The 72,089-nt window shown below is 40.6% G+C and overlaps 1 protein-coding gene, 2 long non-coding RNA genes and 1 other non-coding gene across 13 annotated transcripts; 2 read left to right on the plus strand and 2 right to left on the minus strand.

Moving 5' to 3' along the window:
• Window positions 1-1,662: 1,662 nt before the first annotated feature.
• Window positions 1,663-28,196, minus strand: PPM1K (protein phosphatase, Mg2+/Mn2+ dependent 1K). Of its 10 annotated transcripts, none has more exons than XR_012434946.1 (8): window positions 28,041-28,196; window positions 21,772-22,270; window positions 20,768-20,868; window positions 14,546-14,735; window positions 12,274-12,439; window positions 11,707-11,851; window positions 8,939-9,073; window positions 1,663-6,649 (listed from the first exon to the last, which is right to left on the minus strand). XR_012434946.1 is itself a non-coding variant. In XM_005555392.4 (7 exons), the coding sequence occupies exons 2-7, from the start codon at window positions 22,209-22,211 to the stop codon at window positions 6,518-6,520; spliced, it is 1,119 nt and encodes a 372-aa protein (XP_005555449.3). In that variant the 5' UTR covers window positions 22,212-22,270; window positions 28,041-28,196; the 3' UTR covers window positions 1,663-6,517. The 10 variants fall into 10 exon arrangements, 4 of the variants coding, with proteins under 4 accessions (XP_005555449.3, XP_005555450.3, XP_073896222.1 ...); XR_012434948.1 differs by having other exon boundaries at window positions 14,546-14,833; XR_012434950.1 differs by lacking the exon at window positions 14,546-14,735 and adding an exon at window positions 18,039-18,144.
• Window positions 9,376-12,171, plus strand: LOC141410319 (uncharacterized). The gene is made up of 2 exons (XR_012434952.1): window positions 9,376-10,680; window positions 10,777-12,171. It is a non-coding gene; the product is annotated as an uncharacterized lncRNA (long non-coding RNA).
• On the minus strand, window positions 18,827-18,930 carry LOC123573731 (U6 spliceosomal RNA). The gene has a single exon (XR_006698469.1). It is a non-coding gene; the product is annotated as a U6 spliceosomal RNA (small nuclear RNA).
• A 178-nt stretch (window positions 28,197-28,374) lies between the features above and the next one.
• On the plus strand, window positions 28,375-42,267 carry LOC135970957 (uncharacterized). Its single transcript, XR_010586908.2, has 2 exons — window positions 28,375-28,632; window positions 41,686-42,267. It is a non-coding gene; the product is annotated as an uncharacterized lncRNA (long non-coding RNA).
• The last annotated feature ends 29,822 nt before the right edge of the window (window positions 42,268-72,089 follow it).

Consider the following 72,089-nt stretch of genomic DNA (forward strand, 5'->3'; position numbering starts at 1 on the left):
AGCACTTGGAAGGGTCCCATGCTTGATTTAGTGCTCTATTCTTGCAATCTTGAAATTCCTTTTCCCTTTTTTTTGAGATGGAGTCTGAAGTCTTGCTCCCTGTTGCCCAGGTTGGAGTGCAGTGTCGAGATCACAGCTCACTGCAGCCTCAACCTTCTGGGCTCCAGCAATCCTCCCATCTCAGCCTCCTTAGTAGCTAAAACTACAGGCGTGCACCACCACATCTGGCTAATTTTTCTATTTTTTATAGAGACAGGGTCCAGACTGGTCTCAAACTCCTGTACTCAAATGATCCACCCACCTGGTCCTACCAAAGTGCTGGGATTACAGGCATGAGCCTCTGCACTGGACCCTTTATTAAATTCTTAATGATTTTTTAATAATGGCTCTGCATTTTCATTTTGCACTGGGCTCTGCCAAAAAAAAAAAAAAAAAAAAAAAAAAAACCAACCAACCAACCAACCAACAAAAAAACCACATAACTAGTCTTGCTTTAGGCTCCCTGCCTCCTAAGATGTGAGCTAGATCTCCTGATCCTGGATAGAACCTACCCTTGGTGTGTTACCAAAGGCTCAGTGACTTCACTGGTTAGATCTCTGTTGCTTCCACATTTGTTTCACTTATTCAGATGAACACTGCTATCTTTCTGGTATAACTCATTTTCCTCACTTTTCCATCTCCTGACAAAAATCTCTCCGGGAAGATAATCAACCACCATTGTCCCCAAGCCCTGCTACATCCACCGTGGTGACTTTTAAAGAAATGTACATAGGTCATAGGTTCTCAATATTTGCCACTGGTAGACTGACTTATTAGGCTTCCCGACATGGTCATTTCTAAATCCTGTACTGTTAAGTAGTCATTCTATTCACTCCTTCACACTTGCTCCCCAGTTACATTCATCTGACTTGTACATTTATGTGACATATTTTCAATTACCATCTCTAGTGTTCATTCATCCATTAGATTAGAGTTTCTGGACTATGTCTTTTTTTTTTTTTTTTTGAGACAGAGTCTCGCTCTGTTGCCAGGCTGGAGTGCAGTGGCCGGATCTCGGCTCACTGCAAGCTCCACCTCCCAGGTTCACGCCATTCTCCTGCCTCAGCCTCCTGAGTAGCTGGGACTACAGGCGCCCACCACCACACCCAGCTGATTTTTTGTAATTTTTTAGTAGAGACGGGGTTTCACTGTGTTAGCCAGGATGGTCTTGATCTTCTGACCTCGTGATCTGCCCGCCTTGGCCTCCCAAAGTGCTGCGATTACAGGCGTGAGCCACTGCGCCCAGCCTTTTTTTTTTTGAGACAGTCTCGCTGTGTCACCCAGGCTGAAGTACAGTGGCATGATCTTGGCTCACTGCAACCTCTGCCTCCCAGGTTCAAGTGATTCTTAGGCCTCAGCCTCCCGAGTAACCGGGATTACAGGGGCGTGCCACCTTGCCAGGCTAATTTTTGTATTTTCAGTAGAGATGGGGTTTCGCCATGTTCACCAGGCTGGTCTCAAACTCCTGACCTCAGGTGATCCACCTGCCTTGGCCTCCTAAAGTGCTGAGATTACAAGTATGAGCCACCATGCCCAGCCCATTAACTTTCATATCACTCTTTTATGGGGTTCACAGGACACATATACAATGTTGCAGTCCGGATGCCAAATAAACAAGTTGGATTTTTAAAATTGTTTAATGCACATACTTTATTAGAATGATATTTTGAACACTGAGATAATGTGATTTTATTCTGCTCACAGTTACTCTAATACATAGATTTAAAACAATGTCCAAAGCAGCAATTACATTAACTCACTATAGGAGTCATCATACACTCAGGTAGTACTTTGGTAAATTATAAAACAAATGTACACAAGGGCACTTCAGTAGAAATTAAATCAGTTTGGGGACACATCAGGCTGCTAAATTCTGTACTAGAATCCAACACCAAATGAGTCATTATTGGAAGTGGAAGAACTCCATGATTTCACAGCCCAGAACGCTAAGTATGACCACCAATGGACCATTTCAACCATCTAACAACCAATGGGAGAGTCAATTGGTCTCATCCCAAATGCCAAAAGCAAAAGGCAGGCCATCACAATTTGGCTTGTTCACCTTGTAAAGACATGACTTTATTTCTGCTTAAGTCATCTACATAAGTGAATCTAATAAATACAATAAAATGTAACCCAACCAAAATCTCACGTCACTTTTTACAGACATGGGTATATGAGAACCATGGAGGTGCTAAAGAAAAATAAAAGCGTTTTCTTATTACCATATTACCATGAAATTAATGCCTGTTCTAAGGAAATAAACTAAATGTCCTGTTTGATATTGATGAGTAGGCCTACTCATTCTCTACCAAAATCCAAAAAAATAAAATAAAATAAAATTTCACTTAAAAAATAATTTCTGGGCTGGGAACGGTGCTGTAATCCCAGCACCTTGGGAGGCCGAGGCAGGAGGATCATGAGGTCAAGAGATCAAGACCATCCTGGCCAATATGGTGAAACCCTGTCTCTGCTAAAAATATAAAAATTAGCTGGGCATGGTGGCATGCACCTGCAGTCACAGCTATTCCGGAGGCTAAAGCAGGAGAATCGCTCGAACCCAGGAGGCAGAGGTTGCAGTGAGCCGAGATCACGCCACTGCACTCCAGCCTGGCAACAGAGTGAGACTCTGTCTCAAAAAAAAAAAAAATAAATAATAATAATAATAATAATAATTCCATCTTTTAGATCATGCGTTAATAATTCTTTGAAGTAATTATTTTTTTAAGTGTTGGAACAGGGGAAAGTTCACATTATTGAGTACAAAGGATCAAAACAGATCCCTCCAAAATGGACATCCCCCCCAGAAAAATGCATTAAGACTTTGAAGCATTTAAGAAATATAAAGATCTGGCCACGTGCGGTGACTCATCCCTGTAATCCCGGTTTTTTGGGAGGCCGAGGTGGGTGGATCACTTGAGGTCAGGAGTTGGAGACCAGCCTGGCCAATATGGCAAAACCCCATCTCTACTAAAAAATACAAAAATTAGGCAGGCGTGGTGGCATGCGCCTGTAGTCCCAGCTGCTCGGGAGGCTGAGGCAGAAGAATCATTTGAACCCGGGAGGCAGAGGTTGCAGTGAGCCGAGATCACACCACTGTACTCCAGCCTGGGTGACAGAGTGAGACTCTGTCTCAAAAAAAAAAAAAAAAAAATATATATATATATATATATATATATATATACACACACAAAATCTGTAACAAATGAACAGGTGATGGAGAACAGGACATCGATTACTTCTGAATCTATAAGGTACTTAAGAACTTATACTTGTGGAAAATCACAATGACAATGAATATTTCACCAAATAGATGGTGGCAAATAGTTTGGCAACACATATTAGAAAGGTGATTTCTATACTACACATAAATGAAAGACAAACCCAACCACAATTGATGTTTTACTACATTAATGTAATTTACACTATACCTATACCCACATGGCAAATTCAGTTTTAACTGAAAAACTAGAGCAGTCCCTTTTTTTTTTTACTACTATTTGCATATTTTCCAGTATCCTAATCCATGTATACTTATCTTTCATAGATTATAACAATCTACATTTAAAATTCCATTTTAATATTGTGGCATGAAAAATACAAACAACAGTACAGTATGTTTTATGCTTAGTCAAAGTTAACAGGCTCAGGGTTTTAAAATCTTTCCTGGATAAAGCAGAGTTAAGTCTACCCTATATCCCCCTCCTATAAATTCCTCTTTGTTGAATCTGGCAATCTCAGTGAGCTATGACTGCACCACTGCACTCCAGCCTGGACAACAGAGTGAGACTCTGTAACTATAAAAAACAAAAACAGACAAACTTGGCTATCTACCTCAATCCATCAATCACCCTCACACCTTTGAACTTGACATCACTCCTAATCTTAGTTTTTAAAGTATAAGAGAGGAATAGTAAAGCATTCAAAACAAAAATGAAACCTACATATTTATTTGTTTATTTATTTATTTGAGATGGAGTTTTTGCTCTGTTGCCCGGGCTGGAGTGCAATGGCGCAATCTTGACTCACTGCAACCTCCGCCTCCCAGGTTCAATCAATTCTCCTTCCTCAGCCTCCCCAGTAGCTGGGATTACAGACACCCACCACCACGCCTGGCTAATTTTTGCATTTTTTGGTCGAGATGAGGTTTCACCATGTTGGCCAGGCTGGTCTCTAACTCTTGACCTCAGGTGACCCATCTGCCTTGGCCTCCCAAAGTGCTAGGATTACAGGCTTGAGCCACTGTGCCTGGCCAAAACCTGCATCTTTAGAAGGTCATTTTTGTGTGTTAGTTTTCCTTTGCCTGTTGGTTTGGAAATTCTCCATGTTCCTAAAGGTAGCTTCCACATTTCTGTTCCACGAACTGATTAGAAAAAGCAAGATGGTTTCCCACTTTAGTTGCCTCCCTTTGGTTCCTCACCTCTCAGACAACAAACAGCATGTTGTAGTCTTTCTTGTGATGTTTTTCCTTCTTTCACCTAACTTCCCTTGAAAAAAAAAAATCGAAATATTTATTTAGCACTTTTTTCAAAGGGTAATTCCTGATTAATATAGGCAGAAAAACTCAAGATTTATCTTCTTCCATTCCCAAAAAGGTAAGAAGATGTGAATATTTATATTGGGCCCTCTCCCTCCTCATACACTTTTACCTAAAGCTTAAAGAAAAAAAAGTCAACTCAAAAAACAGTTGAAGGTATATACTACATCAACTTTTTCTTTTGTTTCTGCCACAAAATTCCATGTCATTCTTAAGATTCAGTATTTTTCTCACATCCTATTACTTTATATACAAATTGCCATATCGCAATTTTTAATCTATTTCCTCATCTGCTGATGATCACTGGGTCTCCACTATAAGAAAATTGCTCCTAGTTTGTCAAGAGTCCTTAAAAATAATATATCAATAATTTAAAACTGATGAAAGAGCTATGCAAGATTGTTCCCTTTAGTTTTATATTACTCCAAAATATACATATGTACACATACCCACACATATAACAAATTTACATAGCTTGCAGAAATAAACTACAGATATAATTCCAAACACACATTTAGAAATTCATATTTTAACAGCAAACTTACATGCAGATAAAGAGAAGTATAGTTTTATACTTCCTAAGTTACACAGCAAGCTGAAATGGAGAATGTTTTAATGTTCATTTTAGATTTATTCTTTCTCCTAAGTCTTAGAAAATGAGCAAAAAGGAGACCTAAAACTCAAGCTATGTCTATAGCAGTATCAGTCAATGTAGTATTTTTACTAACAAATTATTCAATTGCTTACTCTATACAAAAAGTGATATACACGTACTATAATACTATATACAAAACTCTGTTTTGTATATAGTATTGTATATACAAAATAGAGTTAGAGATAACAAATGAGAACTTTATACAAAATACTTGATTACGTCAGTATTTCACTTTTGGCCAGAAGACTCAGCCTGTGCATTCTTTTCTGATATTAAGGAAGTCACATTTTTATAGTATTCTTAACTACAGAAAAATAGGAATGAATGGAGGGGAGGGCTGATGACAGCTGAAATACACATTTATAAATATGTATACAATTTAGTAATGTCATATCATGTAAATTAATTTCTTTTCTTTCTTTCTTTTTTTTTTTGGGGATGGAGTTTCGCTCTTGTCGCCCAGGCTGGAGTGCAATGGTGTGATCTGAGCTCACTGCAACCTCCGTCTCCCGGGTTGAAGCGATTCTCCTTCCTCAGCCTCCTGAGTAGCTGGGATTACAGGTGCCCGCCACCACGCCCAGCTAATCTTTTTTTTTCCATTAGAGACAGGGTTTCACCATTTTGGCCAGGCTGGTCTTGAATTCCTGACCTCAGGTGATCTGCCCACCTTGGCCTCCCAAAGTGCTGGGATTACAGGCATGAGCCACTGCGCCCAGTCAAATTGATTTCTTTTGCACAGTTACTTTCATCAGTAAGTGGTCCAGAATACAAAATATGGTAACAGAGAACTGTTTTCATACTTATTTCTTGGTACAGTTATTAAAAATAAAAACTTGCATTTTAGGATTAGCGAAGTCTAGAAAAAAAATTTTTTTAAATTTGGAGATCACATATTGAATAGCTGTCAAAATTCAAACTAACTAGTTTTGAAGAACTTCAAAAACGTGTTCAAATGAATAAAGAACAAAAATGATCAAAAGAAAACCATAGCTGCCTAAGAGTCTTAAAAATTATTAATGTGACACTCTCATCTCTCACCAAGTGTATCCAAACCACTTCTCATTTGCTCTTTCCATTTAAAGACTCACAGTAGCTTCACTACACATATATTTACACTGAACATGTACAGCTGACCATAAATATGATGAGCATTTATGAAAAAACTAAGTGGTTCACACTGACTTGTGCGCTGATCTAGTGAGTCAGGAGACATTTTTGAGTTTATCAGTTTCTTGACATGCTCAGTGAAAAACTGTTGCACAGAAACTCAAAGTCCCAGCTGGTAATCAGGCCCATCGTCCACTGGAGGCAAAGCTTCTGCTGAATGAGAAGTTGATTTCAGAGTTCTTATATTTTCCCCAGGCACCAAAAGGCACTACTACTGCAGTACTGTTATCCTCAGTACCATACTGTATTGCCTGCAAGGTTTGGCAGGAAGAAAGAGAAAAACATTGGTAATCACAGTCTATACAAAGAGAAATCAGCCTTTCCTTCCCTTGGAAATACCCTTCCCCCAGAAAGCCAAACTGGTCTTATGTGCAGTCACTAACCTACTTATTTCACAATGGTTTGTGATTTTCACCCTGTATTAATGCCCACAAGGATTATTAAATTGCACATTGAATAACAGATGACCCAAAACAACCCTATTAACTACATTCTGCTGTAGCAATTTTGGCAACAGAAACTCCAGTGGACTAAGGTGCATTGGTACACAGCTCCTGAAAATGAAGACACATGTAAAGCATTTAGTGTAGGGAGTAACGCATGGTAAGGACTTGATAATTGTTAGCTCTTACCAGCAATTCAATTCCCTTTAGGGAAATTTACCCTAACAGAATAAAAACCTTGGAAATTGAAAGACAAAAAAACTAGTCATAATCATAAGAGAAATACAAATGGCTAACAAGCCTATGCAAATAGCTAACTCCACTAACAAAGAAAAAAGACATAAATTTCTACACTAAAATTTGATTTTTCCATCTATTGAATATCGAATTGGTAAAAAAAATATGGCAAGAATTTGGAGAAACAAACTGTAGAACATGCTAGTGTAAACTGGTACAGTATTTCTGGAGGAGAATTTGGCAAACTTATTAAATGCTCTAGAACACTGTGTATTATTTCATCTAGAAATTTTATTTATTTATTGAGACAGGGTCTTGTTCTGTCACCCAGGCTGGAGTGCAGTGGCACGATCTTGGCTCACTGCAGCCTCAACCTCCCAGGCTCAGGTGATCTTCCCACCTCAGCCCTCCAAGTAGGCATGTACCACCACAGGCATGTACCACCATGCCCAGCTAAGTATGAAAAATATTTTTTTTGGAGAGACTGGGTCTCGCCATGTTGCCCGAGCTGGTCTTGAACTCCTGGGCTCAGGCAATCTTCCCATCTCAGCCTCCCAAGTGCTGGGATTACAGGTCTAAGCCACCATACCTGGCCTGAAAATTTTATCTCTAAGGGCTCAAGCAATCCTCCCACCTCATCCTCCTTCATACCTGGGACTAAACATGCATGCCACTGCACCTGGATACTATTTCTAAGAATTAAACCTATTGCCTGAAGGAAACAGATATGCAAAAATAGACATCAGAATGTTTATTACAGTGCTTCCTCTATAGTATGGAAAAAATAAACATAAACTAAATCTCTTGACCAGAGGAAATGTCAAATGAACTATGTATAAGAATAAAATGGAACACTATGCATTCACTACAAATTTCATTACCTTTGTGAATTAGAATGCAAATATCTGCAGGACAGGCAGCTGAAATTAGGAAAGAAGTGTTCATCCATGAAATTGGGCCTATTTCCTCAATTTCATGAACACCCTCTTTAGCACAGGTGAAGGCAGTAACCAAATGAATAATTCATGTATTATAATCATGTTTGCCCATCTAAGCAAATAATACTTTTAAAGTAAGGTCTATTATCTTAATTTGGGAAATGCAAAAATAGCTGCTGAATTAAAACATCTCTCTAATACTTTAAATAATACAAAGCATAGTTTATGTTTTCTTTACTGGATATTACCCAGCTTTCTTCTAATTTTAGTTCTGACTGACACACAACCTCATCCCTATTTCTTTTTGTATTTTGGTTTATCTTTTCCACACACCCATTCTGAATAACCAGAAGGTGACTATGCTATATCCTCAAATTGGGTATTTGCTTGGAGCGCTCTAGTTTAATGGCCAAGCGGCTGGACTTGGGAACCTAGTTGTCTGGGTTTGAAGTCCAGTTCTGCAATTTAATAGTTTTGTGATTTAATAGTTCAGTGATAACTCTGTAGCCTCTGTACCTGTTTTCCCCATTTGTGAAAAGGGACAATAATAGCTCCAACCTAATAGGATTATTGTGATGATTACAATATATGTAATTGTACATACTGTACATTACATACAGTAATGAGTTAATACATATGAATACTGTCTGACACATAGCAAGTGATACATTAGTTTACTATTATTATAATTTACTATTGCCATTACTATCATTTCAAGATATGTACAAAGCCAAAGAATAAACAAAACACATTTCCTTGGCATATTAAAATTTTAACTTGGGGAAATAATAAAAAATTTTATAATTGGAAATATTATGGAATCAAGTGTAAAATTCACTGCAACACTCAAAAGCTAAAACACAATGCCTGGACCGTCCTTTCCTTCTCCTTGGGACTTTTTCAGGCAGAAGCTCTGAGTCACCTGTTCAGTCACCGCATGGGCTGCTTCGTTGGGATCATGACACTGATTGACAAAGTCACAAATCTCTTGACTATTCACCATGAAGTTAATTCCATCTGTCGTGAGGACCAGGAAGCTGTCATCAGCATGATGTAACTGCAATCAGAACCAAATGCCTATGATTATAAGCTAGACTCTGCCTCAAAGATTCTATCTGTTTTGCTAAGTGGTCATCTGCAGAAGAGCTGATATGGTTTGACTGTGTCCCCACCCGAATCTCATCTTGAATTATAGCTACCATAATTCCCATGTGTTGTGGGAGGGACCTGGTGGGAGGTAACTGAATCATGGCGGTGGGTCTTTCCCATGCTGTTTTCATAACAGTGAAGAAGTCTCACGAGATCTGATGGATTTATAAAGGGTAGTTCAGGTGCACATGCTCTCTTTGCCTGCCACCATGTAAGACATGATTTTGCTCCTCTTTTTTCTCTTTTTTTTTTTGAGACAGAGTCTTGCTCTGTTGCCCAGGCTGGAGTGCAGTGGTGCGATCTCGGCTCACTGCAAGCTCCGCCTCCCGGGTTCACGCCATTCTTCTGCCTCAGCCTCCCGAGTAGCTGGGACGACAGGCGCCGGCCACCACGCCCGGCTAATTTTTTGTATTTTTAGTAGAGACAGAGTTCACTGTGTTAGCCAGGATGGTCTCTATCTCCTGACCTCGTGATCCACCCACCTCGGGCTCCCAAAGTGCTGGGATTACAGGCCTGAGCCACTGCGCCAGGCTGACTTTGCTCCTCTTTCACAGAACTTCCACCATGATTGTGTGGCCTCCCCAGCCATGCGGAACTGTGAACCCATTAAACCTCTTTCCTTTATAGATTACCCAGTCTCAAGTATATCTTTATTAGCAGTGCGAGGACAGACTAATACATAGGCAAACAGTGAAAATGCAAAGCCTACACGTTGGGCAAAAGTAGTAACATTTAGAATTAACCAACAAGGATAAAGCTAATATTTAGTTAGTAAAATACAAATAGCAGTTAAAAGCAGAAAGTAAAGGGTAAAGAAGTTGCAATCCTCTGAAATCCCATCACCAGAAGTAATCACTCCTAACAATTTAGCAAACACCCTTCAAGATATCTTGATTTAATTTCATAATTTAACATCGCAAAGGGAGAATCCAGATAGCCCAATGCTGAGAGGTAGCTCAATGTAATGGTTATGAGTGCTGTCTCTAAGGCCAGGTTTCTAGGATTTGAATCCTGCCTCTGTTACCTGGTTGGGTGAGTAGAGGTGCATTGACCTCTGTATGCTTTAGATTTTCCTTGAAAAATGGGGATAGTAGTACTTATTTTGAACAGAGCCTAGCACATAGTAAACTCTGCCTAAGTATCTGTTAGATAAAATGAAGTGGGATATATATAAGACACGAAGTGGGATATCTAGAGATTTGAAACCCTTCATGCAATTAATTAACAAGCGTTTCCTGCCAGTTTTGGAAGCCTACACTATACTGTGCTAGGGACTATTGTGGCTCAGGAGTTTGAGAGAAGTGTCAGCTCATGGACTGGGTGTGTGTTGGGGTGCAGTTCAGGACAATGAGGACACTGATTACTAGCATGCAAAGGATGCCACAGAAGTAGAGATGGGTGATTATTTGGCTTAGTGGAAAAGGGAAGTCAGGGCAGCTTCCAAGTGGAGGTGATGCTGATTGATTGGGTGCAGGTGATGCTGGCTGGGTGCAGGTGATGACTGATTGGGTGCAGGTGATACTGATTGATTGGGTGCAGGTGATGCTGATTGATTGGGTGCAGGTGATGCTGGGTGACTGGGTGCAGGTGATGTTGGCTGATTGGGTGCAGGTGGTGCTGGCTGGGTGCAGGTGATGCTGCTTGGGTGCAGGTGATGCTGGCTGATTGGGTGCAGGTGATGCTGGCTGGTTGGGTGCAAGTGATGCTGATTGATTGGGTGCAGGTGATGCTGGTTGATTGGGTGCAGGTGAGGAAGAACAGCAGGACCATTCCACCAGGAGAATTCCATAGCTGGGGTGAAACAAAAACCTGACACTTCATACTGAGGGAAACCAAAATATTTCTCCCCCAAGTATTGAGGATTGCTAAAGTCAAGTCACTGAAAAGGCAGGGGTACAACTCCTCAGCCTCTACTTGCCCAGTGGCAGGACATCAATCCTTCTTTACTGAAGACAGCACTTGTTTATCGGTCCAGAGAAGGAACCAGCAGGCACCAGGGAAATCTGGGAACAGGTTTTACTATCTCCCCACATTTTCCTGACTTTTAAAAGACTGAAACTGTTCTCTTCTTTATCTTGTCACTATGCAGGATTTATGGCTCTTTATTTAAATACAATTTAAGCAAAGCTCCTAAGCCACTGCCTTGAGAGAGAAATACTTTTAACTGAGGACTTTCCCCGCACAATGGGTACAGCATGCGCAAATGTCTGTTTGTTGTTGTTGTAATTAATCTGACTTTTATTTTCAAGAAAGTGTCTCAACTAAGAACCACCTAAAAAGGGGGAAAAAAAGAATTTGTTTTGTCCTCTACAATATATTAGGCCAGAATAATAGCATCTTATTTTACCTGAAAAGTTTTTTTATCCTTCCATAAATTTAAAAATCATATAAAAATGATTTTTTAAATCATTTATTTGATAAATCACATCTTCCCTTTTAAAAATCATTTGGCTTCATTTAAGGCTTCCAAAAAGATGCAGCAGAGACATTCCTATATTCACTCTCTGCAGGTTTATCAAGTGTTTGTAGGTCCTTTCTTACCTTAATCCTCTTAGTTTCGGGTTCTGCTATGACACCACTGGTTTTAAGGTCCAAATCTCCAATACTTCTTGTCATCGCAAGCCTGCCATTTACGTGAGGCTGCCCCAAACTATTCCAAGCTACAAAACCACCACATTTCTTGATCCTGTTAAAAGTTAAATGACAATGATATGATATGTAGAGAACCCTTTGGAAGGCTGAGGCGGGCGGATCACGAGGTCAGGAAATCAAGACCATCCTGGCTAACATGGTGAAATCCCGTCTCTACTAAAATACAAAAAGTTAGCTGGGTGTGATGGCTGGCACCTGAAGTCCCAGCTACTCGGTAGGCTGAGGCATGAGAATGGCGTGAACCTGGGAGGCCGAGCTTGCAGTGAGCCGAGATCCGGCCACTGCACTCCAGCCTGGGCGACAGAGTGAGACTCCATCTCCTCCATCTCCAAAAAAAAGAAAAAAAAAAGAAAACCAAGTCACTGTTAAACTTAACCATGACATTGGTTTAAAAACTATTATGAACTAAAAACATCATCCACATAGAATGATATGATGGATCAGTGGTGGTAGTACCTTTCTTTTTCGTCTTTTCTTTCTGGAGTATGGTCAATGGTCAGCTTCATGGGTTTTCCTTTTCTACACAAAATAGCCCGGCTGTCCCCAACGCTGGCTACAACCAGTTCAATACCATCTCGCAATAGGGCTACTGTTGCAGTAGTCCCAGAGGTCAGAAGAGTTGCTACGAGTATTATGAACAAAAGAGTACAAGTTAGTGACAGTCAAATGATTGGATATGGAATTTTTATTACAAAATAAAACACAAGCATGATAAACTAATGCTGGAATAGATCATTCTAATTTAACTAGAGCTAAGCAAATAAAATGCAAATGAACTATGTAAGTAACAGCATGCAGAGAAACAAGTATTTAATTCAGTAACAAGGCTCCATGCAAACAGAAAGGTTGCTAACCTAACTTGGCAAACACTGCATCACTATCTACAAATGGCCTCTATTCATATCAAGTAGAGTTGACTTGAACTTATAACAACACCTTAATGGATATCTGGTGTCCGGACTGAAAGTACTAAAATTTAATTACGTTGACTATGATGGTGGGATGACTTAGGTCTACTTGAGCCCACTGAGGCAAGCTGACTTTTCCATAGTCTATGGATTTAGAAGGTTTTCTCTTCCATTTTTTACTCCTATCCTGTGAACATATTATCAGTTAGTAGGCTAAGCGAGATATGCCAAGGGTATACCATTTGCATATTCTACCTCTGTATGCTTCTAAAACTGTTTTAATTTTATAAATGTTCATCAAAAAATCCTAAAATAGTTACAGGCTCACATTCTTTTCTGTTTATCTTTGTCCTCCCTAGACATGAAACAAAGTTACAACCATCATTACAGGAGCAGAAAATCTGGGTGGGGGGGAGGGGAAGGTGGAGAATGAAGTTCATTCTAGTTTCTCATAAACTTGGTGTAGTTAATACTCCTAACTCCAGGAAGTTCTAATACAAAGAGACGGTCTTCAAACGCAGGGCAGTACTGCCAGCTGCAACTCTTGGAGTCCTGCTTAGGCCCAGAGCATCCCACAAATATGAATTTTCTCTAATAACAAATAAAATGAATTGTTATTGGGCTTGAGGTCACCACTGTTTTCTCCGTCAAACTCAGACTGCATTTCTGCATCTTCCTTTGATTTCTTCTAACAGTGTCTGCCCTAAGTTCTTTATCACTTGTTAAAAATTGTTAATTTGCATTGAGCCTTGTCAAAAGTGAGAATATTGTGAAATTATGGGCTAAAAAATAAAACAAAGTAGAAGAAATTGGAAAAGATAACTTATTTAAAGCAGGTATTGTCTTTAGTAACACTCTTAACTCTTTAAAACATTCCAAAGATGACTTTGATTTTAAACGTAGATATAGGAAAAACGAAGTGCTACTGATTTGACTGATTAAGACTCAATCTTTCCAAGTTTTTTTTTTTTTTTCCCAAAAAGATAATTTTGAAAACTTTATCAGTAATGCATTGGAAGGAGATATATACATAAATAGATTTTTCCAATCAGTATATTAAAATGCCTGCTTTAATCAGAAAAGTAAGATGGAAAAGCATGAATAAACTCTACTTAATCTTTTATAGTCATGCTGAACTTTCTTGAGAAATAACATTTATAGTTGCACTATCTTTCCATTTTTCTCTTGATTTTGGAACTGTTGTGCCAATGTAATATTTCTGCAATGCTGAAAGACATATTTGTCCACCATATAACATAAATGTTTTAGCATAAGTATTAGTGATATTTATATTACAAAAGTTAACTCTTAACTTTAAATTACCCAAACGACTATACAGCAGTGGAGTCTTTACAGTTTGACTAGCTATAATATTTCAAATGATTTAAAGAGCCAGGTAAGGGAACACAGGCATTTATTCAGATGCTACCTGTCCTGGGAATTTAACATTCCTTCCCTTTGTTTAAACCATCTGCAATAGCTTTCTTAAAAATGGTTTATTATTGGCCACAGTAAAAGAGTTAAAATTTCATAAGTAAAAGTTTACTTATTTAGTTTTGTAATTCATGGCTGTCACCTAGGAATTTTAAAAGAGTGTGAGTTTTTACCAACCCAACTTCACAGTTCCAAAATCCCAGGATTTATAGGAAAGGCTTCAAAACTAACTGTCAATTCTGATTTGCTAAGCATTTAAGAATGTAAATATTGAATCAGCATTCATTTTCATTTAACATTTAACATGGAAGTAAAAATTCTCACTTTTTGTCCTAACAACAAAACTAGAAAACTAAGACATCTTTCAATAAGTTCTTAACACTCACTGGACAATTTCTACTGCAAGTCATCTCAACTAATGGGACAAAGAGATGTGGGAACCTTCCCGTAGTCCAGGCTAGGAACCGCTGGACTCCTTCACCTGGGACAAAATTAAGCAGATCTCTGTTTCCACTGAAGCCCAGCATATAGTGTCCACGGGCTCCAGGTCTAGAGCTGCTGACCAGGCACAGTTCTCTGCCACAAATAACACGCACAGAGGCAAATAGGAATTTCACCCAGGAATTGTGCTCAAACATTACAAACCTGCAACACAAGGGAGAGCAGAGAAAGAGCTGCAAAATAAGGGAAGGGTTTTTTATTTTGGTGAAAATTTAACTAGCAAATTATATAATATTCCAGGAGATGCCAAATCAAGTATTCCAAAACTCAGTTTGTTCCAGTTGATGGTATTTTGTAGTTGAGTCTATTTTTTCATCACAGGGTAACATTTCTTTCTTAATTTTGTGGTTTCTAAGGTTGAAAAAACTGTATAAAAATGTATCTGTACCAAGACACATAAATGGTGACACAGACATACATTTAACATACTCACAAAAACACTCATGCATATACACATTCACTGAAATAGTTGGTCTTAAACACAGTAAATCACTACCTTTACTGAGTTAAAAAAAAAATGCACTGTAAATTTGTTTGGTAGCAATATCAGAATTGTCTCAATAATAGAAAGGTAAATCTACAGTTACAGCATGGAAGAATTTGTATCTGACAAACAGGATGTAAACTACAGTATACCACCAAATTACTGGGACTTAAATATATATCCAGAAGAAATCAAAGCACCTGCTATACCAGATACAAGGAGTAATGCATTTATTAATGGTGCTTAATGCAGAGATTTAGCACCTAGAAGGCAGTTTTGAGTAGAATGATTAATTTAAATTCATTGTTTAAATAAAGGCTAGTGAGACTCAAATTTATAATTTTATATAATTCACAAAATGGGTATTTCTGCAGCTCTCTCTTTCCCCCAGTGTTGCAGGTCGACACATCAAAAGAAAAATGATCAAGATTTTGAATGCCAACATAAAGAGCAAAAGCTATATTTTTCAAAGTATAATGACCCCTAGTAATTACTCAATTGTATAAATAATACTATGTATAAACCAATACAGTTTCAATATTTATTAAAAATGGGCGTTCTAGACTCATGACTCATGAACACCAAAATCAAAGTAATGAGCTGAAGCAGTAGCAGCACAATAAGAACATCTCATCAACACTCTCCCTATTTGTTCTTCTTTTGACTATCCCAGCATAGGGGATTCAAAAATGCTGTGTTTACAGCCCTGGTTCTTTTGTAGTTTAATTCTTTCATAAAGAGGTCACAGGATATGAGGAACATAAAAGTTTCTGGTGAGACTCATAATGCCATCAATGTCCCCCACTCTGAATGTCAGAGCGAGTCTTCTCTTTTTGTTCCATTTGTCCCTTTCAGAACTTTGTTGCTTTCAAAGTTTAAGCAATCTGGAAACAGTCTGAAGAGCTTATAGGAAATACAGAATTATAACCTAATTTTCTACCATCTAGTTTGTTCTAAGTGGCTATCTGTTTATAAACAACAGACTGGTGGGATATCATCCGGATTTACTGGCTGCTTTTATTAATTGTAGAAGTAGACAATACTGGTATAAATTGAATTTAAAAAATTAAAAGATGGTGATGAAATTTGCTACTGATAACTAAGGACAGGTTTAAAATGCTTTAACAAAAAAGCAATAAAAATAGCTGACAATTTCTTAAGGGCAAGGGAATCTTGTTCTTGCCATTTCTTGATAAGTGGCATTTTGATTTTATTCTTTTCAAAATATCCCCAGCTACAACAGTAAATTATTTTATTCTACTCAAATGATAAGCTTTTATTATATTTTACAGATCAGTCATCCAGGACATGCTGCATCTGTGGTTGGCATCGTCTCATTTTTGAAAGGACTGAATGCACATAAAAGTCTCTTGCCCACGCTGAACTTGCACATGCTTGGGAGAGAAGAGCTCTCACTAAGCGTAACTTGAATGTGAAATTGCTTGGGCAACAGCAGTGCCATTCAACAGTAAATATTTTAAATGTTAATAAGACAATTTGAAGTTCTTTATGTAGCTGTAACAGCTTTGGAACTGAAGTTGAGAAGAGACAAGAATGTTTTAATTTCACTTAAGGAAGTTAATATGGTATTGATACAGGAGCTAGAAATAAATTATTTAGGCAGATAGTAAGGGTAAAGGAGTCCTTGGCAAGGCTTCCTTTGTAACAAAAAGCAGCCTCCAAACCATTTCTTTTCTAACAAAGAGCAACCTGAAAAATTGAGCTACAAACATAAATAAGCAAGCTGGAAGCTTGCGCAGGTGAATGCCAGCAGCTGTGCCAATAGAAAAGGACTACCTGGGCTGGGAGTGATGGCTCACGCTGGTTATCCCAGTACTTAGGGAGGCTGAGGTGGATGGATCACCCGAGGTCAGGAGTTAGATTCCAGCCTGACCAACATGGCAAAACCCTGTCTCTACTAAAAATACAAAAATTAGCCAGGCGTGGTGGCAGGCGCCTGTAATCCCAGGTACTCTGGAGGCTGAGGCAGGGGAATCACTTGAACCTGGGAGATGGAGGTTGCAGTGAGCTGAGACTGTGCCATTCCACTCTAGCCTGGGAGACTAGAGTGAAACTCTGTCTCGGAAAAAAAAAGAAAAAAAAAGAAAGAAAGTAAAAGAAAAGGGCTACCTGGGGCCAAGTATGTTCAATATGCTCCATCTTCCCTTTTCTTTGTCACCATGTGTACAGTAAAGAAATGGGCAACATGGCACTGGCCAGGTAGAGAACCCATCTGCATAATAAAAGATTAGGGTGGGTGTGGCCAGATTATTGAACGCTCTGCAAATTGCACACCTAGCCCTAACCAGTTTTTTGTGTGCTATGCAAATGGCATACCTAGCCCTAGCCAGTTTTTCGTGTACTATGCAAGTGGCACATCTGGTCCAACCAATCTTTTGTGCCCTATGTAAATCAGACACTGCCTCCTCAAGCTCACCCATAAAGCCTACTGTACTTCACCATGGACTAGAAATCTGTTTGGGGCCTCTCTTTTTGAGGAGAGAGCTTTTCTCTTTCTTTCACCTATTAAGTCTCCACTCTTAACCTCACTCCTTGTGTGTCCTCGTCCTTGATTTCCTTGGCATGAGACAATGAAACTCAAGTATTACGTCAGACAAACAATGCTGCTTCAGTAGGACTGAGGGGCGCGTCTCTCTTTTATACCTAAAATCTCAACATTAGTGATTCACTTCTATGGTTTAACTAAGCCTTTTTCAGGTGTCTGCTAATTAAAATTCAAATCCACCAGGAGTGACAGCTCATTAAAATGCATACATTTTATTAATAATTTGATTAAATCAGCTATATGATAATCAAAGAAAAAATTACAGTGACTTCAGTGAGAAAGAGTAGGCAGTGGAGATCTCAGTTCAATCCAAATAATTATTGAGTACCTGCCAGGTTCTATGCAGGGTGCTGCATACTGGAGATTCAAAAATGAATAAGCCACAGTCCTTCACCTCACAGGAAGGGTTCAAGAGGAGGGGAAAGGGGTTAATACTAAAAGAGAAAAGATGAAAGAAACTGGAGAGGGTAAACTGCACTTACTACAAAATTTTGTTTCACTGGCACTGGTCCTATCTATATACATAGGCTGAAAAGAATATTATCCACTCTTATAATACTGATACTGCTTCAGTTCTTGCTAAAAACCAAAGTTTTAAACTTAAATAATAACTTTGAAATATAAAATGACATTTAAAAATATCCACAAATTGAACAGTTACACAACATATGGCATTCTATCTTTAATGGCTTTAATGTATTTGATAAAACAGGCCCTAAATATCAAAAGACAATTTTTGCCATCTTTGAAGGCTTTGGCAACTTATTAAGAATAAAATTTTTAAATGTTCTCAAAACACTAATTTTTAAAAAACACAGACCAATAAGAATATATACAAAATAAGATTTAATAACAAAATAAAATTTTAATAACAATTTAACAAAATAAGATTTAATAACAATATTATAATAGACTTTTTCTTGTAGTACACACTAAGAGCACCATCCTGTCTTGCTCCATTATACTTTCAAACAAATTACCATTATAAGAAAAATCCATTTTAAAATATCTTAAGAATGTTCTGGGATCACTACCTCAAAGCATATGACAGAGGAATTAAATTAAATAATGCATTTTAATTTCTTTATTACAAATGAATTAATTTTATTAAGAATAAAAAATATGGAATGCTTCCTGCACTTGTGTGCCATCCTTACACAAGGACCATGCTGATCTCTGTATCATTCCAATTTTAGTGTATGTGCTGCTAAAGTCAGCATATGAATTACATTTTTGTGATTAATTTCTTTACACGGCTGTTTAATTGTTTTTGTGACAAAGGTATCTTTAGAAAGTTTATTTTAAGATAGGCAAGTTAATAAAATTTTTTAAGTTCAAAATTCTATTGAGTTATACTTTATTCAATAATAAAAGGAGTCCTGTCATATTTTACATCAAGTCAATCACTGTTTGGTTTAAGCATCTACATTGACTAGATACTTTTAAAAAAGGCTGATGGCACCAAGAAGGTCAGTGTTTTTGGTTGGTGGTCACATGCCTGGGATAAATTTGGACATTCTTATCCAAAAACCTTGCCGAGTAAGCTGCAGCTATTTACAGAACAGCTGGGGCACACCACTGGCACTACAGTCAATAAACATTGTGGGGTAAGACATAGCCAGACTCACAGTCAACTTGGTTAATATGAAATAAGAGAGTACCAAAATTCAGGAAGTAATAAAAATAAAACTGTAAGAAAACATTCTATTTCCTCTTCTCCTTCATGTGTTTTAACTATTTGGAACAAGAGCTAAATCTTATGCATAAAGTTTACCTCTTTCAACTTCTGTCTTCTTAAAGGTAAGGATCCAGTTGAAAGAAAAAAAAAATTCCAAAGGAATGAGAGAAAAGAAAATGGGCCTAAATAATCTACAAAATGGAAAACATATCCCTGAACAGAGTGGACTGTAATGCTTTCCTGAGGACTGTGATAGTAAGGTTCTCAAAAAAACCTCAGGAAAAATCTCAAGATGGCAAATAGAGCCATCCCAGAGTTACTTTCTCCTTTCCTCATGAGAGGAGAGAGAGAATGCTGGTTGTCAGGAAAATCTCAGCCCTAACTCTGAACTGACCTTGACCATTCTAATCTTCAGTTCCTTCACTATGAAATGCAGAGAATCTCTATCCTTATGTATTCCAACTGAAGACTGTGAAAATGACATTTCTGTGGTGCATGTGGTTTTTTGTTTTTTGTGTTTTTTTAGAAAAGGATGAACCAAATATAGATCAAGATTACTGCATGATTCATTTTCAAATCATTTACAAGGTTACATGCACACATTGATTTCGCTGGTACAGAAATTTTCAGGGCTAACTTTAACAGCAAAAGATTTGAGGCTAGCTAACTAGAAAACATTTGCTGTATTTTCCTGAAATTGTTTTGATAAATTTAGGCAAAACCAGAAACATTTCACTTTCAAAATTTAAGGACATGCAGTATACACAAAATTTTAAATTCAGCTAGCATGCCCTTATGCTGAAAATATCACTAGTTACCAGAGGAAAGCTGCAAGATTGAGCTTTTCAAGAAGTGACAGAAAAATATTTTCCTTCTAATCATCCAAATTAGTGCATATTAACCATTGTCTTTTTCTATTTAGGACCTATTTGCAATTTTCTTCTTGTTGGACAATGACTATCCTAGCTAAATGTGATTACCCTGTAGTGTATTTCAGCACTTGGTCACCAGATCCATCTAAAAAAAACAAAAACCCAAAACAAAACTCATAGTATGGGCATTTTGTCCATAAAATGAGCAAACAGATTAAACATTTTTTAAATCTTTTAAAAACTAAAGTACAACATCAGAACTGTTTTGGGGCTTCTCTTTCTGAAGAACTCTCCAATATATTTCATTTAAAAGTGAGGTATTAACATTAATTTGGATTCCCAATGGCATTTAATGTGAATCTTCATATAAACTCATTTCTATATAAATCCTTACAAACAATTGTACATTAAAATCCCCTCCCCCAAAGGACTTAAATTGTTGCCTTTTTACTCCTCCCCCACCCTACATACTCCCTAGGACCCAAGGAATGTGACAGTTTTACATACCATCAGCAGACAGGCGGGCATGACTCGAAAAGGCTTTATCTATTTCTAGAAAAGCCAGGATCAACACAGTTTCCAAGTTCTTCTCCTTAGGAAGCAAATCGCTTTGTGGGGAGGAAAAAAAAGAGCCTCAAATAATCATTTTACAATAGGTTTCTCTCCTCACTGTTACTCTAGCTAGCAGTCATTCCACACAATGGGCCTCATGATTTTCCAGTCAAATGCTGAAGACTTACTGGCTAAGGAATACTTATTGAGAATCCACTAAGTATCAGGCACTGTGATAAGCTTTTAAGGGCACAAAAATCAAAGTCCAAGTCCTTGTCCTTGAAGAATTAATCCTTACTACCACAACTCTGAGAGGTCAAGAGTTCCTTCCTATTATGAGTTCTTTCGTGGAATGAGGTATACACAGGAAGTCAAGAAATGGTCACTGGGAAGTCAAATATAGTCACACGGTCATAACTCCATCACATGTTCTCCCTCTTTCGATTTTAGCAGTAATGTGATCCTCAAAAATGCATTAATAATAGTTGAAGTAAATAAACTGAAGAGCTCCAAAATGCCTGCATTAAATGCATTTTTTCCACACTAATGCCAATCATCCAAAGCTATTTTCAACAAGTCAAGTATTCAAAGCTATTCACACCACTTGAAAGAGTAATTACCATTCACTGAAGCACTTAGACATCCTACACTGATGGGAGTAAATGCTTCTCATAGGTTATCTCATGTACATTATGCCACTTCACTTAAAATAATCACAAATTAAGTGCTATAAATTTTGGTTAATGCTTTCCCCAGGGGAGTTGTTAAAACATGCATTTCTGAAATTGTGATAACCATAAGAAATAAATGGCACACTTAACTACTGCTCATTCATGAAGCAGCAGCATGCAATCACTCAAGTAACTATGTTTACCCTGGAAGCCTCAGTCAAAGGGTGAAAGTTTAAGTAGGAAGCATGGGGGAACTGCAAAGTCAGGAGTTAAAGTCATTGTACATACATAATACATTTCTCCATGTGGGTATGACAGAAATCAGCTGCTGCAGGTCCACCGTGTCCATCATACACTGCAAAGTACAGGACCTCATCTGTCAGCTGAGCGAAGTCAAATCGATCTTCATTCTCTTTCCGTTTGCCAATCTGTGAGGCGCACCCCACATTTTCCAAGCTGATTTTGGGAATTGGCTTGCCATACTTAATGCTGGGTGGCAGCAGAATTGGCTCATCAATGCGGTTATCCCAGATCCCAAAATTGTCCCAGGTAGCTGGACTCCCACTGCCGTCTGGGTCAAACCGAGAACACCTAGGCTCTGAAGTGGAGCTGTGGCACGTGGGTGTCACCCGCCTGTCGTCCTGCAGCAGGCGGGAGCTTAGCAGCACTCTCCTTCTCACCTGGTTCCCACCACTTCTGACCAAAGTAATTAAGGCAGCTGTTGACATAACTCAGCTCCAAAGGACTCAGTGATGAGGGAAAGGTCAATGGAACAATAATGGAATGTCTTCAAGAAAAATGATGCAAGTTGCAGGGGACAGAGGGAGAGAGGGGGAGAGGAGGAGAAGAAAAGGGGGAGGGAGAGAGAGAGACCATCAGAAATTTTGAATATAACTGATATGTCATCAAATATTACCAAAAATGAAGGTCATAAAGGATTTGACAGAAAATACATATATTTATGTTCTATATTGGGTAGGCATCCAATAGCCTACTTCTAAGAACAGTGGATCAAAAATGAATCAATTTTCCTACCCCATTCACAGCATTTAAATTCTATTAAAATTAGATGGTGTGCACGTATACAGAACATGTGTCTCTTAAACTTGAACCTGCAATCACTTGTTAAAATGTAGGTTCTGACCCAGTGGCTATGAGGTGGAGTCATTCTGCATTTCTAACTAATACCCTGGTGATACGGAAGCTGCTTGTCTGCAAGTTACACTTCCAGTAGCAAGGACACAGAATTTAGGTATAAATAAATATACTTCCCTTCATTAACTCTATTGCTTTCAAGAAAAGGTAGGGGTGAATATTAACAATAGCAACAAAGTCTCTTCAGGAAAAAATAACAGGCTAACAGAATACTTAAAATAGTTCTGTTTCCAAAGAATGGCCAAGTTTTAGCAAAAACATAATCTAGGATAAATCTAAGTTTTATTTTAAGATTTCTCAACCTACTAAACTTTACATACTATATTACTATGGTAAATATAAATTGGTGTGCAAACACCCCAGAGGCACAAAGATAAGCCAGTTTCAATGCTCCCCTTCCTGGTAGACTCTCTCACTAGGAGGGTGTGTGGGTGTGATCTCAGGAACCTGGCAGCACTGCATTTGTGACAAGCAGCCCTGATTTCTGAACAAGTGAACTATGTATTTACATTCACAACTGCAGCTCTCCTTTCCCCAACCCTAGCAACCCACCAACACTTGAGACTACACTTCTTTGAAACTATTACTTTATACCCCCATTTCTGGACTCCACCCTGAAACTTAATCCTAAAGCCTCTCTTGGCATTACAGGGTGTTATTCCTACCTGAATGGGAAATTCCTATCCCACTGCAGGTAAGGTTATTTCTGGGAATTTTCCATACAAATAAAAAATCTGTCTCCATAGGATTCTGTTCTATTACTTTATTCATTTAAAATCAACTTAAAAAGGCGGCAGAATACTAAGATTTGATGATGTTGGTGGATGGTCTACAGATGTTATATTATTCTCAATCCTATGTTTATATTATTTCACAATAAAAAATGAACTTGAAAAAATGTATCTTTCCAAAAGGTATAAACATACACAAATGAAACCCAGCTTGAGTGCAGTTATGCGAAAATGCACTACAGATTTCAAACAATTACTTTCAAGTGAATTTTTGGAAATCAGTCTAGCTATGTATAGGGAAGGCCATTACTTCTTTTGGTGGGTAAAACAGGCAAAAGAAAGAATAAGGTTCCAAAGAACATCCTTAGACATTTATTTGTTTTAATTTCTTGTAGAGATGGGTTCTCACTTTGTTGCCCAGTCTGCTCTTGAACTCCTGGCTTCAAGTGATCCTCCCACCTCAGCCTTCCAAAGAATTGGAATTACAAGCATGCACCAGAGAGCCTGGCCTCAATCTTTAGATATTTAAGCAATAAAAAATATATGAGCTCTGCCACCACAGAATTTAGAATAAAGATGCCCACCAAAACAGTAATGTATCATCAAAGACTTAGGAAGTCACCCCTTCTTGGCCTTTTGGCCAAGATCCTGCATATAAGGCTGAAATTCATTTCTTTATAAGACAACATTGGTGGGGGGTTGGAGAGTGGCAGAGACACAGCATCTCTGGTTATTAAAGAGAAGTAACATGGCTAGACTTGTACAGGCTAGACCTGTATAGGCTCACACCTGTAACCCCAGCACTTTGAGAGGCCGAGGCAGGCAAATCACTTGAGGCCAGGAGTTGGAGACCAGCCATTGACAACCTTGCAAAACCCCGTCTCCACTAAAAATACAAAAATTAGCTAGGCATGGTTCCGCATGCCTATAGTCCCAGCTACTCAGGGGGCTGAGGTGGGAGAATTGCTTGAGCCCAGGAATTTGAGACTATCCTGGGCAACATAGTGAAACCCCATCTCTACAAAAATGAGGTGGACGGATTGCTTGAGCCTGGGAGGTGGAGGCTGCAGTGAGCCAAGATCACACCACTGCACTCCAGCCTGGGCGATGGAGCAAGACGCTGTCTATTTAAAAAAAGAAAAAGAGAGTGAGAGAGAGAAATAACACATTCCATTGCAAGAGATGTTTGTTCTTTTGCTTCTAATTGAGAGCTAGATCTTATTCAGCAACAATTATGGATTCAAGCCAGCAATGGTGTGTTAAAAAAAAAATTTATAAAACCAATTATGTTAACTACAGGTGATGAATTGAGATTTCAAACTATAATACAATCTACCAGGTAATAGACGTACTAATTATTTGGCGATAATTCCCAAAGCAGTTTTATATCATATAGGAAAAAAAAAGAAATTTAAATAAATACATTTATTAGAAAATATTCATATTTGAAGAGTTAACTTGAGATTAGCAAAATACTATTGTTTTGGCTTCAGTCTGAAAGGATATATGCCATATTCAGCCTCGGGCTACTTTGCAGTCATGCACCTACTTTAAACCAGAGTTCTGGAATTACAAATAAATAAATATTAAAGTTTTTCTGCAGCCCTTCTAGTATATTCTTGCCTTTTTATCTCCTTTTATCCTCCCCCCAATTTTTTTTTTTAATAATAAAGTAGAACTGCATTCTAACAGAGAACAAATATCAACTGGAAACATTTTTAAGAAATGAGATAAAATGCAAATTGAGCACTTTCTGTAAGGTTAAAAACCTGCATATTTTAAAATCAATCATCAACCTGGCATCCTTCCTCGTATATTGTTTCTATAATCATCTCAAAAAGCAGGCAGTCATAGGAAAACACCTACTTTAAGACATATTATTGACAGAGATGAAATATGACCCAGATATATAGCTAGTTCATAAAAACAAACAAACAAAAAAAACAGGTCAGCATCGCTTAGGTAAACAAGAGATGTTATGAAGTGACTCCATGTCCTTTTCCATCTGCAATGTAACTAAATCATACCAATCCCCTCCATATTCCCTAAGAAACAATTCAAAGGCAGCTGGAGTTTCCAAAGTAAAAAACTTTGAATTAAACCTGCACATTAAGAAAACTTTCCTCCTCTAGAGCTTCAAAATCGGGATCTGCCATCATAGACCCCACAGCTCTGCTGATGCCCATAGAAATGACTACGCTTTGACGAGCAAGGCAAGGGTAGTAGAACTTGTGATGTGAAAAACAAAAACCTTAAGGAAAAAAAAAAGCAATCAGTGTTCTCTACAACAAAAGAGTGGAGAACAAATTAGCAAACATCTAAGAATTGTCTTTGTCAGTTCAGCAATTAAAAATTGGAATGAGTTCATTATTCTGCAAACTAAGAGAGGGAAGGAATCTTTTCAAGTAAGCAGGGGAGATTTAGCTCAATCTTTTAATGGGAAAACATGGCTACTTTATTTTTATAAACCATTTTAACATTATATTCAATCTTTGGAAGTCAAGTCATCCAAGAGGAAAGCACTGTCTCTGGCAGGAAGGTGTACTGGATTTGAGTTAAACTGTTCTTGTAGGTTAAAAGCAGGTCAAAAGGGCAGTTTAAGCACATGCTAACATTATTCAGGAGTTCTAAACTTCTGAAACCTGCTTAGATTTTATCCCTCTAGAAAAAATATTTTAAGAAAGCATTCCTATCTGCCCATTATGAAGTGGCACTTAGGTATCTACAACTTCCACAATGAGAACACAGCCATTTTAAATATTCTTAAACCAAGTATTTACTTATCGACCTTTTTAGAAACTCAATTAAAGCATCCCAGTGAATTCAAATAGTATGGAAATTTCCAGAATGTGTTTCAGCTAATTTGGACCCCAATACCTTCTTTATCAATACCCTGCTAGGAGGAAGGGAAATAAAATTTACTGCTTTACCTGAGGGGAAAAAAGAAAAAAACAATAAAAACTCCGAAGGACTCCCCTTAGGTTTAATGTGAATATTTCTATGTTCAGATACGTGACTGGAGAAAAGTGCTGAAATGTGACCAGAGAAAAGTACTTAGTATTCTATTCCCATAGATATCTTTTCAGACACATTAGTAAATATGCATACAAGCCACAGACTGTATCCCAAACCTGTAACTTTATAATGCCTTTGAGAACTTTCCTTCACAGTCTATTATGTCACTAGCCACTCTACTCTCTTCTTTCCTCGTCTCTAAGGACTCCAGTCAAGGAAGTTGCCTGGGTAATGACTAAGTTGTCAGTAATGACTAAGGTTGCAAGAAAAAATCATTAGCGAGAACTCACTACTCAAATATTATAACTAAAGTATTCTATCAGGCACACACACTCACACATGCTGCTCTTCTTCCTGTCACGGCTGCCTAACTAGAATACCACGGACCATGGCTGTTTTTCTTTTTCTTTCTGTGACAGGGTCTCGCTCTGTCGCCCAGACTGGAGTGCAGTGGTGCAATCTCGGCTCACTGCAGCCTCGACCACCCAGGCTCAAGCGATCCTCCCACTTCAACATCCGGGGCTGGGACCACAGGCACATGCCACCACGCCCGGGTAATTTTTTGTATTTTTTTGTAGAGCCGAAGGTTTCGCTATGTTGCCCAGGCTGGTCTCGAACTCCTCGGCTCAAGCCCGCTTTGGCCTCCCAAAGTGCTAGGAGCCACTGCGCCCGGCCTCATTGCTCTTTTTCATGGTCAGTGTAATCTGTCACTTGAGTCGCCCATTCTGAAACCTAAGGACCACCTCATTCCTCTGCCCTGAAGGAAGGAACCTAAGAGGCCATGCAGCACGTTAATAGTGGGAGGCTCAGAAAAGCCAGTGGAGCTTTAGAGACTGCAAATTCCCTGGCTACTTCCACCTGGAACTTCTTTGTCACCTCCGATGAATTCTCTCATCTACAGAAAGCGGCTGCTGAAAAAGACATCACCAGCTACAAGGCCTTGAGTACTACAATGCTCCCCGCACAAAGTAAAACCCAAGTCTTCGGATGAAAACCAGTCGGGGCTGTGCATCCTTCCCGATGCCAGACCACCTGAAAAGCTCACCTGTGGACAGCTCAGGATCCTGGGCTCGGCTCGCTGGCCCTGACAGGCTAGTGGCCAGGGTGGCACACGGCGGGAAGAACACACGCCCGGCCGCCTGCCTGCCAAGCCCTGCAGATGGCTGGGCTCCCTCGGCACCTTCCGCCGCCAGGTCTCCGCCTCCCAACCTCCCTCTGGGCGTACCGAGCCCGTTGTCGCCACGTTTCCCTCGCCCGGGTGGCGACGCGGCGCCCACCCCGTAGCATCCTCGCTTCCGGAGCCTGGGGCAAGGGTCTCCAGTCCCGGTCCACCGACCCTGCCCTGCTCGCGCCGCGCTGGCCCTCCAGCCTGCGGCCACATTCTAGGCCAAGCGCAGTCTGGGCTGCAGCCAAGCTGGGCCCCGCCCCACCCCGACTAGCTGCTCCTGACCTCCAAAGGGAAGAAAGCGGCGCTCTGAGAACCCAGAGAGACCGCCGGCCAAGCACCGACTCGGGGGGCGGGGGAACGGAAACCGACGTCTCCCCTTCGCCCTCCCGGGAAACCCTTCTCCGTTTACTCTCCATTCCGCGACCTCCAATAAAGAACAGAATACACGGTTAGCAGAAATAAATGAATTGCACTCTCTGGGCTCTTACCTCTGGATGGCTATGTCCCTGAAAAATGTTTTAATTAGCTAACGGAGGGCGGGGAAAGGGCTTTCTAGGTCGGTAAATAAGAGTGCCTTCTCTGTTGTCTCGGATCTCCGAAGCAAGCAGTCAAAGCGGCCACTGCCTGGCCTGCTGGAAATTCTCGAAAATTTTTCTCCCGCAGTTGACCAGATGGAGAGGGAGAAGTCTGTTCCCGCTGACTGACAGCAGATCCAGCCAGTCGGCGCTAGGCGAGACGGTTGGCCGGCTGCCTGGGCCCTCGATCGCAGCCAATCACAGATGCCGGTGGGAACGAGCCTCCCCGCGGCTGCTATTTGACTTCGCAGTCTTCTAGCTGCGTGGCGGAACGACATCGCCCTGGGCCAGTGGTGGCTCGCGGCGGCGCCCCGCCTTCCCGAGGTTGGCTCCCCAGCCAAAGAGGGGGCGCGCTTTGCGGTGGGTGGGTGGAGCCGCGAGTCTTGGTACCTCGCCAGCGGGCGGAGAGCCGAGGGGGTTTCACTTCGGGCAAAGGGACTGTGGTTGTGACAGCCAGGAAACCGAGAACGGAATGCCAACACTGCCTGGGCTTAGAGCTTGAAAGGTATCTGATTTCACTGTCACGTCTTTGAAAAGTAGTGCACAGTGCAGTGTTCTTCGTGGCTGAACAGGTATCTTGTGATCTTTCGGGAATGTCTATTCATTCATTCAACAAGTATTTTTGTGTTTATTGAAGGACGTCTTGTATGCCAGGCATTTGCTAGGCACTGGGGATACGCCCCTAACACAGATAGACATGATAGCTACCCTCATAGAATTTTCAGTCTAACAAAGAAGAGGGAGAAAACCAACAAGTAAACAAGCTCATTGAATAGTAACTAATCATGTCAAGGAAAGAAATAGACATGGTGTGGACACTGGGGGATGACTTCAGATACGGTTGTTATATGAGAACCTTATAAGATGGCATTTAAACAATCAGTCATTCAGCCTTGGAACCAATAAAATGATGAATTGTTCTGGGCAGAGGGGACAACAGACAAAGGTCTCTAGGTGGGACAGCCCGGCGTTTTGGAAGAACAGAAAGAAAGCCAAAGTGTCCTCAGCATATGGAGGGAGGGGAAGAGCAGCATGATGTGAGGGAGATGAGGCAGAAGGGGGCTTGGAGTTGGCATTACATTTTAAATTTAATGGGCTTCTATTGAGGCATTCGAAAAAAAGAATTGAAAGAATCTGGGTTTAGACTTTACATCACTTTGGTTAGTGTGCAAAGAACAGTTAAAATAAGCTATTGGGAAACTGATTAGGAGATTATGACAGATGAAATGTAAGGTGGAAGATGACTTGGATTAAACTATGACAATGTCACTGAAGGGAGAGAAAAGCAGAAAATTAGAGATTTTAAAGATAAAGAATTAACTTGATTTGGCATTTTAGTTATTCTAGGCCAGGGACAACTGTTCTGAATCCAGTGCATTTAATAACCCAGTTAGAGAGTGACTTTCACGTTGATGGCTCACAGATTATAGCAATAACCTTGAGTAATATTATGTTGAGCTGACGTGTTTTCATAGACTTCCTGGATTTTTTTCTTTTTTCTTTTTTCTTTTTTTCTTTTTCTTGAGACAGGGTTTTACTCCTGCCCAGGCTGGAGTGAAGTGACACTGTCTCAGCTCACTGAAACCTCTGCTTCCCAGGCTCAAGTGATCCTCCTCTTCAGCCTCCCAAACAGCTGGGACTACAGGCACGCTCAACCATACACAGCTATGTTTATATATTTTGTAGAGACGGGGCTTCCCCATGTTGCCCAGGCTGGTCTTGAACTCCTGAACTCAAGCAGTCTGCCCACGTCAGCCTCCCAAAGTGCTGGGATTACAGGCATGAGCCGCTGTACCTGGCCTGGAATTTAAAAATATAAAAATTTTATTGAAATATATGTCTTAAAAAGTGCACATATCCTAAGTGTAGACAGCTCCATGAATTTTCACAGTCTGCAGACACCTTTGTATCCAGCACCCAGATCAAGGAACAAAACATTATTAATACCTGAGAACCCCGTCAACCTGCCTTCCAACCTGCCTTCTTCCAAGGGAGTTTCCATGCTGGCTTTCAACAGCATAGGTAGTTTTGCCTATCTTTATATTGTTATATATAAAGACATAAAGTATGTGTTCTTTTGGTTTTGGCTACTTGGACTCAACATTACACTTGTAAGATTCTTCCATATTGTTGTATGCAGTTGTAGATCATTTTGTTTTCTATTCTGTGGATATACTGTAATTTATGAATTCATTCTTCTGATGGACATTAGGGCAGTTTGCCATTTAGAGCCATTATAGATAGTGCTACTGTGAGCAGTCTAGTATACATCTCTTGGTGATGGCCTTTTCATTTGATGGAGTATTTTAGTAGCTGAGTTAGAATAGTTTTTAAAAATCTATTCATCAATAATGTAGTATCATGTGTTGCAGTATCTCAATCATTTGGATTAAAATTTGGTGCAGATAATGAAGGACTTTGCTTTCACAAATGTGAAAAATTTTGGCAACAAGAAAGAAGAAAGATGTGGGAAATTTTAAGCTTGGAAGTGTAAAATATTTTGAATTGTCCTGGAGTTTTGACCTTTTTTATAACCACTTGCATGCCCAGCATCTGAGAACATCATGACTTTGCAAAATCCTTGTACCATAACAGACTGGAATCCACAGTCACATGATAAGCAAAGCCACTTAGGCTGTTCTGAAGAATATCTTTGATACTAAAACAGTCCTTGAAATTACCTTTGAAAATCACACCATTTCACACTCTACCACAGCTCATTAAAATTAAAGCCAGCAGTTTACTTCTTATGAATTATGTGCTTCTGGGTTTGAATCTCTGAAGCATAGTTAAATACACTACAAAAAGAATTCATGGGCCGGGCGCGGTGGCTCAAGCCTGTAATCCCAGCACTTTGGGAGGCCGAGACGGGTGGATCACGAGGTCAGGAGATCGAGACCATCCTGGCTAACACGGTGAAACCCCGTCTCTACTAAAAAATACAAAAAACTAGCCGGGCGAGGTGGCGGGCGCCTGTAGTCCCAGCTACTCGGGAGGCTGAGGCAGGAGAATGGCGTCAACCCGGGAGGTGGAGCTTGCAGTGAGCTGAGATCCGGCCACTGCACTCCAGCCTGGGCAACAGAGCGAGACTCCGTCTCAAAAAAAAAAAAAAAAAAAAAAGAATTCATGGCCAGCACAGTGGCTTATGTCTGTAATCCCAGCACTTTGGGAGGCCAAGGTTGCCGATCACTTGAGCTGGGAGTTCGAGGCTAGCCTGGGCAACATGTCAAAACCTTGGTCTCTACAAAAAAATACAAAAATGAGCCAGGCACGGTGGCACATACCTATGATCCCAGCTACTCGGGAGAGTGAGGTGGGAGGATCACCTGAGTCCAGGAGGTCCAGGCTGCAGTGAACCGTGATCTCACTACTGTACTCTAGCCTAGGTGGCAGAGTGAGACCCTTTCTCAAAAAAAAAAAAAAAGGCTGGGCGCGGTGACTCACGCCTGTAATCCCAGCACTTTGGGAGGCCGAGGCGGTGGATCACAAGGTTAGGAAATCGAGACCACCCAGGCTAAGACGGTGAAACTCTGTCTTACTAAAAATACAAAAAATTAGCCGGGCGAGGTGGCGGGCACCTGTAGTCCCAGCTACTCAGGAGGCTGAGGCAGGAGAATGGCGTGAACCCGGGAGGCGGAGTTTGCAGTGAGCCGAGATCGCATTGCCCTACTCCAGCCTGGGCAACAGAGCAAGACTCCGTCTCAAAAAAAAAAAAAAAAAAAAAAAAAAAAACCACAATTATTTGTACATCAAACCCTCATAACACGCAGTTTATCTGTATAAGAAACCTGTTCATGTACCCCAGAACCTAAAATAAAAGCTTTTAAAAATGTGAATAATGTGTAAAGGAAATCATTATTTGGTTTGACAAAAAATAAAAAAATGAAAAAGAATTCACCACAGAGGTTGACGTGGCATGACAGATCACTGCACAGTGTACAAAATAATCAAGGGGATACAGCACTCCATACATTCAGTAAGTTGAGCTACTTCTTTATTCAGTTTATATTTTATTTTATTTACTTATTTTTTTCTAGAGCCAGGGTCTCCCTATGTTTCCCAGGCTGGAGTGAAGGGACTATTCACAAGTGTGATAATAGTGCACTATAGCCTTGAACTCCTGGGCTCAAGTGATTCTCCCGCCTCACTGGAGTAGCTAGGACAACAGGCATGCACCACTGTACCCAGCTCAGTTTATGTTTTAAAGAATTGAACCATCTGCTGAAAACCACTGGCTATCAGAAAATTATACCCAAAACAATTCATAGGGCTTTGAATGGGTGGGTGGTATGTATAACTGCAGAATTATTAATACTCATTAATGAATCATTTGTTGTTAAAATTAGATATGGACATTTTTGTATACTCAGAATCAGCAATTTTCTAGAAAAGTATCTGTATGCTACTTTTGGCCTCATGCCTAAAACATGGACCTGGGATACTAGGATGTATTTTTTCCACAGTTCAGGTTGCTCTGTCCTGAATTGCTAGCCCAGATGTCCCTTCTCTGTGTTACCAGGATAATTGCCAAAACACTGACCTAGAGAAATTTTAGGCCTGTCACAGCGGCTCATCCCTGTAATCCCACCACTTTCGGAGGCCAAGGCAGGAAGATAGCTTGAGGCTAGGAATTCAAGACCAGCCTGGGCAACACTGTGAGACCCCTGTTCTACAAAAAAAGAAAAAAAAAAAAAAAAAGACTAGCTAGACATCGTGCTGCATGCCTGTAGTCCCAACGACTTGAGACGCTAAGGTGGGAGGATGACTGGATCCCAGGAGTTCGGGGTTGCAGTGCGCTATGACCATGCCACTGCACTCCAACCTGGGCAACAAAGCGAGACCTTGTCTCTTTAAAAAAAAGAGAGAGACTGAATTTGAAATATTGTCCTTGGATGCAATTAAACTTGCAGCAATGATTTTATTTTAAAATATGATTGTTGCTTCCCCCACCCTGTGTAATTTACCTCTACAGATTTGGAGTAAATAAGCTTCAGGCTGGGCGCAGTGGCTCACATCTGTAATCCCAGCACTTTGGGAGGCCAAGGCAGGTGGATCATGTGAGGTCAGGAGTTCGAGACCAGCCTGGCCAACATGGCGAAATGCCGTCTCCACTGAAAATACAAAAATTAGCTGGGTGTGGTGGCACGCACCTGTGATCCCTGCTACTCTGGAGGATGAGGCAGGAGAACCACTTGAACCTGGGAGGCAGAGGTTGCAGTAAGCCAAGATCGTGCCACTGCACTCCAGTCTGAGCAAAAGAGCAAGACTCCGTCTCAAAAAAAAAGCTTCGACCAGTACTAATGCTACAGAGATTTGAAATGTCTTTCCATTTCCACCTCTGATTATTTGACTATTATTCATTCTATTTGATCTTATTCAAGTCTTTAATTGCATGTTTCCCATCAGAGCTGTTGTGAGAACAATCATATTTTGTAAATGTATTTTGTAAGAAAGGTTATACAAAATTGTGTTTTATTTAAATCGCAAATGCTCAAAATCAAGGAAACGAAGTATGACAGTCATTATTAGCATTGTTTGCTAAATACTTACTGCTTTCATCACTCAAGCCAGTAGTGCCAGGGGAGGGCTCGCACCTGTGACTTGTCCTGGTCAATGAATTGTGAGTGGAGGTGATGGGGTAATTTTTGAGTGTGAGCATTTCATGTCCCTGTGCAAGACCCTCCAAGGTTCACTTGCCTCTGCCATTGCAACCAACAATGTTGCAGAGAATGGCTGCTCCCTGAATGACTCCAAGGAAGAGAATTCCACTGCCAGCCTATGATACCCATGGAACATGAGTAAGAAACAAACCTTTGATGTAGTTTGTTACTGGATATTAACCTAACTTCACCTATCCTATCTCAACTGATACAAATATCAACCCTAACTTAAAATTAACTTAAAATTGTTTACTTGAATTGTTCTTGGGGTAATTTTAGCCTAAGGGAAATTTTCATACATTTATTCTATAATTATTCATGAAGATCACACTATCAGGAACTATGTTAGGCTGTGGATTCATGGCAATAAATGAACAACATAAACATGGTCTCTGCTTTCATGAGAATTGGAAGGAAAATTCTAAGGTAGGCAACTACCTATGATGAATGCTACAAGTGACAAAGTATAGTGTTATTCGGTGCGGCTGAATATTATATAAAGCTACCAAGAAACCATGGAGAAAGAGAGAACAAGTTTCTAATTCAAGAAGTATCTTGAAAACATAGAAAACATTCCTTATATTTGAATCTGAAGCCCTTCAGGGCTAACACCACTTTTGACCAATGTGGGTCCTCAGGCAAAAACCCAATTTCCTGTGCCTCTGTTTCATCATCTGTAAAATAGCACTAAATATAACCTGCCCTGGCTAACTTACATAATCACTGCCAGAAATCAATTAGGTAGAGAATATAAGTGTCCCATAAAAATAAGCAGTGTTGTTATTCTTTGAAGCTTTTACAGAGCATTGAAGAAGCCTATAAATATGCAGTTTAAAAAATTGAAAACCCTATAAAGCAACATACAAACACATTTAAATTAATGTTGTATCCTTCTAGCTGTGGGAAATGGTGCAGAATAACACGGTGAAAATTATACCTTGGATAATCTAAAAGTCAGTGTTTATTGCCAAGTAATATCTGCTAATGCATGGCTATTAGGATATGGCTGAAACAGGCCAAAAATTCCCTTGTAATCCCTATAAAGAATATTCAATAAATATTTTTCTTGCCAGTGGAATGAAGTGAATGTATAACTAGTTTTATCTGAGCTGAACAACAGAAAAATGCACACAGTATTAAGAGAAACTGACTTTGTCTTTGAAATCTGTAATGCTGAAAGTGTGTATGCTTATATCCTATGGGAAATGATGTCCAGTTTTCTAAACTCATTGCTGTCTTCTGAGTCTCATTTATATTAGAGTTTGGAATATCAAGGTAACATTGTAAGAGATGATGAAAGGCCTGTTTGTCACTGGTTGTCAAGCAACCAAATGCACGTACAAACACACCTTCTTATTTTGTACAGAGTGGGTGTAGGTGCTGAACTGCTTTCCTGTTGGTCAGTTTCTCTTCCAATGGCAGAAAAGAAAGTATTATTTTTCCAGCTAATTGACATATTCTGGGAAAGTAACCAACTGTGTTTCTTTCCCTAGCAGTGTTAGATATAGACTTTAAACCAGGGTTAGTTTTGTAAGTTATTGTGGCTTTGGGCAATCTAGATTTTATATGCAAAAATACTCCAGAAAAAGTTTAAAAATTCAAATTTTGTGCTATGAGAAATGTGCAAGAGAGATCTGTTTTCTTGAAGAAGCTTTAATATAAGGAAATAAGAATATAAGGAAATAAGAATCCACAGTTATTCTACCACAGTGACACCAGGAAAGACCTTATCCAGGTCACAAATGACAGCAAAAATGATGTTCCCTTACCCCACCCTGTCTTCTCATAGACCATACAAAGCCACAGGAAGCTGGAGTCTGGAAGGAAGGAGAATTATAGCAAAGGAAAAAAGGGAAGGGGACCAAGAGAGGGCCAGCAGGCTGCCCACATGAGGGACCTCTGTATGGCCTGAAATGTGTTTCAATGTAAACAGTAAGGGAACAGATGCTCCTTGCTCTTCCAGTAACAAACTGGAAATGCAAAAACAAACCTGTATAATGCAAGGCTGTACTATTTTCTACCTGTTCTCTCTTTCCCTAGTTTCTCCCTCCTTCTAACAAATCCTACACCCTTTGATACTCTTTTCATCTTACGACATTATTGCACAAAGTTTCACTCGCTTCCCATTTCCAGTAGGGGAAAAAAAATCCTAAACTTCTGAGGCCGGTTTCAAACTCTTCCATGGACTGCTCCTGCCATGAAGCAGGTAGAATTCCTGCTTCTTTGGGTGACTTAAGTCTTTTTCTCTTAAGGACTTCAACTGATTGGTTGAGGGCTACCCCTATATGGAAGATAATCTTCCAGATAAGGTTTACTGATTTAAATATTAGTCCCATCTAAAAATACCTTCACAACTAGACTGGCGTTGGACAAAATGTCAGAGAACCTCGGCCTGGCCAGATTGGCAAATAAAATTAACCATGACGCTAACCCTTACAAATGCTTCCTCTGTCCAGGCACTGTTCTAAATGTTCTACATGTTATCAACTCACTTAATCCTTACAGCAGCCCTAAGGCAGGGGCAGTGTTATGATTGTCATCCCCATTTTACAAATGAGGCACAGAGAGAGAGGTTGAGTAACTTGCCTGAGGTCACACAGCTTGCAAATGATGGAGCTGGGATATGAATCCTTGCTGTCTGGCTCCACAGTTTAGATTCCTAACTACTGTGCTATTTACCTCAAAAACAGAAAATGAAAGCTGAGCTGATTGATAGTTTATATGTTCTTCCTGTAAATGTCTTTGTGTGCCCACAATTAACATCTATTCAATGTCAATTTTTACAGAAACCTTACATATATCCACACAATAGTCCTTCGATGTACATAGTACTATCCCAATGTTACAGATGAGGAAATTTTGAGGCACAAAGTTAATGACTCGCCTCAGGCCATACAGTGGAACAGCAGGGATTTTAACCCTGGCCTCTTAGTCTCCAAGGTATATCGTCTTACTGCATTGCCTCTCTGTACACAGTTCATCAAGGTTAAACATTTTAAGAATGTTCTGGGCCAGGTGTGGTGGCTCACGTCTGCAATCCAAGTGCTTTGGGAGGCTGCCGAGGCAGGAGGATCACTTGAGCCCAGGACTCAGAGTGTAGGGAGCTATGGTCGCACCACTGCACTCCAACCTGAGTGGCAGAGTGAGACCCCTATCTCTTAAAAAAAAGATATTCTGAATAATCTCTGTTTAAAAGACCTTAAATTACTTTAACAAAAGTCAGATTTCTGTTCTGATACATTCCACAAGTGAAATACACGGTACATAAAGGATAAGTTTCTGACCATTTCATGTACCAGGAAAGAATCAAGTAATGACATGTTATTCAATAAGACTAGAACTTATATTAAGATTTTATTTATTAATGTATTTTCTTTTTTCTTTTTGGAGACTGAGTCTCACTCTATTCCCCAGGCTGGAGTGCAGTGGCACGATCTTTGCTCACTGCAACCTCTGCCTCCCGGGTTCAAACGATTCTCATGCCTCAGCCTCCCGAGTAGCTGGGATTACAGGCATGTGCCACCATGCCTGACTAATTTTTGTATTTTCAGTAGAGACGGGGTTTTACCATTTTGGACAGGCTGGTCTCAAACTCCTGACCTCAAGTGATTCGCCGGCCTCAGCTTCGCAAAGTCCTGGGATTACAGGTACGAGCCACCGCGCCTGGCCTATTTTCTAGAAGAAAGAGAATGAAGAAAGGTGAACTGTCTTAATAATTGACTTCAGTCATCGTTTAGCAGCCACAGTGGGTCCTTTGTGATTACATATATACATATATATATATGTAGAGACATATATATATAGAGAGAGACATATATATAGAGAGAGAGAGAGTACATATTTGCGATCTTAAAGGAATTCACAAATCTTAGTTCTACAGGTACTGAACATGAAAAATTATGAGATTTATATGAGGAAATTTGAAAACATAACAAAGCTGCTGAAAATAAGAGTGGATAGATCAGAGCTGAAAGAGATTAACAGACATACTGGTGTAGTCATTATTGAGAAACTAACATAGTTGCTCCCAGGAGGTGAGATCCATTACATATTGTGGCACAGACAGCTAAATGCCTAATCTGATTTCCATTCTACACTTCCTCCTTACTAACAGAACCCTGATTCTTACGTGGGCACATTGCTGACCAAAATATAAGATTGTTTTATAACCTTTCCTATAATTAGTGTGGCCGTACTGCTAACTTCAATGCTGATAAGATGTAAGTAGATGTATGTGAACTTCCAGAAAGCCACAACACAAGGACGCAGGCATACCTTTCTGTCACTGCTGTCCTGGAACTTGAGAATCATCTTGGATTGTGAAGTGACATGGTCCAGTTGGCAGAGCAGTGCCATCGTCCTTCCAGGGAGGAAGCTGAGTCTCTGGTGGACATGGAGAACTATAATAGCCCTGCACAGAGGTGAAAATATGTGATACCTTTTCTCATTCATCATAAGGTTTGTGGCTGACACTCCTATAACAAAAGACAAACAAGAGAAAGGCGCAAAAAATTTATTTAATCAAAGTTTTTCTGTGACATGGAAGGCTTCAGAAATGAAAACCAAAGATCCAGAGAAAACTGTCTATTTTTACGTGTAGGTTCAATGATAAATGGACTGCCATGTAGAAATGTGATTGGACAAAAAGGGAATGATCTAGTGGTGATAGATTGAGCAGGGAAACCCAGCAAGGCCTATTTGTTCAGATTCTCCTGGGTTTCTGCATGGCTCTCTGCGTGGCATGCCTTTGTCTTGAGTATAGGACAGCACCCCTCTGGAATGAGGGTCGTATGACCTACTATCAGACAGTGTAGGTCAGAGAATATTTTTATGGCCAGCTTCTACACAGAAAGGCAAGGGAAAGTTAGAATAGCGCTTCTACATTTTATGGCTGACTTTGGAGGAGAGGGATTCTTAGGAAAAAAATTCTGATGGGCCTGATTTGGGTTTTATGCCCAATCTTTGAGCCATTTGAGGGTTAGCATTATAATTTGTCCAGTTGTGGGCCGGGTGTTGTGGCTCATGCTGATAATCCTAGCACTTGATGAGGCCAAGGTGGGAGAATCACTTGAGGTCAGGAGTTTTAGACCAACCTGGGCAACATAGTAAGACCCTGTGTTTACAAAAAAAATCGAGGTGGCCACTACAGGTGTCACCTGTATGTATGTGTGTGTGTGTGTGTGTGTGTGTGTGTGTGTGTGCCTGTGTGTGTGTATATATATATATTATATATATATATATGGTCAGGGGTAAGGAGGGGATGTTGTTTGAGCCAGGAGTTCAAGGCTACAGTAAGCCAGCAATAATCACGACACTGTACTCTAGCCTGGGTGATAGAGCAAGGCCATGTCTTAGAAGAAAAGAAAAAAAAAAAACAGGATTTTTTTTCTTCCCATTGGCTTAAAACAACACCAATTTATTATGTTCTTCTACAGCTGAGCTGGGGTTTAGCTGATCTGGGTTTGACTTAGCTGGGCAGCTCTGCATCTCACTGCAGGGCTGCAGGTTGGCTGAATCAGCTTTGCCCTCCATGTCTCATTCTTCTTGAACAAGTACGATACCGAGGCCTATTCTTCTTGTGACAATAGCAGAAGCACAAGAGATTGAGAGGAAGCACTCAAGGGTTTTTAACACCTAGACCTGGAACTGGGCACATTGTCATGATGTCTGCATGCCATTGGCCAAAATGAGTCACATATCGTTATGGAATCTTTGGGGTGTCACTTTTCTCAGCAGAAACCTCTCTGGCCAGTGGTGCCTTTGCCTCAGTTTGCTCAGGCCGGCTGGGCTCATTCCACTCACTTGGCCTAGGTAGGCTGCTCTTGGCTCATGCTACTGGCCTGAATCCCATGCCTGCCAAGGGAGACTGCATGGAGCGGTGAAGGGTGTGTGGGCAAGTATGGTGTCTGATCACTGCATAGTCAGACATGCCCCTGCTGCAGTGGGCAGGGGCAGCACAGGTGCTGGCACCCTGCAAGGCTGTGGCTGGACCAGGTGCACCACAAGCAGCTTCCACAGCTGGCACTGGGTAACATGGTGGCACTCAGAAGCTTGAAGATGCCAGAAACTTCAGGGCCCCAAAGACAGAATCACTGTCCTGGATCGGGGGGCTCCCAAGTCTGGGCTCCCCAAAGGGCTACAGCTTATCTTTCCTTCTCTTTGCCCACAACATTTTGAACAAGGAGCATGTCTCCGTCCTGTTTGTGTTACAACTCTTAGCCTCATTTGGCAGGTCCCAAGTTCTTGTCCTGCACCCAGGAAGAATGAGGTATGCAGACAAGTGGAGGGTAAATAAGACGAAGAGGAGCTCTATTGAGTGACAATAGCTCAGAGGAGACCCTGGAGTGGGTAGCTCCTGTCTGCAGCTAGTCATCCTAATGTCTGCTGCTCTCAGCAGAGAGGAAGCCCTGGAGTGGGTAGCTCCTCTCTGCAGCTGGCTGTCCTGATGTCTGCCTCCTGCTGCTGTTCATGGCACCCAGGCTGTAGGAGCCAAAGGGTGCATTCAGGCCAGTGCCAAGCTGCTTTCAGCTTCTCCCCACTTCAGCTTCCCTCCTATGCTTGTCAGCACCCAAAATCTGAAGGGGGCTAAGGCAGCAGGGGGCTGGTGTGCCAACATTGCCCTGAGAGTGTGGACACCCAGCCTGACTGTGTCAGCACCTGGGTTTGGCCCTGACTTTGTTCAGAGATCAGAGCAGGCACTGACAGCAGGGAGAAGCCAGGCAGTGGGAGCAGGCATTTCTGAGCCTGTGAGGGCAAGGGTGGCCTTCCAGGGCCCCCAAGAGTGCAGGGATGCCTGGGTCCACAGACCGCTTGGGTGGTTGCAGCTGCACCGGGGAGAGTGGGGCTCCTTCCTGCTCCGTGGAACAGGAGGCCTGGGTCTGCAGCCACGGTTTGGACAGATGCAGCTGTGCCCAGGAGGGTGGGGCTCCTGCCTAGTCCCCAAGCCCCAAGAGCACAGGGAAGCCCAGGTCCATAGCTGTGGCTTGGGTGGTGACAGTCGCACCCAGGAAGCTTCTGCCCCAGCTTGGAAGAGTTGGGTCTCCCATTTGTCCTCAGCTCTCACCAGCTTTATGGAGCATGCAGCCCCAGCTGTGCCTCCTTGCTGCAGCTGGTGTGATGGCAGCAGCTGCTCCAGATGGCCTACTGCTGCCATCAATATGTAGTAGATTCAACATGACCATAAATCAATTTCAGTTCCCTCCATCAAGAGGTAGAGTTTTCTCCCCCTGCACGTATTCCTTGCCCCTTGAATATGAGCTTGTGACTTGCTTTGACCAATAGAATGAAGTACAAGTGAAATTTATGGCTTGTAAACCATAGTCTAAAAAGGCCTTTGCAGTCCGGTTCACACCCTCTTGGAATGCTACAGCCAAGACAGAAGGATGAGGAAGTCCTGCTCAGGTTAACCTCTTTGTGGATGAAAGCCCACATGGAGAGAGGCCCAAGCATCCCAATTTCCTAGCTCAGCTCTCGGTTGATCCAACAGCTAGATGTAACTTCATGAGTTTGCCCAGGTGAGAGCAGCAAAAGAACCCGTATCCAACCTGCAGAATTGTTGCATAGTTGTTTTAAGCCACTAAGTTTGGGGATGGTTTGGGATGCAGCAGTAGATAAAGAATACAATATGGCTAAGCCCGAAATCAAGAGCCAGGTAAGTATACTCTCCATACGACAAGTGTGTGGCTGCATGGAGGGTGAAGGTTTGAGACCAACAATTCTATCCACTATCAGGTATAATATCTGAATTTTAGTTACTTTAATTCTAGATTGATCTTCAGTTGTTAGTGGCTCCTGGCATATTAAATCTGTTTTCTAGCTCCGCAACCCATTCTATCTTTGTGATAGCTTATCTTCAGTTCTTTTCTTCCTTTACTCACATGCTATTTCTCCACCAAAAGGTGAATTCTATTTCTGCACTCTTGAATCCGGGCTGACTGTGACTGCTCTGACAAATAAAATACAGTGAAGTCATCCCTAACCTTTCAGAGGACTGGCAACTTCCACTCCCTGCCTCTTGGAAGTCTGGCACCATGTAAGAAGAACAACCATCCTGACTACTCTGCTATGAGAAAGCAAGTTTTTGGCAACCTTATTAAAGACAAATGATTGCTTACCCATATGTGTGGAGTCCTCATTAGAGAAAAGGAGTTAGGTTGGTGGGACTGAGGGAAAGCAAAAAGAGAAAGCAGATAAGCTATAAGCCTGCCTTTCTTCATGGTCCGGGACACCTAGCCCTTCTGCACAAATAGCTCACAATCTTCCTGCACCCAGCTATCAGAAGATACCTGCAAGTTAGCTCACTGCAACCCTGGCATTGTCTGCGCAAAGCCCTCTTCAGCAAACAGCATAAACACTCATCTATAAACTCTCCAGCAAGCTTTTATTTCCTGACAGTCAGCAATTCTTCTGCTGATTCTACCAGTTGCTCCCTGGCAACATATTTTTATACTTTCTCTAATAAATCTGCCTTTCTTTATCTACAACTGCCTTGGTAGATTATTTTATCCGCACGCCACTGGTCCAGATAGTCGTTGCTCACCCACGACATTATATTTAGTGAAGTTCTGTTCTGTGTTTTCATTTTTTTAAATGGTAGATATTATACTTTGTGTATCTGTTCATCAAATGATGGACATTTGGGTTGTTTCCACTTCTTAGCTATTATGAATAATGCTGCTATAAACATTCTTATATAGGTGTTGGTGTGGACACACGATTTCATGATTTTGGATATTTATCTACAAGTGGAATTGCTAGGCCAGATGGTAGCTACTACACATCTTTGCATCCCCTTTCCTAAAAGGATAAACTGGGTTTTTTTTGTTGTTTTTTATTTCTTGTAGAAATGAGGTCTTGCCATCTTGCCCAGGCTGGTATTGAACTCCTGGGCTTAAGCGATCCTGGCATGAGCCACCACACTCGGCCAAGGATATAAACAGGAAACATCCTGCACTAATGTAAACGATGTTGTATATTTATTCCTGGTCTGTTTTCTGACTTTGTCTTCTACTCTCCCCAGGGTGGTTCTGCTCTGGGTCCCTTGACCTCTATAAGAGACAGCTACAGGCTAGGCTCAGTGGCTCACGCCTGTAATTCTAGCACTTTGGGAGGCCGAGGCAGGCATATCACGAAGTCAGGGGTTCAAGACCTGCCTGGCCAACATGATGAAACCCCCGTCTCTACTAAAAATACAAAAATTAGCTGGGTGTGGTGGTGCGTGCCTGTAATCCCAGCTACTCGGGAGGCTGAGGCAGGAGAATCGCTTGAACCAGGGAGTCAGAGGTTGTAGTGAGCTGAGGTTGTGCCACTGCACTCCAGCCTGGAAACAGAGCAAGACTCCATCTCAAAAAAAAAAAAAAGAGAGAGAGAGTTACAGGGACCATTCTCTTGCTTCATTCAGATCTCTGGTCACTGATAATTGTATTAGAGGGAACTTCCCTGATCATTGCCTAAAACAGCTCCCCTTACCATCTATTCCCTTGCCAATCCCCATCTTCAGAGCACATAGCACCTCAGATATTTACTCATTTTTTAATTTATTTATGTCTGCCTTTCCTCAGACTGGTGGGAGGGGTGAATCTTCATTTTTTAAATTATTGCATCCATAGCACCTAGAGCAGAGCCCAAGTACTCAATATATATTGGTTAGATAAATTAGTGAGTGAGTGAATGAATGAATGAAGAATCTTCGGTTTCCTTGAGTCCTCTTCTGCATTGAGGACTGTCTAGTGGGAAATTATATCAAGCAAACACCATGCAAAGTTGGCCACTATCAGAAAATTCCAAGGGTCATTTGTGGGCCTAGCTGAGTCATGAAAGCAGAAAAGAAAATAGAATTTAAAATTAATCTCACCACTTCTGTTCTCACTTCATGGCATAGTTTCTGTTGCTTTCCTCTTTAGCTACTTAGGGAAAAATTAGGCCTTTTATATCCTTCAATGTTTTCTGTTGTCTACATTAAACAATGTGTGGCAGAGAACAGTGGGGCTGATAAGAAACCTTGGATCCACTGATGCCTTAATTGTCGGTCCAAAAAGAGCTCACCTGATTTTCTCTATGTGAGTGTTTTTAAAAATATACAATTTTTTTGAGACAGGGTCTCACTCTGGCTGGAGTGCAGTGGTGTGATCTCGGCTCACTGCAGCCTCAACCTCCCAAGGTCAAGTGAACCTCAGCTTCCCAAGTATCTGGGACCACTGGTGTGCACCACCATGCCTGGCAAAATTTCATATTTTATGGAGATGTGGTTCTCCATGTTGCCCAGGCTGGTCTCCTAGGCTCAAGCAGTCCGCCTGCCTGGGCCTCCCAAATTGCTGGGGTTACAAGTGTGAGCTATGGTACCTGGCCTTTAAAAATTCTTAATCCCTGGAAGCACATGTCAGCCTGACTTTGCCCACCAGGTTTTCTTCATCTTACCAGAGGTCTCCTTGATATGTTCTTAAAGTCCGTCCTTTCATGTCTCTTTCTTTCTTTGTCATTTGCCCCCACTATTCTCATCTTCTGCCCCTATTCCAATTCAAGGGCTGATTTAGAGAGCTACAATACTAGCAGATGTCTATATTTCTGTGTTACTTTCAATTTTCTGCCATGTAGTTTTTGTTTGTTTGTTTGTTTTTTGAGATTGAGTCTCACTCTTGTTGTCTAGGCTGGAGTGCAATGGCACGATCTTGGCTCACTGCAACCTCCACCTCCTGGTTCCAAGCAATTTTCCTGCCTCAGCCTTCCGAGGAGCTGGGGTTACAGGCATACGCCACCACGCCCAGCTAATTTTGTATTTTTAGTAGAGATGGAGTTTCACCACGTTGGTCAGGCTGGTCTTGAACTCCTGACCTTTGGAGATCCGCCCGCCTCAGCCTCCCAAAGTGCTAGGATTACAGGCATGAGCCAACAAGCCTGGCACATATAGTTATTTCTTATCTCAGCTTAGTTATATTGAGCAAATGTTTGTGGACTAGATGTGCAGAACATTTGCTAGGCCTTGGAGATACTGACATTTTAAAACAATTTCTACTTACAGTATTTTGCAATGTTAGCAGTCTCCACTTTACTCCTTTATGTTGTGATTGCAACCTTCTTGCAACTTCTCTATGGGCTTAAAATAGCTTGTACATAGGCAGTGTTCATTAGTGTGGGAAATTAGTTGAACTGAATTGATAACCAATCTAGAATCTGCTTTTGAAATTTTTTCCACTCTTTGTCAATCCAATCTACATCTACCCAGGAGTATCCTGTAAGTAGTGGTGGCAGGTTTTTCTGAGGTGGGCAGTCTATCCAAACCTACCACAAAGTCGGAGGAAGCTGAGAAGTCAAAGAAAGAGGCTGGCAAATCCAATTTCTCAGAAGGAAACATTTAATAGAGACTTATGAACAGAAGCCATGTCTATGTCACCAGAGGCAGTGAAAAAAGATGGCAGATCCCCACACTATTACCTCCTAGGCCCAGGGTTTATATACCAGAGGTGAGGGGCAAGTTGGCTTCAGAGAGAATGGGTAGGAATTTTCCCTGAGGGCAAGATTGATGGTAAGTATTTGCTCTCCCATAAGGGACAGTAGATGAACTGGGCATCTCAGAGGCGTTCCCAGAACTGAGGTTAATCTGAAGTCAACATGGCAGATTACCCTCCAAGATGGAGTTACTTTGACCTCCCATCTAAGATGATGTTGTTTTGGCCTTCACATACTGTTCTGTTTTTGACATTGAAGCTAAGAGGCAATTAGCCCAAGAAAATATTTGTAAATCATATATCTGATAAGGGGCTTGTATTCAGAACACATAAAGAACTTTTGCAACTCAGTAATGAAAAGACCAATAGCTCAATGAAAAAATGGGTGTGCTAGTGGCTGGACTCTGTGGCTCACACCTGTAATCCCAACACTTTAGGGAGGCCGAGGCATCAGGATCACTTGAGCCCAGGAGTTCAAGACCAGCCTGGGCAACACAGTGAGACTCCGTATCCCCCCACCCCAACCACTACCAGAAAAAAACAAAAAATAGCCAGGGGTAGTGGCGCATGCCTGTGGTCGTAGCTACATGGAAGGCTGAAGTGGGAGGATTGCTTGAGCCTGGTAGGTTGAGGCTGCAGTGAGCTGTGATAACGCCATTGCACTCCAGGCTGGGTGACAGTGAGACCATGTTTCTAAAAAAAAAAATTTTTTTTTTGAGACGGAGTCTCGCTCTGTCACCCAGGCTGGAGTGCAGTGGCGCTATCTCGGCTCACTGTAAGCTCCGCCTCCCAGGTTCATGCCATTCTCCTGCCTCAGCCTCCTGAGTAGCTGGGACTACAGGCACCGGTCACCACGCCCAGCTAACTTTTTTGTATTTTTAGTGGAGACGGGGTTTCACCGTGTTAGCCAGGATGGTCTCAATCTCCTAACCTCATGATCCACCTGCCTCAGCCTCCCTAAGTGCTGGGATTACAGGCGCGAGCCACTGCACCCAGCCAAAAAAAATTTTTTAATGGGGAAGAATCTGAATAGTTTTCTAAAGAAGATATACGAATTGCCAATAACGTAACAAAAAGATGCAACATCATTAGTCATTAGGGAAATGCAAATAAAAATTACGAGATACCACTTCACACCTAAAAGGATGGCTGTAATTTTTAAAAATGGACATTAACAAATTGTAGTATAATATGAAATACTTTTGGTCTTTGTCCCCAGTTCCTGTCACAGAGGACCTAAAACCTTTGGCATTTTCTATCTGGGTCGGGGCTCCGAGATAGCCTCAGGATGGGACTGGTCGCCAGAAAGACTAAGTGATTAGAGGGTTGAAACTTTCAGCTCTACCCACCAAACGCTGGAAAAGGCGTCAGGGGATTTTATAGCCCATTAGTCAGAAGTGTAGGTGACAACCTACTTGGATTGGTGTTGGAAGTTGGGGGCAATCTTGTGGGACACCCAGTGGTGTTCACTAGAGAAGTTGGTGTGTCAGGAAATACCTTTACATATCCGGTCACAGAAGTGTTCTGTGTTGAGTGTGTGAGTAGAGAGAAAAAACTGTTTTTCCTCTTCACATGAGTGTAGGCAAGGATGTGGAGAAATTCTCATATATTGCTGGTGAGAATACAAAATGGTAAACACTGTGGAAAACAGTTTGGCAATATACAAAACATTAAACATACAGTTATTATTTGACCCACCTGTTCCTAGGTATATAACCAAGAGAAATTAAAATAAATATACATCTCTGTAAAACCATGTACACTTGGCCCTCTACATCCATGAAGTCCACATCCTTGCCTTCAACAATGGATCAAAAATATTTAGGGGAAAAAGATAAAAAATAATATCCTGAAAGCTGATGGGGCATTAAAAATGATGCAGTAAACAGTAATAAAAAATTAAAAATACAATATACAACTATTTACATAGCATTTACATTGTATGAGGTATTATACGTAATCTACAGATGATTTACAGTAGACCAAAGGATGTGTGTAGTTTATATGCAAATACTAAGGGACTTGAGTATCCTTGGCTTTTAGTATCCATGGTGGTCTTAGAACCAGTTCCCCACAGATACCAAGCAACAACTGGACATGAATGTACATAGTAGATTATCCATAATAGCCAAAAAGTGCAAACAACCCAAATGTTTGTCAACCAATGAACAGATAAAGAAAATGTGATACAGTCATAGGATGGAACATTATTCAACAATAAAAAGGAAAAAAAGGCCGGGTGTGGTGGCTCACGTCTGTAATCTCAGCACTTTGGGAGGCTGAGGCGGGCAGATCACTTGAGGTCAGGAGTTCGAGACCAGCCTGACCAACATGGTGAAACCCTGTCTCTACTAAAAATAAAAAAATTAGTTGGGCGTGGTGGCACATACCTACTTGGGAGGCTGAGGTAGGAGAATGGCTTGAACCCAGGAGGTAGAGGTTGCAGTGAGCCAAGATTGCAATATTGCACTCCAGCCTGAGTGACAGAGTGAGACCCCCATCTCAAAAAAAAAAAAAAAAGAAAAGAAAAGAATAAGGTACTGATGCATGCTATGACATGGAAGAACCTTGAAACATTATGCTAAGTAAAAGACACCAGTTTCAAAAGACCACATATTGTGTGCTTCCATTTGTATGAAATGCTCAGAATAGGAAAATCTGTAGACACAGGAGGTAGATTCATGGTTGTCTAGGCTGAAGAGTGTGGGAGTTTGGGCAGAAATAGGGAGTAAATATTCATGGATACTGGATTTGAGGGGAGTGATGAAAATGTTCTAAAATTGATTGTGGTTGTTCACTGTTTATGTATAGAAATGCTGCTGATTTTTGTATGTTGGTTTTGTATCCTGCAACTTTACTGAATTTACTAATCAATTCTAACAGTTTTTTGGTGGAGTCTTTAGGTTTTTCTAATATAAGATACTATGATCTGCAAACAAGGATAATTTGACTTCTTCCTTTCCCATTTGGATCTCCTTCATTTCTTTGTCTGGTCTAATTGCTCTAGCTAGAACTTCCAGTACTATGTTGAATGACAGCGGTGAAAGTGGGCATCCTTGTCATATTCCAGATTTTATAGGGAAGGCTTTCAGTATTTTTCTCCATTCAGTATGATGCTAGCCATGAGTCTGTCCTATACGGCTTTTATTGTGTTGTGGTATGTTCCTTCTATACCCAGTTTTTTGATGTTTTTTTTTTTATCATGAAGAGATGCTGAACTTTACCAAATTCTTTTTCAATATCAATTGAAATGATCATATCATTTTTGTCCTTCATTCTCATTGTTGTTATTGTTGTTGCTGTTTTGGGGACAGGGTCTCACTCTGTTGCCCAGGCCTAAGTGCAGTGGTGCAGTCTTGGCTCATAGCAATTTCTGCCTCCTGGGCTCAAGCAATCCTCCCACCTTAGTCTCCTGAGTAGCTGAGACTACTGGCATGTGCCACCACACTTGGCTAATTTATTAATTTTTTGTAGAGACAAGGTCTCCCTATATTTCCAAGGCTGGTCTCAAACTCAAAGAGATCCTTCTGCCTCAGCCTCCCCAAGTGTGTGCTTGGATTATAGACATGAGCCACCACACCACGCATTTTCCTTCATTCTCTAGATATGATGTATCACATTGATTGAGTAGCATATGTTGAACCATTCTTGGATCCGTGGGATAAATCCCACTTGGTCTTGATGAATGACCTTTTTAATGTGTTGTTGAATTTGGTTTGCTGTAACGGTATTTTGTTGAGAATTTTTGCACCTACATTCATCAGAGATATTAACCTGTTGTTTTCTTTTCTTGATATGTTTTTGTCTGGTTTTGGTATCAGGGTAATATCAACCTTGTAGAATAAGTTTGGAAGTATTCCTTCCTCCTCTATTTTTTAGAATAGTTTGAGTAGGATTAGGTATTTTTTTTTTTAAACATTTGGTAAAATGCAACAGTGAAGCCATCTGGTCCTGGGCTTTTCTTTGCTGTAGGGCTTTTCATTACAAGTTAGATCTTATTACTTCTTATTTGTGACTTTGGGTTTTGGATGTCTTCATGGTTCAATCTTAGTAGGTTGTATCTGACTAGGAATTTATCCATTTCTTTTGGGTTTTCCAATTTATTGGCATATAGTTACTCATAGCAGCCTCCAATGATCCTTTGAATTTCTGTGGTGTCGGTTGTAATGTCCTCTTTTTCATCACTGATTTTTTTTTTTTTTTTTTTTTTTTTGAGATGGAGCCTTGCTCTGTCACCCAGGCTGGAGTGCAGTGGTGCAATCTTCGCTCACTGCAAGCTCCACCTCCCAGGTTCACGCCATTCTCCTGCCTCAGCCTCCCGAGTAGCTGGGACTACAGGCGCCTGCCACCGTGTCCGGCCAATTTTTTGTATTTGTAGTAGAGACGGGGTTTCACCTTGTTAGCCAGGATGGTCTCGATCTCCTGACCTCGTGATCCGCCCGCCTCGGCCTCCCAAAGTGCTGCGATTACAGGCGTGAGCCACAGCTCCCAGCCCTTTCATCTCTGATTTTATTCATATGGTTTTTCTCTCTTCTTAGTGTAGCTAAAGATTTGCAATTTTATCTTTTGAAAAAAACTCAACTTTTTTTCATTGATCTTTTCTTTTGTTTTCTTCATTTCAATTTTATTTATTTCTGACCTAGTCTTTATTATTTATTTTCTTCTACTGATTTTGGTTTTGGTTTACTCTTGCTTTTATAACTAATAACTCTTAAAGGTTATTTATTTGAAGTTTTTCTACTTTTTTGATGTAAGCACTTATAGCTGTAAACTTTCCTCTTAGCAATGTTTTTGCCATATCTCATAAGTTTTGGTGTATTTTGATACTGTCGAGATATTTGATACAGTAATATCAAAATATGCCACATCAAAAGAACAGTTGTAATGTCTCCCTTTTCATCCCTGATTTTATTTATCTGGGTCTTCTCTTTTTATTTTCTTCATTAGTCTGGCTAAAGGTTTGTCAATTTTGTTTATCTTTTCAAAAAACCAACTTTTTGTTTCATTGATTTTTTTGTGTTGTTGTTTCATTTCAAATTCATTGATTGCTGCTCTGGTCTTTACTATTACTTTTCTTCTACTAAGTTTGATCCTGTCTCAAACTTAGTAGAAGAATGTGTATATATATATTTGAGACAGGATCTTGCTTTATTGCCCAGGCAGGAGTTCAATGGGATGATCACAGCTCACTGCAGTCTCGACCTCTTGGGCTCAAGTGATCCTCCAATCTCAACCTCCTGAGTAGCTGGGACTACAGTCATGCACCACCACGCTTGGCTAATTTGTTATTTCATTTGTTCTAATAACTTTTTAAATTTTTTTCCTTAGTTTCTTCATTGACCCACTGATCGTTCAGGAACATATTCTTTAATTTCCAAGTATTCGTATAGTTTCTAAAATTCCTCTTGTGATTGATTCCTAGTTTTATTACACCGTGGTTAGAGAAAATACTTAATATAATTTCTATTTTTTTGAATTTTTAAAGACTGTTTCGTAGTCTAATATATGGCTTATCCTTGTAAATGATCCACATGCTAAGCAGAAGAATGTATATTCTGCAGCCATTGGATGAAATGTTCTGTAAATATATATTGGGCTCATTTGGTTTATAGTGCAGATTAAGTTCAATATTTCTTTGTTGATTTTCTGTCTGGAAGATTTGTCCAGTGCTGACAGTGGGATATTGAAGTCTCCAGCTATTATTGCACTGGGGTCTGTCTTTCTCTTTAGCTTTGATAGTATTTGCTTTATATGTCTGGGTGTGCCAGTGTTAGGTGCATATAAATTTACAATTGTTACATCCTCTTACTGAAGTAATCCCTTTAGCATTATATAATGATCTTCTTTGTCTCCTTTTATGATTTTTATATTGAAACCTGGGTCCTGGGCTTTTCTTTACAAGGAGACTTTTTATTATGGCTTTAATCTCATTACTTGTTATTGGTCTATTCAGGTTTTGGATTCCTTCATGGTTCAATCTTGGTAGGTTGTATATGTCTAGGAATTTCTCCTTCTAGATTTTCCAATTTATTGGTATACACTTGCTCAGGGTAGTCCCTAATTATTCTTTGAATTTCTGTGATAGCAGTTGTAATATCTCCTTTGTCATCCCTGATTTTATTTATTTAGGGTTTCTCTTTTTCTTTTTTCTTCATTAGTCTGGCTAAAAGTTTGTCAACTTTGTTTATCTTTTCAAAAAATCAACTTTTTGTTTCATTTATTTTTGTGTGTGTTTTCTTCATTTCAAATTCATTGATTGCTGCTCTGATCTTTATTATTACCTTTCTTCTACTAAGTTTGAGGTTGTTTTGCTCTTGCTTCTCTAGTTCTTTAAGATGTGTTGTTAGGTAATTTATTTGAAGTTTTTCTTCTTTTTTGATGTAGAAACTTACAGCTACAAATTTCTCTTTTAGTACTGCTTTTGCTGTATTTCATAGGTTTTGCTATGCTGTGTTTCCATTATCATTTGTTTTAAGAAATTTTTCAATTTTCATCTTAATTTCTTCATTGATTCACTGGTCATCCAGGAGCATATTGTTTAATTTCCATGTGTCCGTATGATTTCCAAAATTCCTCTTGTTGTTGATTTCTAATTGTATTTCTTTGTAGTCAGAGAAGGTGCTTGATATGATTTCAGTTTTTTGAGTGTTTTAAGACCTGTTTTGTGATCTAACATATTGCCTATCCTTGAGAATGATCAATGTGCTGAGGAAAAGAACGCATATTCGACAGCCATTGGATGAAATGTTCTGTAACTATCTATTAGGTTTATTTGATGTATAGTGCAGATTAAGTTCAATATTTGCTTATTGAATTTCTCTCTGGGAGATCTATCCAGTGCTGAAAGGGGAGTGTTGAAGACTCCAGATGTATTATATTGAGGCCTATCTCTCTCTTTAGCTCCAATAATATTTGCTTTATATATTTGGGTGCTCTAGTATTAGGTGCATATACATTTACAATCATTATATCTTATTGCTGTATTGACCCCTTTTTCATTATATAATGATATTCTTTGTCTCTTCTTAGAGTTTTTGTCTTGAAATCTATTTTGTCTGATATAAGTATAGCTACTCCTGCTCCTTTTGGTTTACATCATCATGGATATCTTTTTTCATCTCTTTTTTTTAGTCTATATGTATCTTCATAGGTGAAATGTGTTTCTTGTAGGCAATAGATCATGGGGTCTTGTGTTTTCTTCTATTCAGCCACTCTATGTCTTTTGATTGGAGAGTTTAATCAAACAGAAGAAGTCTTCCATTGTAGCTACCACAGCTGGGAATAGTGAGTTGTTATATTTGCTACAATCAATGAGTCTACATTGACACATCATTATCACCCAGAGTTCATAGTTGACATTGGGGTTCATTCTTGGTGTTGTATATTCAATGAGTTTTTATAAACATATACTTATTAAAGACTGCATAGTACACCACGGGGCTATGGTCCTAATATTGTTTGTCCCCACCAAAATTCATGTTGTGGACTGGTCTCCAATGTGGCAATATTGGCAGGGCAGATGGTGTCTCTAAGTGATTAGGTCATAAGATGAATTAATGTCCTCCTCACAAGACGGGGTTAGTTCTCATGGGAATGGATTAGTTTCTGAGAGAGCCGGTTGTTATAAAGTGAAGGTGCCTTTGTAGTCATTGAAATACAAAAAATAAATAAAATGATGTTGCTTCTAGTGTTTTGCCTTTTCTCATACAAACCTGGTTCACCTTACATTTCTCCATGTTTTGACCAAGTATGAGGTCCTTATTGGAAGCTGTCAGATGTGGCTGCCTAATCTTGAACTTCCCAGCTTGAAGAACCATGAGCTAAATATATCTCTTTTCTTTATAAACTTCTCAGGCTCAGGGATTCTGTTATAGCAATACAAAATAGACTAATACACATGGTATGTATTTATCATGAGTACTTTATACTGTTATTTGAAAATCCATCTTCAAATGTTTTCTATTGTATACAATCTAGATAATGCAATGTGTGTTAAAATTCTTGCTCTTTAAACTTATAAATCAATACGAAAATAAGATTGATTCATAAAACAATACAAGAGAATGTGAATAAGTAATTGTGGAAGAAGAAATATAAATGGTCTATATAAAATGAGAAGTTGCTCAACCTCATTAACAATCAATAGAGTGAGAGTTGGAACAAGACATCAGTTTTGAGAGCTATAGATTGATGGATATGAAAAAGATTGATAATATCAGGGATGACTGCTATAAACTAGGGCTGTAAGGGCAAATTGCTGTATCCTTCCAAGGGGACAGTAGCAATATGTAACAACCGTTAAAATGCACAGACCTTTTGCATTATGTTTAACTTTGTATACCTGCCGTAATAGCATTGTTATGTTAAATAGTTCTTATCTTTTAGAGATAGATATTGAAATACTATGAATGAAATTTTATAATAACTTGGATTACTTCAACATAGGCTGGTGAGGGCCAGGCTCAGTGACTCACACCTGTAATCCCAGCACTTTGGGAGGCTGAGGTTGGGGGGGGTCACTTGAGGTCAGGAGTTCAAGACCAGCCTGGCCAACATGGTAAAACCCCATCTCTACTAAAAATGCAAAAATCAGTTGGGATTGGTGGTGCGCACCTGCAATCCCAGCTACTCAGGAGGCAGAGGCACAAGAATCACTGGAACCTGGGAGGCGGAGGTTGCAGTGAGCTGAGATCACGCCACTGCACTCCAGCCTGGATGGCAGAGTGAGATTCTGTCTCAAAACAAACAAACAAACAAACCCAAAAAACACCAAACAAAGCACGCTGGTGAGGAGGTGAGGGGAAAGTAGGTAAGAGTATAGATGAAAGAAGTGTGGCCATGAGTTCATGTTTGTTGCATCTGGGTGAAGTGTTTCAGGTCTTTGTTTACAGGTTTGGCAATGTTTCTATGACCAGAAATCTGCCATAGGAACATAACTCTTGTCTATATCAATTAGCCTATTGTAAAATTGGTTTCATGAATGATACCTTATTTTGCTTAAAGTTGAAGTTCCCAAGAACATATTGGTATTAGGTGAGGACTTACTGTATAGAACATTTGCTCGGATTTACTGTGTGAGTATTTTTTTTTTTTTTTTTTTTTTTTTTTTTTTTTTTGAGACAGAATCTCGCTGTATCACCTGGGCTGGAGTGCAGGGGTGAGATCATAGCTCACTGTAGCCTTGAACTTCTGGGTTCAAGCAATCCTCCTGCATTGGCCATCCAAGTAGCTAGAATTATAGGTGTACACCACCACATTTGGCTGATTTTTCTTATTTATTTATTTATTTACTTATTTATGTTTAGAGCTAAGGTCTTGCTATGTTGCCTAGACTGGTTTTGAACTCCTGGGCTGAAGCAGTCCTCCCACTTCGGCCTCTCAAAGTGCTGGGATATCAGACATGAGCCACCTGCCATGCTTGGCCTATGTGAGTATTCTTAGTTATCATTATTTACATTGTACTGCAGACTAAATGTTTGTGTCCCCTCCAAATTCATATGTTGAAATCCTAACCCCCAATGTGATGGTATTAGCAGGTAGGGGCCTTTTGTAGCTGATTAGTTCATGAGGGTGGAGCTCCCATTAATAGGATTAGTGCCCTGATGAAAGAGACCCCAGGGAGCTTTCTCATCAACTTTCTGCCATGAAAGAAAACTGGGTACTAGGAAGCAGGTTCTCACTAGGCATCAAATCTGCCAGTACTTTGATCTTGGACTTCCCAGCCTCCAGAACTGTCCTCCTTATTCATCCCTCAGTGGTGAGCACCTGAGGTGACTTAGCAACAGTTTTGTACTTTGTGTCAAATGGACAAATGTATTCCCACTGGCCCTTTGTGTGTGTGAGTGTGTTTCTAACTATCTTCTTTTGTGTTCTCTTTTTATTATACTTATGTTCATTTCACAATTCTTTTTTGTTTTTAAGAGAGTAGGGGGCCGGGCACGGTGGCTCACACCTGTAATCCCAGCACTTTGGGAGGCCAAGGCAGGTGGATTACCTGAGGTCAGGAGTCCAAGACCAGCTTAGCCAATGTGGCGAAACCCCATGTCTCTACTAAAAAAAATACAAAAATTAGCTGGGCCTGGTGGCAGGTTCCTGTAATCCCAGTTACTCTGGTTAAGTCAACAAACTCTGAAAAGTCAACAAACTGGTAACTCTGGCTCAGAGGAAGACATGCATTTCATACTTAAAGGTCAAATACCCACAGCCCAATCACTTTTTGATAAATGATATCCAGCAAATGACACCAATTTTAGCTACTTAATAAGATGAATCCTCAAGAGGTGGAGGCAGGAGAATCACTTGAACTTGGGAGGTAGAAGTTGCAGTGAACCAAGACTGTGCCACTGCACACCAACCTGGGCAACAGAGTGAGACTCTGTCTCCAAAAACAAAAAGAGAGAGAGAGAGAGATGGGGGGGGTCTCACTCTGTCACTCAAGCTGGAGAGTGTTGTGATGCAATCATAGCTCACTGCAGCTTCAAACTCTTAAACTCAAGCAATCCTCCCAATTCAGCCTACTGATTAGCTGGAACTCAAGGCACACACTACCACCACTGGCCAATTTTTGAATTTTTTTTGTAGAGACACTATCTTGCTATGATTCCCAGTCTGGTCTCAAACTCCTGACTTCAAGCAATCCTCCTGCCTCAGCCTCTTGAGTAGCTGGGATTACAGTCATGAGCCACTGTGCCCACTTGAATTTTTATTGAGTGCCTATTCCACAAGAAATGCTATAACAAATGTTAGAAATTAAATGGTGAATCAAAACAAAGTCCCTGTCTTTCCTGGGGTTTACAGTAATACTCTCCCCATGAACATCAACGACAACAGTAACTAACACATAGAATTACATGTATTGATTAACTGAATGCTCACACACACATGAAGATATCCTTGTCATGATTTTGTCGAGGAGGAAAAGGAGGCACAGAGAGCATGAGGAATTTGCCCAGAGTCACATGCTCTAGTGGTGGAGCCTGTATACTGTTTGTCTCTCCTTTACTATATTTACTCTCCTATAGGTTGTAAACCAAAAATAAAATTCTAAGGCACCACAACCATCTGAATGGACCCCTCCTCTCAGCCAGGGGCATTCCAAAGCTAACCTGAAAAATGAGTTCAGGCTATGATGAGAAAAGGGAGCCAAAATGCCTCATTATACCCTCCTCCCTTTTGGAATTACTGGTACAAGAGACTTTTTAAGTCTGATAAGAAATATTTACAATCTGGCCGGGCGCGGTGGCTCAAGCCTGTAATCCCAGCACTTTGGGAGGCTGAGCGGGTGGATCACGAGGTCAGGAGATCGAGACCATCCTGGCTAACACGGTGAAACCCCATCTCTACTAAAAAATACAAAAAACTAGCCGGGCGAGGTGGCGGGCGCCTGTAGTCCCAGCTACTCAGGAGGCTGAGGCAGGAGAATGGCGTAAACCCGGGAGGTGGAGCTTGCAGTGAGCTGAGATCCGGCCACTGCACCCCAGCCTGGGCGACAGAGCGAGACTCCGTCTCAAAAAAAAAAAAAGAAATATTTACAATCTATTCTCTCTGAAACCTGCTACCTGGAAGCTTTATCTGCATGATAAAACCTTGGTCTCCACAACCCTTATCATAATACAGACATTTCTTTCTATTGATAATAATGCTTTCAACCAATTGCTAATCAGAAAATCTTTGAATCTGCCTGTGATGTGGAAGCCCCCATTTCCAGTTGTTCCACCTTTCTGAACTGAACCAATGTACATCTTACATGTATTAATTGATATCTCATATCTCCCTAAAATGTATAAAACAAAGCTGTGGCCCAACCACCTTGAGCACATGTTTTCAGGATCTTTTGAGGCTGTGTCATGGGCCATTAGTCACTCATAACTGGCTCAGAATAAATCTCTTCAAATATTTCAGAGTTTGACAGTTTGCATTGACACAATGTAGATATCATCTGAGATGTTATACTAACCCATTTATTTATTATTCACTCACTACATAGTTATTAAACATCTTTGATGTGCTAGGCATGTGGGGGTGGCTCTCGGCAAACAAAGGAATGTACTCAGTCCCTGTCATTGAGTGAGGCCCATAAACACATAATTCCAGCGCAACCTGTTATGTGAAAAGACATGGTATATACCAAATGAAATGGAAACAAAGGAGGAAATGACTAACTTTGCCTGGGATTGCTGAGAAAGACTTTGTAGAAGAGAAGATTTTTTATCAGTGTCATGAAGGCTTAATAGCAACTCATTTGTTAAAGAATCATGAAAAGATCAACTCCAAGAAAGAAAAGGAAACATGGAAGGACCTGGACTGAAGTCACGCCAGTACAAGAAGGGTACTGGCAAAGGTGAGGTAGGTGGGTGGGAAATAGCAGGACTTGAGGGTAAGACATTGAATTGAAAACAAAATAATGGTTATTGATCAAACTCAGTGGGACTTAGGCTGGAGAGTAATGTATATGGCTCTGGCGTTTTGAAGGACATTGTTGAAGGCAAGGGAAAGCGTCCCCTTCACCCTCTGAAGGTTTGCTGAAAATATTTAACAAGAGGACGATTAATAGGAGAAAAAGCATACAAATTTATTTGATCATAGTTTTTCATGACACAGGGGCCTTCAGAATGAAAGAATCCCCCCACCTCAAGGTTACAGAAAGAATATGGATTCAGAGCACAGCCCAAAATAGGCTATGGTGGTAAACCAGGCTTTAGTGGCAAGAGAGGTTATGAGAGAGATAGAACAGGAGGCCTGCCTAGCAAAGCTGTCCTTGTTATATAGATGAAACCTCTTGGGTAGCAGACAGAATAGATGACAAATTCTTCTTACCTTTGACAAATTCTCTCACCTTTAAAGGTGTCAGACTCTTAGTTAATCTTTCCTAGAACTGACAAGGGAATCCTGGCTGCATGAATGTAGATTCTCTACAGATGTAAATTTCCCCCATGAAAGGCAGCTTTGCAGGGCCAGTTCTGTTTGCTGGCCCTCTGGCAGTCCTCTCAAAATATATCAAAGAAATATATTTTGGTGTAAAATATCTTGATTTCCTTCCACATCAAGGATGAAAGTTGCTGAAGAAAGGAAAAAAATGTTGGTAGCTCTTGCAGTGATCTAAGCAAAAATTGAGGCACTGGAGAGGAGAGAGTTATTTAGAGGTATGAATCAACAGAGCTTGATTAAGTTTAGGGGGTAAAGGAGTGATTGGGTGTCTGAGTGGATAATGTAACAATCAAAATCGTATCTCAAATTCTGTAAGATTCCTTTTGAGCTAGAATTGTTCAAAGCACATTCAAAGCAGCATCTGTTGAACTCTGACAGCCCAGAAAAACAATAGCTAACTCATGCAGGGCTAAATAGCTCTTAGAAACATAGTGAGTCATTGTTTTTGCTATGTTAATGGATTCAGTTGATCCTCACAAAAACCTCATGAAGTAGGTGGGACCATATTCCATTTTACAGAAGAGGAGATCAGTTCAGGAAATTAAAACAGAGAGGTGAACTGACTTAACCAAAATGATATAGACAGTAAGTGGTGGAGTCTGACTTCAAACACAGTCAGTTTTTATGAGGCCTTATTCTGAGGTTTAAAGTGCCCCAACATTATAATAAGAGCCATAGGAGTTATGAGCCAGGAACCATGAACAAAAACCTGTGTGTGTGTGTGTGTGTGTGTGTATGTGTGTGTGTGTGTGTGTGTATTTTATATGTATATACCCAGACAATCTTCATCCACATCAAGGTATGAAAAATTATCAGTCCTCCGTAAGGTACAATCTTTATTGCATTTAAAAATAATATATTTAAGCTGAGTGCAGTGGCTCACGCCTATAGTCCCAGCACTTTGGGAGGCCAAGGTAGGAAGATCACTTGAGCCCAGGAGTTTGAAAGCAGCCTGCGAAACATGGTGAGACTCTGTCTCTACAGAAAAAAAAAAAAAAAAAATTAGGCGAGCATGGTGGCATGTGCTTGTGGTCCCAGCTACTTGGGAGGCTGAGGCAGGAGAATCAGTTGAGCTCAGGAGATCAAGGCTACAGTAAGCCACTATAGAGTTCATGCCACTGCATGCTAACCTGGATGACAGAGCAAGACTCTATCTTAAAATAATAATAATAATATATTTAGGCTGGGTTCTGTGGTTTATGCTTGTAATCCCAGCATTTTGGGAGGCCAAGGTGGGAAGATCTCTTGAATCCAGGAGTTCAAGACGAGCCTGGGTAACATATTGAGACCCTGTCTCTATATGTAAATAAATAAATCAATCAAATAAAAATAGTATATTTAAATAATGAAAATAAATAAAACATATTTAAGTATCTAACATGTTAAAATATTTAAATAAAATATGATCTTACACTATTAAAATTTTGAAAAATTAAGAGAGGAAATAATCTTCTGTTGTTTTACCACCTTAATAAACTATTTTAATGTCTAGTAAATTCATTCTTTTCTTCATTTTTTTTAAGACTAGTCAAGTGGAGCAGTGGAAGTGAAGATGGAACAAAGAAATCCATAAACCAGTTATGATTAAGTAGTTGTAAACACCAACTGCATTCAGACCAACACCCATATATATTTTTTTAATTGTAAGCATAGTATATATAAAACTTCAATTCCTGCTTTTTTTTTCACCTAACATTACATCATATGCATTTTCCATACTGTTTCACAATTCCTTTTATTTGTAATTGTTTAATCCTGCAAAATAATGCTTCGAATGAACGTATGATCATTTTCTTAAGTATTTCCCTACTATTAGAAGTGAAGTTTCTTCCAGCATTTTTCTCTTTGCTGTGATGAATATTTTTATGTATAGAGATTTTTCAGTTTGGTAATGAGTTTTTGAAAATCTACTTTACCAAAAACAAGGAAAACCCATGTCTTTCTTTGGTACTTTTGCCAAGATATTACTTTTACTTGACTTTCAGCAAGTATAGGATGAAAGTACACAAGTCTGCAAGGACCTTGGAAGTAACTTGTTTCTGTCTAATTTCTATAAAATTTCCAGGAGATAGTCATACAGCTTTAATTTGATCTCATCCACTAGTTTTAGCATTGGTATTGCCATATTGGTTATGGACACATAAAACTGTAACTCCTGGAGCCAACCTGTCAGGCTTTCCTATGTGAAACCAATGCCACCACCCCACCCTCACTCTAGCACCTTCTATCCACTGATTTTAGTCATTGACTTGCTCTCTACCTCTTTCTGTTTGTTGTCTTCCAGTTTGTCTCTTTCACTCCTCCCCTCCCTTCTCTATCTTGCTCTCTGACCCAAGAGGCTGACCTGTATGAACCACATCAGTGATTGGCTGGTGGGGCCCCCCAGCAAAGAGGATGGAATGAAGTGAGGGTATTTACTTGCTTAATTGCCTCCAGGCTGGGTCACTCACAGATGGCCATGTCCTTCCATCAAAGATCAGAGCTCTCCTCAAGGTAGCCCTCTCCACAAACTTTCTTGAGTTTCTCTTTCTGGGTTTTGTTAACTATTTTCTCAACTTGTCCCTTCATGCCTAGAGGTAATAGCAGGTGGGGGATGCTGTGCTATTCCATTTGGTTTTCCTGCACCCTTCACATGTTTGTATATAGTCCTTTTCATCAAAGTATTGGGACTGTCCTAATTCGAATGTGCCATCTTTTTTCTGTTTCCTGCTGAGAACGGTTCAACTCACTCTGGGTACACTCAATAAATATAACTCAGACAGTCACAATATTGAAGTTGTAACTATGTGCTTTGTTGATATCACTGGTCCAGAAAATAATGACATGGCTCACTCTGCCCATCTCTTTAGTTTCCGTTTCTGCATTACTCACTCTCTTCACAATTCCCCATCAGAATGGGAAAAAACTTCACTAATAAACTTAGAGATGGAGAGTAGAGTTCATCCTCAATGGCTTGTGAACCAAAAGAGGTTTTTTTGTGTGTTCGATTTTGTTTTTCTTTTTTTCTTTAAAGTTCAGATTTTTCTTTGTAAAAACTCTCATGTTAGGTAAGTGCCCATGCCAGAGCTATTTAAGTAATAGCATGAAAGGATGTTACAAAAACTAGATGTGTATTTGTCTTTGGTAGTTGCCTTTCCTTGTTCAATGCCTAACAGGCTATGATGAAATAACTCTGGTAATCATGACTTTAAAAACAATAAGGAGTCAACTTCTCTGAGTGCTCGAGTTATGCTATGTCTATAAGACAACCTCCTTTAGAAACGGAAGTATTTCTTCCAAGCCTTTGGGAGCACTGTCTGCCAGGTTATTATCTGAGTGTGCTTAATCGCTTAATCTAAGTTGTGTCAACGGAAAGAGTCAAACTCTGTAAAATATTTGAAGAGATTAATTCTGAGCCAAATATGAGTGACCATGACCTATGACACAGCCCTCAGGAGGTCCTGAGAATATGTGCCCAAGGTGTCAGGGCATAGCTTGGTTTTGTACATTTTAGGGAGACATGAGACTTCAAATACATTTAGGATATACATTGGTCCAATCAGAAAGGCAAGACAATGTGAAGCGAGGTGGGGGGCTTCCAGGTTATAGGTAGATTTAAAGTTTTTCTAATTGGTAATTGGGTGGAAAAGTTATCAATGGATAGAAATGTCTGTCTTGCGATAACAAGTTACGAAGACCAAAGTTTAATCATGCAGATGAAACTGCCAGGTAGAGAATAGATAGTCAATGTTTCTCTTCTTTTTTGTTCCCTTGATTCTACCCGCCCCCTCCAAATGTTTCTTTTCAGACTTAAGGTCTGTGTTGAAGTTAATACTGGAGAGGTGTAATGAGGCATGTCTGATCCCACTTCGCATCATGGCCTGAACCAGTCTTTCAGGTTAGATTTTAAAGTGCCCTGGCTAAAGAGGAAGTCATACAGATGACTGTAGCGGCGGGTGGTGAGGGGTCGGGAGGGGGACTCAGAATTTTATTTTTGGTTTACATTTGTCATTTTATAGGAAGAATGTTTTTTGAGTAGAATTAAGAAGATGCTCACAAGATTAAGGCATAATAGAATTTCCTTCCTTCCTTCCTTCCTTCCTTCCTTCCTTCCTTCCTTCCTTCCTTCCTTCCTTCCCTCCCTCCCTCCCTCTTTCTTTCTTTTCTTTTCTTTTCTTTTCTTTTCTTTTCTTTTCTTTTCTTTTCTTTTCTTTCTTTCTTTCTTTCTTCCTTCCTTCCTTCCTTCCTTCCTTCCTTCCTTCCTTCCTTCCTTCCTTCCTTCCTTCCTTTCTCTCTCTCTCTCTCTCTCTCTCTTTCTCTCTTTCTTTCTCAAGATGGAGTTTGCCCTGTTGCCAAGGCTGGCCTGGGCTCAAGTGATCCACCTGCCTTGGCCTCCCAAACTGCTGGGATCACAGGTGTGAGGCACCATGCCCAGCCAGCATAATAGTACTTCTAAGATAATGATTTCCTTTTACAAGGAATGCTTCAAACTTGATGAAAAGAAAAAGATGGAGAGCTAAGCTGTGAGGATGCAAAGGCATGAGAATAATCCAGTGGACTTTGGGGACTTGGAGGGAAAGGGTGGGAGGTGGGTAAGGGATAAAAGACTACACACTGGGTACAGTATACACTGCTCAGGTGATAGGTGCACCAAAATCTCAGAAACCACCACTGAAGAACTTATCCATGTAACCAAACACAACCTGTTCCCCAAAAACCTATAGAAAAAAATTGTGTACCATAAATATGTATAATTTTTGTCAATAAAAAATTTTTTAAAGTAAAAAAAAAAAAAAAAAAAAAAGAAGTGAAGGTGTCCCAAGGGTTAACTCAATCCATTATATTTTATTTATTTATTTATTTATTTATTTATTTATTTATTTATTTAGACAGAGTTTCACTCTTGTCACCCAGGCTGGAGTGCAATGGCGTGATCTCAGATCTCCACCTCCCAGGTTCAAGCCATTCTCCTGCCTCAGGCTTCTGAGTAGCTGGAATTATAGACATGTGCCACCACACCTGGCTAATTTTTGTATTTTTAGTAGAGATGGGATTTCACCATGTTGGCCAGGCTGGTCTTGAACTCCTGACCTCAGGTAATCTGCCCACTTTGGCCTCCCAAAGTGCTGGAATTCCAAGCATGAGCCACCATGCCCAGCCTCAATCCATTATATTATTTTCTTCATGTTTCTCCTTGTGACTTCCACTTGGATCTCACAGAGTGGGGGGTGTGGATCAGTAAGATAGGAAAAAGAGGTGAAAGACTGAATCAAGGCCAAGGAAAGCTTGGGCTTTCTCCCAGATATTGGGCAATCTTCTCCTCACTCCTCACTTTCCTTAAGCAATCTCTTCAGCTTCCCTGTCTCTAATTACTGCACTAGGATGACTCCCCAGTTTAAATCTCTAGTACAGACCTATCTGAGCCCTAGCTCCACAAATGCAATTGGTTTCTGACATCTCCAGTGGAAATGTCTCAAAATACCTCCAATTCATGACGTTCCTCCTTACACCCAGGTGTGCTCCTCTTCCTTCCTGTGTTCTCTGCATGAGAAAATGACGCCACTGCCCACTGTTCACACAGTGACACCAGCCAGAAGCCCAAGGATCATCCTCAGGACCTGCTCCCTATCATGCCCTCATCCCTCCTCATCCACTTTATCTCAGACACAACCACTCTGCCCTTCTCCAGGGCCGACTCTTTTTTTTTTTTTTGGAGACAGAGTCTTACTCTGTCACCCAGGCTGGAGTGTGCAGTGGTATGATCTCAGCTCACTGGAACCTCTGCTTTCCAGGTTCAAGCGATTCTCATGCCTCAGCCTCTCGAGTAGCTGGGACAACAGGTGTGTGCCACCATGCCCAGGTAATTTTTGTATTTTTAGTAGAGATGGGGTTTCACCATGTTGACCAGGCTGGTCTCGAACTCCTGACCTCAAGTGATCCGCCCGCCTAGGCCTCCCAAAGTGCTGGGATTACAGGTGTGAGCCACCATGTCCAACCCAGGGCCAACTCTCTAGTACTGCTTCTGTCAGTTCTTGCCCAGACAACAGCAGTCATCTCCTAACTGGTTTCTCAGTATGCACTCTCCCCAACCTTTCAACTACTTCTCTGAGCTACAGCTGGAGTGACCTTTTTGAAATGCAAATGGAGTAACCATTTTGAAATAAAATGCACACTTCAGTGACTTCTTATTTCTTTTATCATAAAAATATTTTAACCTGGTCCGTGAACCACTGCACATTTTGGTCCTTTCCTACTTCTTCCAACTAATCCTAATTTCAGCTCTACCTCTTACTAACTGGATAACCTTGCATAAGTTCCTTCACTCCTCTAGGCCTCAGTTTCTTCATCTGTAAAACAGGGGTAACAATAGTATTTCCCAATTAGAATTGTCATGAGGATCAACGTCAAGTGCTTGGATTAACTTAGTAGGTACAATAAATATTAGCTCAATAAATGTTTGCTCAATAAACATTAGCTCTTATTAGGACATCTTAGCTGTCTCTGGTCACTCTGACATTTTCTCTCAAACGTGTTATCTTACTCTGTTTACATTGCTATGAATAAATGCCTGGGACTGGGTAATTTACAAGGCAAGACGTTTATTTGGCTCGCAGTTCTGCAGGCTGTGCAAGAAGCTTGGTGCCAGCATCTGCTTCTGGTGAGGGCCGCAGCCTCCTTCCACTTGTGGCACAGGAGAAGGGGAGCCAGTCTAGAGATCACATGGCAAGAGAGAGTAGCGGAGGTGCCTGGCTCTTTTTTAACAACCAGCTCTCTCAGGAACTCATAGAGTAAGAATTCACTCATTACTGTGAGGACGGCACTAAGCTATTCATGAGGGATCCGCCCCCGTGACCCACACACTTCTCACTCTGTCCACCTCCAACATTGGGGATCAAATTTCAACATGAGATTCAGACGTTGGTCAAACGTCCAAACTAGGTGAGGCGAGGTGGCTCATGCCTGTAATCCCTGCACTCTGGGAGGCTGAGGTGGGCGCATCACTTAAGATCAGGAGTTCGAGACCAGCCTGGCCAACATGGTGAAACCCTGTCTCTACTAAAAATACAAAAATTAGCTGGGCGTGTTGGTGCACACCTGTAATCCCAGCTACTCAGGAGGCTGAGGCATGAGAATTGCTTGAACCCGGGAGGTGGAGGTTGCAGTGAATTAAGATTGAGTGACTGCACTCTGGCCTGGGGAGACGGAGCGAAACTCTTTCTAAAAATAAAATAAAATTAAATTAAAATTTAAAAAAAAATCTAAACTCTAGCAGCTGTCATACTTCTTTCCACTGTAGGACCTTTGCACATCATGCTGTTCACTCTGAGCACAGCTTCCTTTCATCATTTCCTAGCATTTCTTCCTCCAGGAAGTCTTCTACAGTCTCTTTAACTAAAGTTTCTCTATTACACTCTTTCATAACATCACATACTTTTCCTTAATAGCACTTATCACAGTTATATTTTTACATTTATTTAGGTGATCATGCGATCGATGTCTTTCTCCCCATTGGAATTGAATCCACGAGGGCAGGGCAGGAAAGGTAGAATCAGTTTTTCCCTTTTAATATCATATTCTCAGCTCATAGCATCTTGCCTGACACAGAGTAAAGTACTCAATAAACATTAGTTGAATGAATGAAATTAATCTCATTGTACATGAGAAATGTTCAGAGGCAATGGGGCTCTCTAGCCTATGGTTTGCAGCTGCCTCTTCCCTCTGCCAGACTGCAATACTTGTGTGACTAAGAAGGAAAGGGTTGTGCATGGTGCCTCATACCTGTAATCCCAGCACTTTGGGAGGCTGAGGTGAGACAATCACTTGAGCCCAGGGGTACAAGACCAACTTGGACAACATGGCAAGACCCTGTCTCTACAAAAAATAAAACAAACAAAAAAATTAGCCAGGTGTGGCAGCGCATATCTGTGGTCCCAGATCTGTGGGAGGTTGAGATGGGAGGATTGTTTGAGCCTAGGAGGCAGAGGTTGCAGTGAGCCGTGATTGCACCACTGTACTCAAGCCTGAGTGACAGAGTGAGACTGTGTCTCAAAAAAAAAAAAAAAAGAAAGAAAGAGAGAGAAACAAAAGTATGGAAGGAAGGAAGGAAGGAAGGAAGTTTCTCGAAGAAGCTCTGCCTAACAATTACCCCCCTATTAAGTTCTCCAGGATGCTGATGGTTATCCCCTTTTCTAAGTGTGGGTCATCCCTAAGAAGACCACTTGCTAGTAGTCATGTGGTTCCAAAATCATGCCCCTTGATAAGGCCAAATCTATGAATACGAAACAGTAATATCCTCTTTGAAGAATCTTCTGTGAAAGTTTATTCATTGAAGTTATGTCTTGAGCAGGAGATGTCAACAAGCTGTAGTCTTGGTACTTTGATCTTCTTCTTGGGCCCAGTTCCAGTTTGCTCCCTTTTTTTTCCCTTGAGATGGGGTCTTGCTCTGCCACCCAGGTTGGAGTGTGGTGGCACAATCATAGTTCACTGCAACCTTGAACTCCTGGGCTCAGAGGATCCTCCTGCCTCAGCCTCCCAGGTAGTTGGGACTGTAGCTGTGCACCATCATGCCATAGTTTGCTCCATTTCAATTGTCTCCTTCTTTATAGTGCTACACAAGGGTAAAATAATAACAATAGCTGACATTTATTAGTCATTGGTGCTTGCTATTGTTAGGCGCCATGGAAGGCATTCTTTGTATAATATTCTTACTTAGAAAAAAGAATCCTCTTAAGTCAATGCTACTATTATCCCTATTTTACAGTTAAAACATGGAAATTTAAAGAGATGCAGAAACTTGTTTAATATTACATGGCCAGTGAGTGGTAGAACCAGATTTTGATACCCAGGAAGTCTGATGCCACAGCTCACACTTGGGTATATACTACATCATACTGCCTAGTTACAGTTAGTGATATTTTACTTATCCTAACTCAGCCTCTCATCCAGTAAGATAAGTTCCAAAGACCATTTAAATTGTCTTCTTAAACTGGTAACTGCAGGGGCCTTTGAAAACAGTATGCTGAGAATAGATAGGGCTCAAGGACAGTATCTCCAATTGAACTTTTAATGAACTCCCGTAGGCGCCAAGAAGGCGGGCAGATAAGGAAGAGCATAGAAACAAAGAACTGAGTAGAAGGTTACATCTGGGAAAAGAAAGTTTGTTTTGCATTGCATTCTTTCTGCTGACGTGGGGTTTATGGAGTATAAATAAAGTGAGGCAGAGGCTCTGAGCGCGGCCGCCATGTTCTCTGTGTCTTTGTCTTTTGTGTGTTCTTTCATTCTCCACCACCCCCGGCACGGACCCCAACAGGTAACCACATAGTGAACACAAATATCATACACCTGGGATTAGAGGGCAAAGTTATCAAAATTAAAAACAAGACTTATCTTGATTTGTGACTGGGCATATCATGAGTGCTGGCACAGTGTAGATGCTCAATAAAACTTATTGATTGAATGAATAAATGGATCACACCAGTCACATCCTTATAATCCCTTTAATCGGATTATGAATATTTTTCCATACAATTTCTCCAAAATTCAGGTTCCTCTTCAAAAATATAGAATAAGAAATTTTCTTCTTAATTCACACTCTATGGTCCAAACAGATTATAAATAAACAATCTTGATATTCATTCATTCATTGCATACCTATTTATTGACCAAGCTACAGTGTGTCTTGCCTTTTCGCTACTAGAGAATAGAACTCATTTTTTTCTCTAGTGACTATTCCATCTGGCCTCACTTCTGTCTTTTCTCATAGAGGAGGCTTGTCATAGGTAGGCCTGTCCAGCACTTCTCCCTGGGATGCTCCAGAGAGACATGTGGACTTCACCTGTCATTGTTGTCTCCAGCAAGCCTTTTTCTCCCAAGCCTAACCTACATTGTACTGCTACAGGTACTTTGCTGTAGACGCCATAGTGACTGTAATTTTTAGAAATGATTTCTCTCTACAGAGGGAAATTCATTATAATAAAAAAGTCATTTTGTGTTACTATGAAAAAATACCTATTCATTGCATAAAAATTTTAAATCCCATATAATTCCCCCAAATAACAATTGCAATAGATAATATTAAAAGCGGCTGTACTGTATGTTAAGCATGAAGATAACAAAGTTACATTACTGTTTCAATTTTACATATGAGAAAAATCCAGGAATGTGAAGGGGCCTGCTTAAGATCCTCAGCTGGGTAAATGGGAGTCTGGATTTATACTCAGGTCTACCCACTTCAAAAACCAGCATTCTCTACCACTGACAACATCACCTTAAAGGTCAGTTAGTATTCTGATGTACAAAGGCACTTAGTGCCTTCTCTGTTATTGGATATTTAGGTTGTTTTTAATTTTTTAATGTTAGAATTAGCACTTCAATGAACATTAAAGTTAAACATTTTCTTTGAAGGAAAAATAGTGTTATCGTTCCTTTCAGAATGCATAAATAATATATTCTTACTCTCTTAGTCCATTCAGGCTGCTAAAACAAAATACCTTACACTGGGCAACTTACAAATGACAGAAATGTATTGCTCACAATTCTGGAGGCTGGGAAGTCCAAGATCAAGGCACCAGCAGATTGGTGTCTGGTGAAGGCCCATTCTTCATAGATGGTGACTTCTATGTGTCCTCACGTGGCAGGAGGGGCAAACAAATTCTCCTTGGTGTCTTTTATAAGGGCATTAATTCCCTTTGTGAGGGTGAACGCCTCATGATTTAATCACTTCCCAAAGGCCCCACCTCTTAATACCATCACATTGGATATTAGGTTCTAACAACTGTAACCTCAAGGTTACAGTTTGCCAACCTAGGCCAGAGGTAGGGAAAGTATGGCCCCTGAACCAGATCAGACCTGCTTTCCTCCACTCTTATTTTTGTATAGCCTCTGAACTAAGAACAGATTTTTATATTTTTCACTGATTATAAACAGTCAATAAAAAAATACTTTGTAATACATGAAAAATTATATGAAATTCAAATTTGAAAGCACAAACTGTTTTTCACCATAGCACACTTCTGTGACCAGCTGTGTAAAGGTTTTTCTCCCACATACTAATCAGATCTCCAGTGGATACCAACTGAGTGTCCTATAATTCAATTTAATTCTGATACTATCCACCTGAAGACAGCATCGGACCCTACAGGTTAAGGGCCCAGTCCCACAAGACTGCCCACACTCCAGATGCCAATTAAAAGCCCCAGGTTGTAGGGCCGGGTGTGGTGGCTCACACCTGTAATCCCGGCACTTTGGGAGGCCAAGGCAGGTGGATGTCCTGATGTCAGGAGCTCGAGACCAGCCTGGCTAACATGGTGAAACCCCATCTCTACTAAAAATACAAAAAATTAGCTGGGCATGGTGGCATGCACCTGTAATCCCAGCTACTCGGGAGACTGAGGCAGGAATGGCGTGAACCCCCGGGGGGCGGAGCTTGCAGTGAGCCGAGATCCGGCCACTGCACTCCAGCCTAGGCGACAGAGAGACTCCGTCTCAAAAAACAAACAAACAAACAAAAACAAAAAACAAACAGAGCCCAGGTTGGTATTTGTGTTTCTGACTGGCCATAAATCAAGGTTCCCTTGATCACCTCTTCAGATTTGATTAGTTTGCTAGTGGCTCGCAGATTTCAGGGAAACACTTCCATTATATTCAATGGTTTATTATAAAGAATACTATAAAGAATAGTACAGGCTGGGCATGGTGGCTCTCGTCTGTAATCCCAGCACTTTCGAGGTTGAGGTGAGTGGATCACTTGAGGTCAGGAGTTCAAGACCAGCCTGGACAACATAGTGAAACCCTGTCTCTACTAAAAATACAAAAACCAGATGGGTGTGGTGGTGCGTGCCACCTATAATTCAATTCAATTTAATTCAATTCCAGCTACTCTGGAGGCTGAGGCAGGAGAATCGCTTGAACCTGGGAGGCAGAGGTTGCAGTAAACCAAGACTGCACCACTGCACTCCAGCCTGCATGACAGAGTGAGACTCCATCTTAAAAATAAATAAATAAATAGTATAAAGGATGCAGATGAATAGCCAGATGGAAATGATGAATAGGGCAAGGTATGTGAAAAAGGGCACAGAACTTCTATGCCCTCTCCTGATATACCACCCTCCAGGCACCTCCATGAGTTCAGCTATCTAGAAACTCTTCCAACTCAGTCCTTTTGGGTTTTTATGGACTAATTATGATCATTACGTAGACATGACTGATTATGATCATAGTAATTGAAGGAGATTATTTCCAAGACTCCCACAGATACTAAAATCTAGGTCCTGCAGTTGACCATCAGTGATCAACTCAAACGTCAGCTTTTCTCCCCTCCCTAGAGATTAAGAGATGTGGCTAAAAGTTCCAACTTTGTAATCATGCCCTAGTTTTTCTGACCAATCCCCATCCTGAAGCTATTTAGGGGCCACCCGTCATCTCATTGGTATACAAAAGATACTCTTACCACTCCAGAGATGCCGCATATTTTAGGAGCTGTATGCTGGGAATCAGGGCAGAAACTAAATATAGATTTTTTAAAATTATACCGCAGTATAAATAGTTTCATTGGAACACAGCCATGCTCATTCATTTCTGTATTATCTGGATATTTTCATGCTACCATAGCAGAGCTGAACAATTGTACTGGAGAATGTATGGCCCACCAAGTTTGACTGTCTGGCCCCATACAGAAGAATTTTGCTGATCTCTGACTTAGGTAACTGATGTACTTCTCTTATTGCTATTAAATGGGCAGGGTAAATATTAAAAATACACATATTTTAAGATGGGAGAAAAAAATTAACAGCTAAGGAATTTGGGGGAGTATTTAAGGCCATATTGGAAAGGAACATATATTATTCCCTCCATGCAAAAATGACTTTGATATTCAGATTTTAATAATTATCAGATAGCTATAATATGTGGAGTGATGGGAAGTAACATTTTGGACAGATTGCAGTTAAGAAACAGACCCTGATCAGAAGGGCTTAGACAAAAACCTTAGCATCAAGCTCAGATTATTCCTTCCTGCTTCGTCTGTATTCTACTCACGATGCTTTTAGCTGCCTAGGAATAGCCAGGCAACCAGCTGCTACTTTGAGCAGCCGGCTAAAATAAGCAGGGAAAACTGGAAGACTTAATGTGAAAAAGAGCTGTCCAAGTGTACACAAGCAAGCTGACTGCCTTATGACTAATAATACTTGGCAGAACCCAACAAGAGGATATGAGATAGCAGATGGATGACCTCAATCCTGAACAGAAAAGCGTGCTTGATAATGGAGGAAAAAAAGCCAATGGGAAAAAAAAACCCACCACTATGGTTTTTTTAATAGCCTAACACACACACACACACACACACACACACACACACACACACACAAATAACTAAATAACTGGTTTTCCTTTTTCTGTAATGTGTCTGTAAAGCTGGCTATTCTGATTAAAGTTGCCCTTGAAAAAGCAATTAACTTGGAGTTTTACTGGAAGTTAAAAATTCCAAGGGGCAGGAAAAAATGAGTGTATGGGAAGCCCAGTCAACAGGTCAGAAGGTACAGCTGGGAGGTTTTAGCATTATGTACCCTGTGTTTTTTGTTTAAGGGAGAAGCTTATTTGCTTCTGCTCACTGCTATAGTTTGGATGTTTGTCCCCTTTCATGATGAAATCTGATCTCCAGTGTTGGAAGTGGAGCCTAATGGGAGGTGTTTGGGTCATGGGAGCAGATCCCTCATAAATAGATTAATGCACTCCCTGGGAGGGTGGGTGCGGGGTATGAGTTCTCACTTTATTAGTTCCTGTGAAAGGTGGTTGTTAAAAAGAACCTAGCATCTCCCCTCTCGCTCTCTCACTTCCTCTCTTTCCATGTGATCCCTGCACAATCTGGTTCCCCTTCCCCTTCCACCATGAGTGGGGGCAGCCTGAAACCTTCACCAGATGCAGGTGCCAGTGCCATGCTTCTCGTACAGCCTGCA

This window comes from Macaca fascicularis, chromosome 5, assembly GCF_037993035.2.
Source record: "Macaca fascicularis isolate 582-1 chromosome 5, T2T-MFA8v1.1".
Taxonomy (NCBI): domain Eukaryota; kingdom Metazoa; phylum Chordata; class Mammalia; order Primates; family Cercopithecidae; genus Macaca; species Macaca fascicularis.

Bases quoted from the DNA above. Each gene is read 5' to 3' on its own strand.
- PPM1K (XM_005555392.4), bottom strand. From the start codon at position 22,211: ATGTCAACAGCTGCCTTAATTACTTTGGTCAGAAGTGGTGGGAACCAG. The intron at 20,869-21,771 runs GTATGTACAATG...CTCCCCACAAAG, and splicing joins CACATGGAGAAATGTATTAT to CGATTTGCTTCCTAAGGAGA. The intron at 9,074-11,706 runs GTAAGAAAGGAC...TTCTGATTGCAG, and splicing joins CCGAAACTAAGAGGATTAAG to TTACATCATGCTGATGACAG.